This window comes from Quercus lobata, chromosome 3 (assembly GCF_001633185.2).
Source record: "Quercus lobata isolate SW786 chromosome 3, ValleyOak3.0 Primary Assembly, whole genome shotgun sequence".
Lineage (NCBI taxonomy): Eukaryota > Viridiplantae > Streptophyta > Magnoliopsida > Fagales > Fagaceae > Quercus > Quercus lobata.
Genome location: NC_044906.1, coordinates 65,385,235 through 65,456,636, shown reverse-complemented (window position 1 = coordinate 65,456,636; position 71,402 = coordinate 65,385,235). Strand labels below are relative to the sequence as shown.

The 71,402-nt window shown below is 32.3% G+C and overlaps 7 protein-coding genes across 17 annotated transcripts; 4 read left to right on the top strand and 3 right to left on the bottom strand.

The window, feature by feature from the left end:
• Positions 1-12,013: 12,013 nt before the first annotated feature.
• Positions 12,014-15,455, top strand: LOC115981292 (WRKY transcription factor 72A-like). Its single transcript, XM_031103450.1, has 3 exons — positions 12,014-12,541; positions 12,926-13,039; positions 14,526-15,455. Exons 1-3 carry the CDS (start codon positions 12,044-12,046, stop codon positions 15,453-15,455), a joined length of 1,542 nt encoding a protein of 513 aa, XP_030959310.1. The 5' UTR covers positions 12,014-12,043.
• A 6,924-nt stretch (positions 15,456-22,379) lies between these two features.
• On the top strand, positions 22,380-27,633 carry LOC115982889 (SNF1-related protein kinase regulatory subunit gamma-1-like). Of its 11 annotated transcripts, none has more exons than XM_031105632.1 (6): positions 22,380-22,726; positions 24,685-24,855; positions 24,987-25,480; positions 25,842-26,108; positions 26,195-26,367; positions 27,155-27,605. In XM_031105632.1, exons 2-6 carry the CDS (start codon positions 24,687-24,689, stop codon positions 27,429-27,431), a joined length of 1,380 nt encoding a protein of 459 aa, XP_030961492.1. In that variant the 5' UTR covers positions 22,380-22,726; positions 24,685-24,686; the 3' UTR covers positions 27,432-27,605. The 11 variants fall into 11 exon arrangements, with proteins under 11 accessions (XP_030961492.1, XP_030961491.1, XP_030961486.1 ...); XM_031105631.1 differs by having other exon boundaries at positions 24,670-24,855; XM_031105626.1 differs by having other exon boundaries at positions 22,380-22,730.
• LOC115982888 (pentatricopeptide repeat-containing protein At2g02750) lies at positions 27,397-29,740 on the bottom strand. The gene has a single exon (XM_031105624.1). It carries the CDS (start codon positions 29,449-29,451, stop codon positions 27,592-27,594), a length of 1,860 nt encoding a protein of 619 aa, XP_030961484.1. The 5' UTR covers positions 29,452-29,740; the 3' UTR covers positions 27,397-27,591.
• Positions 29,741-38,556: 8,816 nt separating this feature from the next.
• LOC115982887 (ubiquitin-conjugating enzyme E2 2) lies at positions 38,557-45,226 on the top strand. Its single transcript, XM_031105623.1, has 6 exons — positions 38,557-38,882; positions 39,305-39,438; positions 39,582-39,607; positions 43,232-43,321; positions 44,026-44,114; positions 44,882-45,226. The coding sequence occupies exons 2-6, from the start codon at positions 39,314-39,316 to the stop codon at positions 45,008-45,010; spliced, it is 459 nt and encodes a 152-aa protein (XP_030961483.1). The 5' UTR covers positions 38,557-38,882; positions 39,305-39,313; the 3' UTR covers positions 45,011-45,226.
• Positions 45,227-45,490: 264 nt separating this feature from the next.
• LOC115982886 (probable LRR receptor-like serine/threonine-protein kinase At1g14390) lies at positions 45,491-49,114 on the bottom strand. Its single transcript, XM_031105622.1, has 7 exons — positions 47,471-49,114; positions 46,993-47,126; positions 46,628-46,871; positions 46,271-46,464; positions 46,124-46,167; positions 45,931-46,042; positions 45,491-45,818 (listed from the first exon to the last, which is right to left on the bottom strand). The coding sequence occupies exons 1-7, from the start codon at positions 48,729-48,731 to the stop codon at positions 45,591-45,593; spliced, it is 2,217 nt and encodes a 738-aa protein (XP_030961482.1). The 5' UTR covers positions 48,732-49,114; the 3' UTR covers positions 45,491-45,590.
• Positions 49,115-54,032: 4,918 nt separating this feature from the next.
• Positions 54,033-62,162, bottom strand: LOC115981291 (polyvinylalcohol dehydrogenase-like). The gene is made up of 6 exons (XM_031103449.1): positions 62,118-62,162; positions 58,802-58,888; positions 58,120-58,566; positions 56,575-56,582; positions 54,776-55,379; positions 54,033-54,494 (listed from the first exon to the last, which is right to left on the bottom strand). The coding sequence occupies exons 1-6, from the start codon at positions 62,160-62,162 to the stop codon at positions 54,033-54,035; spliced, it is 1,653 nt and encodes a 550-aa protein (XP_030959309.1).
• Positions 62,163-67,093: 4,931 nt separating this feature from the next.
• Positions 67,094-70,604, top strand: LOC115979574. The gene is made up of 4 exons (XM_031101629.1): positions 67,094-67,615; positions 68,395-68,544; positions 68,852-68,916; positions 70,540-70,604. The coding sequence occupies exons 1-4, from the start codon at positions 67,417-67,419 to the stop codon at positions 70,585-70,587; spliced, it is 462 nt and encodes a 153-aa protein (XP_030957489.1). The 5' UTR covers positions 67,094-67,416; the 3' UTR covers positions 70,588-70,604.
• Positions 70,605-71,402: the final 798 nt, after the last annotated feature.

The following is a 71,402-nucleotide window of genomic DNA, read 5'->3' as shown; positions in this document are numbered from 1 at the left end:
AGGTAGCCTAGACTCCCATATCTGGCTATTACCCATTACCCTTTTAAGTGTCAAAAAGGAAAAAAAAATGAGTTTCATATGGATGAATGTAGTGTTAGTATTTACATTTGTAAAAATCACATACCAAGAAAATTCAAATAGATAATCAAGTTCAAATAGTATTTTTAGGTAATTTCAACATAGTTTCTGGCTAAATACCTAATCGACATCCGTTGACCAGGACTAATATATTAATTACCACTTGGTTTAGTTTATTAAGAATTACATAAACTTTCTAGGTTTTGAGTTTTATTGAATGAACAACTTCCTAATCAAATGCCTGTGTTTCATCATACCATTGAGCTGTCAACAGCAGCATCCTACATCATAATATATAGCTAGTTGATCCCTTAGATTTTGTGAGTTTAAAATCTTCTTTGGAATACTAAAGTCGGACTAAAATAATTCTTTATTGTATAAGATGTGGTAATCAAATACGCGTCATTGACCTAATTAGGATATTAAACCTAAACTTAGTTAATTTCTTTGTTTGTTTATATCTATTGGAACCTAATTAAAATGAATAATTAAGTAGAGGTGGACTTGTTTTTTTTTAATGCCTTAATTATTTTACTCGTGGGATCATGTGCTAAGTCAAAAAGAAATGATAAGGTCTCTCACATTAATAGAAGAGGTAACCATAAAATATAATATTTACACAAATTATTTTATTGTATATATGTTTGTGGAATCAAGTTAACAAACAAGTAAATAAAGAAACATGCATGCTAATAAGACCTGCTGATAACCTTTCATCAATTTTTGGTTGATTTGCAACTTTGTCTTTTACTATGAAAGCTTCAGTTGTTGAATTATTCATAATTAAAACATTTTTTTTTACGTAATGATAATAAACTTTCACTAAATTAATAGTAAGTTCCTAGCTCTCTGAGCCTCTTTAGATGCAGTTTTTACTTTTTATTGCCGACCACATTTTTATATCGTAAACCAGTAAACCCATTTCCCTTTTCACCAAATGAATTTGATACATGTTTACGTTTTATTTATTTTAAGAAGTGTGGGAAAGATATATATTAGATGGTGATTGTTACTTTGTTAGATTGAGGTACGTAGTATAAGGGTAAAAAAAATATTTAGACAACTTTAGGTCAAGGTTCTTTGTTTATTACCTTATAATATGTAATGATTTTTTTTTTTGATGAGATGATTACTTTTCTTGGATTGGGATTTTAATCAAATTAATCATTATTTTCATTTTCAATGAAGTTTTTCAGACACGTAAAGTTCCATGTATTGAAAACAATGGCGAGAGTTGTGCGCGTATTCCTTTCAACAAGAGCATTACTAAGGATATTTATTCCATTTTCTCTAGCTTTCTTAAATCTTTAGGGCTTGAGTTATTTATTTATTTTTAGAAACAAATACACACATAAAGGATAGGGAAATGAGTTGAGGACTTGAGGTTGGTCCACTTAGTACTGTGGGTTAAATACTTAATTAGTATTGTGGTATATGGTCTACGATAAGAAAAACAAAAACTTGGGGGATGTTTGGAAGAAAAGAAAAAGAAAAAAAAAAAAAGGAGATAGAGGGAGATGAAATGGCTAGTGAAATATAAAACCCTAAAAAACACTTTGAATCCAAAAGAGTAACTAATTATGAAATTCATTAATTGTATGAATGAAAATAAAGAAACTGAAATTTTTTGCTAATTCATTTTAATCTGTTTTAAAAACCTAATATCTTAAAAGCACTAAAAACACCTACAATCAAGGAAATAATTACCCTAAACCTTAAAAAAAATAAATAAAATAAATAAATTACAAAAATTAATTATAAATTCTGTCCTGAATCACAAAGAAATCACAATGTCCAATGTGAAAAGGAAAATGGCATGAGACAAAATCACAAATATAGAAGACATGTAATGACATATGGTCAACAAATTTGGTTGTTAATTAAGTTGAATTTTTATTTTTTAGGCACTATTTGGGGCAGTATCAAGTCATAAAAGTGACAGAGAGGATTACATAATAAAAGTAGAAACTTGCTTAAGATATTTTAAGATTAAAGGTGGGCCTAGATGAAAACCAATAAAAAATTGGTCATATCACCAATTTGTAAAAATGTTATAAAATAGTTTGTAACTATAGTATTACTCTTTGTTAAATCATTGATTCTACTAAAAGTTTAAGCTATAAGGAGATGATGATAAGTTTAATTATTTATTCACATAATTCTAACACTTTCCCTCACATATGAGCTTAAATTCCATTTTCATAGGTACGGTTTAACATGTGAGATTTTTTTTTTTCAATGAAAAGGTTCGAAATTTTATTGAATAATAATAGTAACCAAACGTATACAAGGTAAACTCCCAAAACATAGGCAAGGGAAACCTCCCTAAGAAAAGTTAGAAAACAAACCCAGAAGGAAGTAAAAAAAGAAAAACTAAGAGAAACAGTCTATATGATTAAGAGTTTCGTTGAGCCACCATTAGTCTCTGATACTCCTCTAGAAAACCGACAGCACCATCAACAATTTTTCTCAATTATGGTGGCGGTTTTAGGAATATTTTTTAGGGTGATCATTATAAAACTTAAATTATATAAGATCTAATCAAAAGAGTACTTTCGTATATTAACAAATAAAAAATACGCAAATTCATAAAGTCTTACAATTTCTTTCTATAAGTTTTTTGATTTTGAAATTGTTATATGACAGTCTAATTATCAATACAGCAAGCTACATTTGTTTCAAAATTTTAGTTAAATAAAAATTTTCTTGGATTTTTTTTTTTTTTTTTTTGGTAATAGCCTAATATATTGTTAAGGAGATCAAAGTTTAAGAACAAAGTTTGGTTACAAACTTAGTCGTAGCCTAAAGCAACAACTCTCACTAAAAAAATTAACATGACTATATATTTTGAAACTTTAACTGTTGAATTGCATGTTTTTTATGTTCTTAAAACACATGTCAAATTTCATGCTAATTGGCTGTTATTTATTATTCGATCCAGAAAATTATATTTTATATATAATTTTAGACTATAAAAACTTGAAATTTAAACATTTGATTGATGACATTGCTCTTGATATTTGATTTTCTTGAAATTTTACAAGTATGGAGGATATGAGGAAAAAAAAAGTGTAATCCAATGGTGTATTTGTCAAAATTCACATCCAATAAAAAGAAATACTAAGTGGAGTTGTAGCTTTAGTCTACTACCAAGTTTGTTATCAAATTTTGTCCAAAGTTTAATTATGTTAGGCCTAAAAAAATTTAGGGTTCTCACAAATTTTTTTAAAGGATAAAAAAATCAAAAATTTTTAAAATTTATATATAATAATAATTTTTTTTCCAAGTCAGGGTTCTCACAAATTTTAAAATCTCATTTTATTTGAGTTCTCTCAAAATAAAACTGATTATGAGCATTCCAAATAGCCGAAGAAGTCATTACCCATCGTTCAAGCTCTTGGGAAATATCCTAGACATCAATATCTTTACATTTCTGTAACCTATTTTGGTCCCTAAATTTTACCAAAAAATTACTTTTCATCCTTAAACTTTGTAAATAATTTATTAATAGTTTAGTGACAAAAATAGAGATGAAAAAAATAATTTTTTAAAAATAATTTAGGGACAAGAAAAAGCTTTTGGTAATATTTAAGGATAAAAAGTAAAATATTTTTCAATAGTTTTTCGATAAAAATGAAGATTTCAATTGTTTAAGAATGAAAAACGAATATTTTAAAGTTTAAGGATGAAAAACAAACTATTGATAAAGTTTAGGAACTAAAATAATAATTTAGCTTTTTCTTTCTTTTCTTTCTTTTATTATTGTTATTATTATTATTTTTTTAATCTTAGAAGGACATTTAGATTGATATAAAACTACAGAAGAATGGAGAATAAATATTAAGGTTGAATTTCAAAGAGCTCATTTTTATATCCGTGTGTTTCATGTGCAGCCCACGTGATCTTTGTTCACCTTTCAAAAGGCGCCGATGATTGTGACTCTTTTGACTCCAGTTGTTCTTAACATCAAACAATTTCACAAATGATAAACCCCATTTTATTGCCGCAAACTAATTTTCAAACCAAAATGGTTCACCTTTTTCATAGTTGAAGAATACTAGATTAATTGACTACCATTGGAATAATCCCTAGGGAAAAATTATGACAGCTTTTCAATTTAATATTTTTTTGATTTTCCCATTTCAACGCAAATTATTAAAATGAAAAAAAAAAAATTATTTGACCAAAATTTGGCTATATTTTTTGAATCAATCAGAATAACTCGTTCAGACTAAAGATATTATAAATTCAATTATTGACTTGATCTAATTAATTGATATGTATGCTTCGGAAAACCTTTGCTTTCTTAGGTTTTGAAACAAAATTCAAAATTTTAGTCAGTATACGCGATGTGGGTTCCTTATTAAATCGTCAAAGGTGATCACGTTGATGATGCAAGCATGAGACGTGCCTTTATTAGAGACTAAACTCAGAAATAGAAACTAAGGTGTTTGGGAGAGATGCAACACGACTGTGAGGGCATTTGGATAAGTTGTAAAATGGTGTTTTGGGTTTAAAATAAGCATTTGTAAAAAAGTTACGAGGAATTGTTGTTGTGAAACAGAGTTTTGGATTTTAAAAACGCATTTTTAGACTCCCAAAATGTATAACTAAAAGGACCCTATGTCTATAAGAACCTCGCACTTCACCGTGATCGCACACAACCATCGGTTTTGAATATCATTTGTTAGGAAGAGAACACCTTGAGTAACTTCAAATTGAGTAGTTAATATAATATATATATACATACATATATATATATATATATATATATCACTTAACTCAAAAACTTAACCTTATGAGTTTGGGTGCAATTATTTTATATTAATCACCTACTCTTCTCATCCCCCTTCCCCGTTATATGTGTGTGTGTGTTTATCAAATAAAAAAATAACCTACTCTTCTCATTATTAGTATTCAATACGAGATTTCACTCACATGTGTATGCTATATACCCAATATAAGGCTTATAGAATGTCCATTTATAAAGATTATTAAATATTACGGGAATAATACTTCTTTTCAAATGAATTGTGAGTTTTATCTTGAATTTAAATAATGAAAATCACTATTATATGAGAGGAAAATATCATTCACAGAATACTGAATAAATGTTATTCGTCTAGTCAAATTAATAACAATTTCCTTTGCTTCTCTTAACATATTTTTTATTGCAACAAAAATTATCATTTTCTACCAAGCACTCTAATGATGTGTTGATGACCAAAGCTAACAAGGCATGCTTTTGCATTGCACAATCCATTTTCATTACAAAGTGTTTATATTATTTTATAAACTCAAAAGAGGCCTCAAAAAATAACAAAATTTCTCTAGAATTCTCTCAAACTAATTCAAAGGCTCTCCTCATATGAGAAGACCCTTAGGTGGAGCCACCAAATTCTTAATCACGTTATTCTAACATCCCCTCACATACGCGTCTAAATTCCTTCTCCATGAATATGATGTTAATGTTCAAATCCTATTAATATCTTTGCCTTTAGTTTTCATGTTTCTCCTTACATTTTCTATTCTAATTTGTAAGCCTTACATTTTCTATTCTAATTTATAACGAAAATTTTCTCTAATGTACTTAATTGTGTACTTTTAGATTTGTAAAATATTATATATACTTTTACTTAAAAAAAATACGCTAAGAACTTTGTAGTTCAATTAGAATTTCTAAGTGTTTCCAATGAAAACATCTAAGTTCAAATCCCCTTCCCTCACTATCGAATTATTAAAATATAATTAAAAAAAAAAAAAAACCTACAACTTTGAAATTGATTCACTAGATTTGAAAAATAAATATAATGGACACTTTTTCAGTTTTCATCTCAAGCTAATGTATGGTGGTTAAAAAAGTGGTTCAAACTTGTGACATGCCAAAGTAATGGGAGGCTCTACTTCCATATGTTACCAATACATTTTGGTCTAAGCTTCACTAAAATTAGTTTAAGAAAAATGCTAGGGACACAACAATTTTACAACAAATTTTTATGTGGCAAATTGTTAGTGGTAGGTAAAAAATAATAATGCAGTTATGGGCCCAAATGAAAACCAATAACAAATTGTAACCTAAGGTTTGTTGTGAAAATATCATGAATGTAGCACTTCTCTTAGTCTAAGACTCAATTTTATACAAGAAGAGCCTATCATTTTTGTTTTTGTATTTTGTATTTTGTATTTTTTTGGTGTGTGTGTATGCAAGTTAGAGTGTTTATATGACCGAGGGGTATATCATGCATCTGATGCATGCATGATATATTTTTCCCATGTGAACAACCAAAATTGCATATGAATTCGTCACTGCTTATCTGTTTTATTAATATTATTTTCTTCTCTAATGGGGGAGGGGTTTTGAATCTAATTCTCTAGGAGAGGCTGGATAGTATCAAATTACAAAATTTTTGTCATTTCTTTAATCTCAAGTTAATTATTTCTTTAATATTCTTTTTTTAATAATAATATTGCTAGCACCTTCAAACCAACCATTATTGACCAAAGATGGTATGCACTATGCACGCATCAAAGCGCCTCCATTTTGACTTTCACTAAAATCTCCACAATGACTTGCAAGTTGCAGCAGAAATGGTCATCTGAGCTTGCTAAGTAGATTAGGTATCATTTGGTAACATTTACCTCGTTTTATTTATTTATTTGTTTAAAACATATATAGTGGTCACTTTTTTTTCTCCCCTTATGAGTAATTCTACATCTATAATATTTTCACAATAAATTTTAAGTGATAAATTTTTACTAATTCTAATCTAAGCATTCTATCGACATCATTTTTTTTTCCTACTAGTAAATCAGTAACAACTTACCACTAATTAAGATTTGTTGAGAAATTATTATAAAAATGTTATGTATTTCTCTTAGTTTATGAGTATAAATTAAAACAATGCTATTTGAAGTCTTGTGTAGGCCATATATGGAAGTGTACCCTTAGGTTTGCATATATATATATATAACCTCCTCAAAAAAAAAAAAAATAAAAGTTTGTATATAACAATGCTTAACTAGATTACAAATAGGAAACTGCCACATCATAAATATCGGGAAATATTTGGGCAAGCTATGATGAGAAAACATATCTTTTTGCTAAATCTGCTAAGGGTCTATTTGGATACCGCTTATTGCTAAAAATTGAAAATACTGTAGCAAAATAATTTTTAAATGTATGAATAGTGTCGTGGGATCTAGTTTTAAAGAAAAATTTGTTGAAATCCGTACTTGCAGGTCCCGTGAACAATGCACAGGAACGCAAGGGACAGCACAAACGCAAATGCGTCTGTATCCAAACGCAAACGCATTTGCATCCAAACCCACATAAGTTGACTCTCCAAATTTGGAAATAGAAAGCACATTAAAAAAACTAAATAAGTTTATATATATATATATATATATATTTTTTTTTTTTCATCATCACAAGTCTGTAAGGGTACCCTTAGGTTTGCATATATATATATATATATATATAACCTCCTCAAAAAAAAAAAAAAAAACAAAAGTTTGTATATAACAATGCTTAACTAGATTACAAATAGGGAATTGCCACATCATAAATATTGGGAAATATTTGGGCAAGCTGTGATGAGAAAACATATCTTTTTGCTAAATCTGCTAAGGGTCTATTTGAATACCGTTTATTGCTGAAAATTGAAAATACTGTAGTAAAATAATTTTTAAATATATGAATAGTGCTGTGGGATTTAGTTTTAAAGAAAAATTTGTTGAAATCCGTACTTGCGGGTCCCGTGAATAGTGCACAGGAACGCAAGGGACGGCACAAACGCAAATGCGTCTGTATCCAAACGCAAACGCATTTGTATCCAAACCCACGCTAAGTTGACTCCCCAAATTTGGAAATAGAAAGCACATTAAAAAAACTAAATAAGATTATATATATATATATATATATTTTTTTTTTTTTTTTCATCATCACAAGTCTGTAAGGTATGAATACAGACATTAGACAATAAAATAATGTCAATGGTGGACTCATTTAAAAATCATGTGTGGAAAATTTATAAAAAATATTATATCATTATATTATTTAAAAATAATAATAAATAGTATTTTCATAGTATTTTTATTAATATTTCTACCCATCTCGCCAGGGGTAACGTTAGCTTTGATCCATGGGGATTAAATGAACCCCCTAAGTAGCAAAATATTTATATATTTTTTTGTTTTGACTTCTTAAAATAAAAATTTGAACATCTTGAATCCCAAATTCTAAATCATTTTTAAGTTCAACTGAAAATGATCCATTTAACAATCTATTCTTGCAAATAAAATTACAATTAATTTATACTTTTGATCAAATTTGCGAGTGGAGTGGTTGAATTTGAAAGTGTTTTTAAATTGTTATTTGTTAAGTAGGGATTGGGACATGTGCCAGTTAGTCAATCAATAATTAATAAATGCTAACACTTAAGGAAAATTAAACAATTAGACAAGAGGTGATTCTAAATAAAAAATAAAAAAAATTAGGCAAGGGGCGTGGGACAAGGGAGTGATTGAATGAAGACAAAAACAAATGTTAACACAATAAAAATTTTCTTAATAGAATTACAAAAACTAATAGCTGTCAAAGTTGAGTTAAGTTGTTAAATAGAAGAATTGTATAGAGAAAGACAAACTAATTGATAAAAATATTTTAAACAATAGTAATTAAAGTTCACTTAACAACAATATTAATATGTTTATTGTATTTTTATTTTTTTAATTTGAGATAGAAATCTCATTTTAACCTAATCTAAATGTATATGTATGTGAAACTCCTTCCTAAAGACTAAAATCCTAGCCCTTATCCTCTCGCCTCACAAGAACTTGTACTTGTGAAGTGACCATCACGCCAAAGATACGCAGTGGTATTGTATTTATAAATAATAGATTATTTCCAAGATTTAATTTTAGTAATTATAATCAGTATGTCCATTATATGAAGAGACAATATATCAAATGAACTTATATTTTATCTTTTATTATCTTCTTAGCACTATGGACAGATTTATAATAAAACCATGTAGACTACAAAATTTATCTCCTACTTAAGGTTTATTTTTTTATTAATCCCCCTAGAAAAAAAAAAAAAATCCTAGAACCACCAATGCGTCTTGTTAATTTACATATGATGAGATCCACATATAATTCTAGCGTGAAAAAGATAAAAAGTGTGTGCAAAATGTTAAAAAGTGAAGGAAAAATAGTGCCACTAACAAAAACATTTTATTAAATAATTTGCGTGAATAAAAACATAAGTAGATAGTTATTTGTCATTAGGTCTTGTAGCCTAATGGCACTCGGTTAAGTTGTAACCTATAAGCTCGGGGGTTCTATCTCCCTTAATTACCCAACTAAAAAAAAAAAAAAAACAGATAGTTATTTTAATCACTATTAGAATGTTATATAAATTTTTCTCCAAACTGCTTTGAAGAAAACTTCATAAAGAAATATTCAATCTTTAATCTAGAAATTGCAATAAATGTCTTAATTTGACGTCATTGTTGATTTCCTTGTTTGACCAAAGTCGGTGCCTGTATGACATTTTACATCTATGAATCTTCAACCTGACTGGTGGATTAAAGTTTTTTTCAAAGTTACAAGGAGGCGATGAATTTTGAATACATATAAAAATATTTTTTGTTATTATTAATACGTAAATTTGTGAAGAAGCCAGCTATATAATAAAATAAAAATAAACTTTTGTTGCTTTTCGAAGTGTATTTTACTATTTTTTTATACGCTGTTAGACATTTTTGTCTGAGTAATTAACATGCAAATAAGGATGAGTATTGGGGTTTAAATTTAAAAAAAAAGAGAAAGTCAAACTCTAGAGGTCTTCCTGCTTATATAAATAAGAATCCAAACTCCTACGGAAATGGCAAAGCGCTAAGGATTAATTGTTTCAAAAGCTATGGAGAATACTACTACTTCGGAGGAAAAGTCTTTTCTTGGAAATACAATTATTATGGAAGAGAGATCAATGAAATCTAATGGTAAAGAAGAGAGTACTTCAATGGAGATTAACAAGGTGATTTCTTTTGCCTACTGTTTGCAACTGATCATACTTTGCCACAACGGTTTTCAACACTACTTTTTAAGTTGGTTTTTTACATAAAATCTTTGTTTTGTATGAGTTAATTTGGTTTTAGATCAATCAATGGTTTTGATTTTTGATATATATACACGAACATTTTATGAGGGAAATATATACAAGTTCTTGAAAATTTTCAAACTTTTATAGATAAATCTTCAGATGTGTTTAAAACTCTTCTTTATATAAGTCTTTTTTTCTTTTGGATTACTTTGTTGAATATGTATAGCCGACTATAATTTTGGGATTAAGACTTAATTTTTTGTTCTTCTCTTTTTGTGAGAAATCCATCGTAATTCTTTTGAATTTTGTTTTATACGTTCCTTATGCATGGATGATGATCCCTATTGTATTTCAGGAAGAACGAGGCAAGCATATTGAAGAAGAGGAGAACAGTTCGATGCCTTTTTCTGCTAATGGAAATTCTCTAAGAATTACAAAACAGGTAAAGAAATCATGAAGTTCACTAATAAAAATGAATAGCCTGAATAAAAAAAAAAAATTTGCTCATTTTTATATAATAAATTTGACCCTTTTTCGCTTTCTGTAATAATTAATTAGCTTCAAAGAATGAAGAACATACATATCTTTATTTCCTTTTCCTTTTTTCTGTTTTCAAAAAACGGGTTTATTACTATGAGAAAGTTTTGGTTTTATCATATCATATGATTCATATCTAGCCAAGAAGAGAGGTGGAGAGATAGTAAATTATCTTAAATTTCACATGATAAGCACTGCACCTTCACAAAAGAGCAAACTTTTACTGCTACAAATCCATGAAAGAATATAAAATATATCTCAAAAAGCTGTTTTTGTACATAGGCTATTTGGAATTTTGGATGTTGAACAGAAATAATGATTGCCCTTAACTTTATGTGCCTTAATTAAGTTAAAAAAATTTGTCTTCCAAGAGCCAATATAAATATATATTGCCAGCCAATGTGTGATTAAAATTCATATGATTTAATCTATTATCTATATCATGTTGCTTCAAGAAAAAAAAAAAAAAAAAAATCTATGACATGTGATAAATTTGACTTGTCACAACCTACGACTTGAGACCATGAATCTTACAGACTGGTCTACAAAGTCAAGAATCAATATAAAATTGTCATCAATTCCATTTGAAAAGTATAGGAATCTTTTGTTTTTATTATCGACTTCCAATAATTTTATCTTACCACGCAAGACTACGTATGCTTACATTTCCATTCATTATTTTATAGAATTGTAAAACCAATATACTACTCCAGTGATCCAGTAATAAGTTTCTCCAATTCTTGCAGGTACCTTTGACAATGGAGAAAAATACAGTAGACTTGCTTTCAAGACGAAAGAATCAAGTAAGATTTTCTATATTGTTCATTGTTATGTATGTATAAAACAAGAAAATCAATAAATTATCAATTGTCTTAGAATATTAAGTTATTAAAAATAAAAATTATCATTTCTCTGAACTCTCTCTTAATAAGTGTAACCCAATATGTGGAATTTCTAACTTCTTAAATGAAGGTAGAGTTGAAATATGATTTGAAACTTAAGATTATATGCTAAGATATCATGATAAATTACTATTACTTCAAAAGTTTAAATTATTAGAAAGAATGATGATCAAAATATAATCACTTTTAATTATTATCCTAACAGAAATGATAGCATAACATTGTAAAAATGTTGCTCATTTATCTTTGTCATTTACTAGAGCGGCACTACTTTAACCTTGTGAATGAGAATTAAAAAAGTCCAACCAATTTTGATTTCCTCTACTCTTTTACGTAATTCCATTGTAAGATTATTCCTAATTTAGCCACACATTTTTTGTTGCACCTGCAGGAGGATCAGTTAAAATTAGCTGAAGCTGAAATGGGAGTGGTTAAAGAAGAAAATGAAAGGCTAAAGATGTTATTAGAACGAACTGTAAAGGAGTACCAGTCCCTACAAATGCAATTCTTCGACATTCTTCAGCAAGAAAACAAGTCTAAAGATACAGTTCCTAGCCATCAGCAGGCAAAAAAAGAACCTGAACTTGTCTCTCTTAGCCTTGGGATAACCTCTGCCGAGCCTAAAAAGGAGGATAAAAAGAATAACAATTTTAGTAATGGCCAAGAGGAGGAGAAATTGAATGCAGCACTTTCTCTGGGGTTGCAGGACTACAGATTTGAGCCAAGCTCAACTGAACATGTGAGGAATAATTCATGCTCAAACAATAGCTTTGAAGAACAAAAGGAAGAGGAGCCCACTGAAATTTGGCCACCAAGTAAAATTCTAAAGACTATGAAAAGCGGAGATGAAGAAGTTTCACAACAAAGTCAAGTAAAGAAAACTAGGGTTTCTATCAGAGCTAGATGCGATACCCCAACGGTTAGTATCAAAATTTTATTAAGTCAGTGTTAGAATAATGATTGAAGGATTAAATTCATCAATCTTAATAATTTAACAAGTTTTTGAGAGTAATAGTAATTTATTATGTAAATGATCTAGGAACATGAATATAAAAACTATTTATTGAAAATGTTCATAGTTGAATGATACTTTAACTTGAAAAAGAAAAGACGGAAAAAGTTCTTGAAACGGCCTTTTTGAGTGTCACATACTAATCCAAAATTAAAATCTTCTGTGCCATATACCACCACTTGACATGCATCAATATTTGTATTTAATAACTTTGTTATAATTAATTAAGTTTATACAATTACATAGATTACATGTTTACAATTTTCTTATAGATATGAGTTTCTTATATAGATGAATGACGGATGTCAATGGAGAAAATATGGACAAAAAATAGCGAAAGGAAATCCATGCCCTAGGGCATACTACCGTTGCACAGTCTCACCATCTTGCCCTGTGAGAAAACAGGTATATTTTGCTTGCCTTTTTTTAAATTTGAAAGTTTGTCTAACCTCTTAATATTGTTGTATATGAACTTTGTAGGCCTCACAATTTATAAGTTATTATTCTTATGTATTTTTTACTAATTTTAAATTATATTCTATATTTAAATATTTCATTGAAATTTTGTTATATCATATTGTCTATAAATGAAAGAATAGATAATTTCATATATAAATACAATCACAATAAATGTCTATTAATAATAAGCATAATTAGCCAATTTTATATTTAAACAATAAATAAAAAGAGAATTTTCTTTTCTTCATATTTTGATAATTTTTCCGTCCTACTGCATGGATTATTAACAAGTTATGATAATAACATATATAATTAATCATTGAATTTATAATAGAAGTATGAGTCCAGTTATCATATGCCATCATTTATACAAGGAAAATGGGCTGCTTATCTTCCTTGGATCTCATATACTTCTAGAATATAAACAATGCACGTTTTTTTTTTTTTTTTTGAGGAACAACAATGCACGTTTTAAAGCTACGTAAGAGTCAAGTTTAACGTTTTATCAATGGCCTATAGTATTAGGGGGAACTTAAATTCCATGATTAGCACAATGAAAAAGTTGAAAGATGGTCTTTGGGTGGTCAACCTAAAGAAAATTATTATTTTCAACCTTAATTTGATAGTCCTCCCTTTCATTTGTATTTCCAAATGTAATTATGAAATCTGTTTCCTCAAACGAATTTGAAAACAACAAATATCATTGGCCGTTCATAGAGTTTTTCAATTGTTAATGAAAATCTAATGAACATGAGAAACCTCGTTATTTTTCTTCCCGAAAATGACTGTGTTTTTGTAAAATTCCTTCAGGGTTCTCTTGCAAAGGCATTTAAACAGAATGGTTTGGCTTTCAATTTCTAATTTTTTTATTGATTAAATTTTAGGTTAGATTTGAGTTTTATTAATATATAAATTTGAAATGTGATTATGTGCAAGATGTCATCATAAATCAATAATATCATTGGTAGTATTTTTGTTTGCTTAAAATAGTAAAATCTGTAAAGCTCAAAATTCTTATGTGCAGATTATATCTATATTTGGTCTTTTTATAATAATTGTTCTTAAAATCCCACGATTGTGAATCTTCGAATCCAAATTCCAAACACAACTTAACAACGTTGATCCTGAAGTACCTATCAAATGCATTTTCTATATGTCAAGGTTTAAAAAAAATAATAATAATAAGAGAGAGAATGAGAGATAAGTACATGAAATTCATTCATATAATATATAACCATAATTTCTGAACTATATCCGGAAAAAAAAAAAGTACATATATTGTTTCACTATATTTCATGTTCTCAAGAATGCAACCAAACCCTGAAGGTCCTTACATGTTTTAAAAACCACTTTGCTGTGATATAAATAAATGTAGTGTTTGAAAGTAGGAACAACAAAAATATATCTATATAATTTCTTTCTTAATTTTCAGGTGCAAAGGTGTTTTAATGACATGTCTATCTTGATCACCACCTATGAAGGAAAACACGACCACCCACTCCCAGTATCAGCCACGGCCATGGCGTCCACCACTTCTGCTGCTGTTTCCATGCTTCAATCTCAATCATCCACAAGCTTACAAGGAGGCCTCAACACCTCAGCCAGTGTACCCATTTCTACCTCTACTAACCCCCATGGATTCAATTTCACTCTATCCCAAAATCCAAGTCCACAACAACTCTATGGTCTTCCCAACTCTTCAATCTCAACTTTAAATTCACACCCAACAATCACTCTTGACCTCACTACTAATGCACCATCCAGGCTTTCCTCCAGTTTCTCATCTGCACAAAGATATCCCTCAACAAGCAGTCTCAACTTTTCCTCATCATTTTTCCCTTCTTTAGAGCCTAATAACACTTTCCAAACACAATGGAATAATGGTCCTACTAACTACAACAATCATGGGACTGTACCGGCTTACAATAAAAACCCTATTGGCAATTTGAACAGTATTGAAAAGCAACCATTTCAAGAACAATTGTACCAACCATACATGAAAGAATCCATAGTAGCTGCAACTAAAGCAATTGCATCAAACCCGAAATTTCAATCAGTATTAGCCGCAGCACTCACATCATATGTTGGCACTAGTGGTGGTGGTGTGAAAGAAAATCAGGATGCATGTGAAAGCTCAAGCATGAAGTTGAAGTGGGGTGAGTCTCATACAATGAATCCTATCTACTCGTCTAGCCAGAATGGCATAGGATGTGGTTCAAGTTACTTGAACAAATCTTCATCTTTCAATTCTCCAAAACAAGGCGGCTTGGCTTTGTTTCCACCTAATTTATTGCAACTTTCTGCATCTAATAATTGTGCTTCTGCGGCTCCCCCTGACAATAGGGACCATTTCAAGTTGTGAGGGTTTAAGGTTTGGTGTGTTTTTCATCATTTTTAGCTACTTGTGAAGTGAGCTAGTTTTTTTTTTTTTTTGGTTGTTGTTGTTGTTGATAATTTGATAGTTGGAGAAGGGGTGCTAACCAGTTGACTCTCGACAAAGAAGGCTAGTTTGTTATGAAAGTTTCCTAAATCTTTAATTAATTTAGGCTAGGATGTTATGATGGTTTTGTAAAGGTGTCATTTGTTTTCTTCCACCAATAACTTGTACATTTCATTTGTACACATTTATAGGTTAGATTATTAATTTGATCCATTAACTCTCTTGGGTAAAGTTTAATTTGGTCTCTCAATTGTTAATTGTTTCAATTTGATTCCTCAGTTTTAAAAATAAAGTTTATTTCATTATTGTATTTCCTCTTCCTAAATTTTTAAACAAAATTAGCTGTGACAAATGAATTATACATTCAAAGTGTTAACTGTTAATTTCTTTTTTCCCAAGGCATAAGTACAAAGAAAAGAAAATAAATTACAAAAGGACCTTGTCCTTCTTAAGGGCAATTAAAACCCTCTTGGGGAACACCCCAGATCAAAATCCCCTTACAATCCATAATGATTAATACCCCACTTAGCAAGCTCATCATGGGCAACCAAATTGCCACATCTCCCAATCCAACAAAACAATGGCTTACAAGAGGAGCTATCAATAGAAGTCTAACTTCTTCTTTGATAATACCATCCATTTCCCAATTAATTGGCTTGCCAACTTCCAACATCTCCTTAGCTAACGTTTTCGTTGGAAATACTATCATTTGACCTAAAAGAAATTTGTTAATTTCATTTAAATTTAAACAAAAACTAAATTCAAAGATGACATTGACTTGATTATAAAAGTTAAAAAGACCAAATTGAATTTTACCCTATAATCGAAGGACTGGATCAATAATTTAACCTTATATAGAATGAGTCATTTGTGGGTTTGTAACTTTTATACTCCTTATTGTTAAGTTGATCATATGCTAATAATACAATGGGGTAATGAAAAAAGAAATCCAATGTAGATTTTATTCATTTCAAAGAACTATTAAAAAAAATTCAAAGAATTCATTCGGAAGTTCATAAAATAGAATGAATATAAAGAATGAAAGGGAAATGAATGAAATAGAACAAATGAAGCTAAATTGTTTAGTTTGGATATTTTAAAAGAAAAGAATGAAAAATAATTAGTATTTATTGAGAATAACCAAAAAGAAATTAATCATTTTATTACAATATTACTATATTATACCTATTGTGGGGCCCAATAATTTAAGGGCCAAGCCCAATTGCTCCTGGGAAGTCCGAAGGCCCAATCCGAGGAGAGCTGTGGCCCAAGTTCTACAATACAAAGCACAAAACAATTTTTGGGAGGCAGCCGAGGACGGTTCAGTCCTCGGCAGATCCTGAATCCCACCGAAATAAAGGGGTAAAACAGGTATAGGGACGAATTCGTGAGGAAATCCAAAATATCTTGGGGAAGTTATCCTTACTACCCCTCCAGATAAGACCCAACACATGACAGAGCCGTACTCTGCAGCCTTATCAACCATACCCAACAATTCTGGGATTAGACTGATGGGACAAATATCAGTCTTGTATAGATTGACCCTACACGTGGACGAAGGACAATCAACACGGACGAGTATAAAAGAAGAAAGTAAGTAAATCTAAAGGGGATCCCGGCCCACCCCCAAAAAGAGAAGGATCACATGGGAGAGAACATCTCAACAAACACCGGACTTCACTGAAGAAAGTCCGTCGTTGGATAACCGGGGAAAGGCCTCAATGGTCCTCGGATCAACTCCGAGGAGTCCCACCCCATAGGGTGCGACATTTTAGGGTTTAAATGTTCAAGCCCAACTCCTTTTTCTGCCTGAATTCCTCTAAAACCAGGATCGGACATCGCCCCGTGACCAGCGGCTAGTTTTTTAAGCCCACTCTCTACAAATCATATTGTGAGGGATCTTTCGTACGCGAGCCCAACATCCTTATTGGGCCGCCAAAGAATTGTGTCCTTACACCTATCATTTTATAAAAATAAATTAATTTAATTTAAATTCAGTGGGATAATTTTATAGAAATTCTACAACGTATTATGATCCAAGCAACTACTTTAGTCCACTAGTCAAATCAAAACAAAACTCCACAAACCAGAAATCATAGATTTTACCAATAAAAAAGAGGAGACGAATATTGTTTTCTTTTGGTTGCTTAACAACCACTCCTTTGCCATTGCTTTTATCGGGGCTTGTTTCCCGTTACAAAATCTTCACACTTTCTTGACTCCAACCAAACTCTGATACTATTTATTTTCCCTTTTCATTAATAGTTTCACGTGTAATATGTTTATGCATGGTTTGACTTAAAATGCTTTATTAAAAAGGTGTAAGATTTTATTTTTTTTTTAAGAATTTCAACATATAGCGTTCACTCTTGATGATATCTCTTTATCATCAGACTAAAACAACAATCGGATTTTAGTGTAAGCGAGAATTGAACTCTAAATCTCTTATTCAACTATCAGAGACTTTTTTTATTGAACTAACTGAAACCCACAAAAAATATAGGATTTAATTTATAAATTTTGAGAGGTAAAATTTAATTGGGCTTCTACTAATTTTAAGCCCCCAACTTGTATTTTCATGCTTACTCAAAACAAAAAATAAAATAGCCAAAAAAAAAAGGGCAAATCCCATTAATATATATAAGGTTTGGGCTAATGCCAACAAGGTTTAAGATATTTTAAAACTAACTAATTTAGTCCCTAAACACAACTTGGTTCATAAGACAATTGAAAAAAATGACTAACGAGCTTAATAGTGTTTGAGAACTAAGTTGGCTTTAAAGATTAAATTAGTCAGTTTTGAAATATCTCAAACCTCGTTGTTATTAGCCTATATCTCAAAGAGAAATGATATGTCTACAACATTTTTACAATATTTTTACAACAAATCTTAAGTGATAAGTTGTTACTAGCTATTATTATTGGGGCAAAAAAGTAATCTTAACGTTAGTTTAAAATTTGAATTAATAACAACTAACCACTTGTGATTTGTTGTAAAAATATTACTGTATAAACGTAGCATATCTCTCAAAATATGTTAATGAGATTTACCCAAAAAAAACAAACAAAAACTTTAATTTCATGCCGTGGGATTTTAAACGTATTAATAGTGTACATCCGTAATCTGCAAAAAGAACTCGCGTCTCCCGTCATATTGGCAATAATACGGGATTGTACGCGCTAAGTTGAGGCTGAAAATATAATAAACGTTTGTAACGGAACAAGAATATATCGGCTTGTTTTTACGGCTTGTTAAAAAGTAACTTCCCTAACGAAAACAATTATATAAAATATTATTAAACTCTTCAAGCCATAGTTAGTGGTTACTGTCTTACTGACTTACTGGTTTGACACCTCAATTCGATTACAATCTGACGTAAATCAATAATGGTTTTGCTTGAAGTTCTGTTGTGGTTAAAAAAAAACACTTTTAGAAATGTATTCCAATCAAAATTTTGATATATTTATTTGATTCTAAAAAAAATATTTAATATATCTATTTTATTAAAATCGTAAACCCAAAAATAAAAAATAGAAGCTTACAAAATAACCATTGTTAAGTTCTTAAAAAATGATAAAATTATTACAAATTTTAGCATAAAAAGTGCATAAGTTAATGTGACAATGAATGCGATTAATGTCACTTTAACAATAAGATAATAGAACTATGTTTTTGTTTTTAAGAAATTAAAAAAGAAAAAAGAAAAAGATATGAGTGATTTTTTTAAGAAACAAAGATATGAGTGTTTGGATTATCTTTTATAAATTTATAATAGGTGGCCCATTAATTTTTTAGATCTATATAGTAAAATTTATAATAATCCTAGCATCATTCTAAAAAAAATTAATTTTGTTGGGATGTTCTAAGGATTAAATCACATTTGGCAAGAGATAAAGGTCACGATACAAAAGTTATTGTATTTATCTTAAAAATATACAGGCATATGTTTCTATATTTTTGTTACAATTTTTAAATAAAAAAAATAAACGTAATATACTCGTATTATACATGTATTCTTTCTCCGTCTCCATATTTTTATGCCGGTTTTTTTAAACGTACTCTTTAGAAAGATGCCAAATTAAACCTATCCATATATTTACAGTATCAAATGCATACCGTATTTTACTAACTATTGTTTAGAGACTAAGTTGGCTTTAAAAATTAAATTGGTCTGTTTGAAATATCTTATACCTCGTTGTCATTAGCTCAAATTTCAAAGTATCTATACTACCATTTAAGGGTTTTTCCCTGTTTGGACTGGACTTTTTTTGGTTCCAAAATACCCTTACATCATAAATTTAAGTAAAGATAAAGCTTGAGGATAACATAGTAATAATACATCTTTAACCCCCACGTGTAACCTTACTTACAAAATAGGCAATATTTAACTCACATGTTTAACTCTAGTTGATTTTCAAACTAAGCATTATTCCACGTTTTCACATTTCCTTTTTTCTTTTCTTTTTTTTTTCCCTTTTTTCCTTTATCAAGACTTTAACTTTTTTTTTTTTTTTTTTGCATTAAAAAAAAGGCATAAAACTTATTTTCGTCCTTACATTTTCACGCGATTCCTACTTTTGTCCCTAACTTTTTTTTCACCGCTTTTAGTCCTTAAAATAAAAAATGCGATCTCGTTTTTGTCCCTACCGTTAGTGCCCTAACGGCAAAGTCTTAGGTGGCAGACAGAACCCCTTATTAGCTAATGTGGCGTTGATGTGGCAATTAAAATATTTTTTGGATTTTTTTTTAATGCCACGTCACCATTTTAATTTTTTTTTAAAAGCCATGTTAGAAAATTTTAAAAAATAAAATAAATTATAAAAAAACCTTAAATTTAATTTAATTAAAAATTTTAATTAAAAAAAATTCTTAGTGTTCTTAGTGTTCTTCAACTTGTTCTTCATTTTACAAATTATTATTCATATTCTTCCCAAATCAAACCCAGCAACCAAGAACTCAAACCCATCACAAGATCACAAACCCAGCAGCCCAAGAACTCAAACCCAAATCACTAGGACATAAATGAAAACAAGAAGAAAAAATTAAATTAAATGCTAACAGGAAGAATGAAGAAACCAAGAACTCAAATCTCCAGCAAATCAAGAACTCAAACCCAACAAATCAAGAACTCCCAAATCAAACCCAGCAACCCAAGAACTCAAACCTAAATCTTCAGCAAATCAAACCCATAAACCCAGTAAACAAACCAATCTCCAACAAACCTAGATCCCAAAACCACCACCACCACTACCACAATCAGACCCAGATCCCAAAACCACCGCCACCACCACCGACCAACAGATCCCAAAACCACCATCATCCTGCCAATCAAACCCATTTCCCAAAATAACAAACACCATGACTCCGCTGAGAGAGAAAGAATCGGAAATGTAAGAAGAAGGAGGGATTTTTTGAGACTCAACAGTTCGGGGTAGCGGTGGAGAATGGGTTTGAGTTGGAGGAACAGTAGCGGTGGAGGAGTTGGCCACGGAGGAGTCGTCGATGTCGATGTTAATGCCGTCGTGTCATCGTCGATGATGCAGATTGTAATGGACAGAGAGAGAGATAAATAGATCACACTACTTGTGAGTTTGACCCGAGAGGGAGAGAGAGATAAGAAAATGAAATTTTGGTTTTATATATTTTATTTAGGTTTTAATGTTTGTTTTTAATTTATTTTATTTCTGGGTTTGTTTTAGATCTGTCTGGGTTTGTGTTTTTAATTTAAGTTTTATTTTTTAATTTATTTTCTTTTTTGGTTTAAATTTGCTAACATGACTTTTTATAATAAAAAAATTAAAATGCTGACGTGGCATTTAAAAAAAGCCAAATAATATTTTTAATTGCCACGTCAGCTAATAGGGTGTTCCGTCTGCCACCTAGGACTTTGCCATTAGGGCATTGACGATAGGGACAAAAACGAGATCACATTTTTGATTTTAGGGACTAAAGGCGGTGAAAAAAAAAAGGTTAGGGACTAAAGTGGGAATCACGTGAAAATTTATGGACGAAAATGGGTATTACGCCAAAAAAAAAAAAGACCAACTTTTTATTTTTTGAATACCCAGTCTCCCTTGCTCCTTAATCTTATCTCACATTTGTTTGTTTTTTTCCCCCTCAAATTTCTTTGTTTTGATAAATATACTAAAAAGTATAGCTAAAACCTAAGGATCTTTGTTTTGATTTTGAAGAAAATAATATACTAAAAGGTAGACATAAAACTTAAGGATAACATGTTAAAAATAATCTCTAACTCCTATGTAAAACACTACCTACAAAATAGGACAATTGTCACATTAGTTACTCAACTTCTTCAATTTGTTTCTTCCTCAATTCCTCTCAGTTCTATGTTCTTTTTCTCTACACTATCATCATCATCTTTTCTAAATTCAACATCCAAAAAAGAGAAAACTTTACTTACAAAAACAAAAATGCAGTTCTAATTGTTTCGGTTCAACAGGTTTGTTAATATACATTGCTCTTTTCTATTTTGTTTTTCTAAAGAAATCAACAGTGTTCTAATTATTTGGACTTTAGGTCTTCTTCATTTCTTTATTTTCTTATGATTATCTTTTTGTTTTTTAATATGTGTTTGTGGGTTAAAGCTAGGGCTGTCCAGCAGTTTAGTAACCCGCCCAAACCGACCAGGTCCAACCGACCCAAAGCCTAGCAGGTGAATCCAAAATCCATGGTTGGTCGGATTCGGGTCTTCCTCTAACAAAAACCAAATTACTGGTTCGAGTAACAGATTAAGGTATTAAAAAAACCCGTATCACCCCGACCCAACCCAACCGATAGTTTCAAATTTTTTTAAAAATATATTATATTTTTAGGTCTTTGAAGGGATAAGACGCGTATAGCCTCTGCTCCCTACTCTATAGTCTGAGTTCTGAACAATTGAAACTTCAGACGTTTCAGTCTTCCACTCTACTCTCATCAGAGTCTCAAATCACAAGACTCTCAACTCTCAAGCCTCAACACTCCACTACCACAGGCACGGCCTTTAGTTTCACGTTTCGCTATCTCTCCCTCTCTCTCTCAAATCCCTAACCCTAGCCACTTCTTACCGCCGCCGTTGTTAAGTCACCTCATCAATGACCTGCCGTTCTTCAGTTCAAGTAGTCCCTCTCTCGCCCAAACCCCTCTCCCTTAATGATCTGCCATCTGAAGCTTTGATCTTACGTATCTGATGGTGGGTTAGTATTTTTTAAAAAAAAAAATTTCTTACTGACCTTGTGATGGATGTGGTGATGGTGGGAGATGGAGTGGTGGTGGTGCCGGTTTAGTTTTCTCTCTTTTCGTCTCATAAATCTGGGGTTTGTGGACTTATTTGTGCTATTTGATTTCTATAGGTTTGCATTGTGGTTTGTGTTTTGGGTTTTGATTTCTCTGTGTTCTTTGGGTTGATATATGATGGGTCTGGGTTTTGATTTCTGTGTGTTCTTTGGGTTGATTCCTCATGGGTATGGGTTAGTTTTGGTTTCTCTATTCTATGGTTGATTTCTCATAGGTCTGGGTTGGTTTTGATTTCTCTGTTCTTTGGTTGATTTCGGTCTGGGTTTTTATTTTTCTGTTCTTTGAGTCTGGGTTTGAATTTCTGTTCTTGCTATACTTCAGACCCGAATTGCCCGACGGTTCCGACCCGAGCCACCGGGTCCAACCTAAAATTCGGTCGGTCTCGGGTCTTTTTTGTTCACCCGATTGAATCGGATCAAGTACGGATTAGCTCAAAACTCGATCCGATCCGACCCGTAGACAGGCCTAAGTAAAGCTTACTCATTGCTTTTCTTTGATTATAATAGTACGGTGCTTTTCTTTGATTATTATTACAGTAGAACACACTGAATTTAGTATACAAACTCTGCAGTTTGGATAAGTATTGAATTGTGTAAAAGAAACCAAAAAAAAAAAAAAAAAACTTTTACTAAAAGGTTAGTAATTCTAAATTATAATTGATGCAAATTACTAAACCTTTACCCAAAAAAATGAAAGATTCTTTGAGGACGCGCGTGAAACTAGTGTTAATGAAATTTATAAAAACAAAACAAAACCTTTTAGTGGAACACAGGGAAGGACTTTTTAGGAGAAACCTGAAACCTCGTAAACTATTATAGAAACTGCCACACTTGGAGGCTAAACCATTTTCACTACTTACACGTGTTGGGCCACAGCCCTGCCATGTGTCCACAACATGCAAATGGAACCAACACACTTAATTAACAAGATTTTGAGGAAATGAACAGAGAGCCTTTCCCTTAGCAGAACCCAAATCTAATCTCTGAACACAGATTTTGCAAGGTATGTCACACCCAATCCTTTTATAACACTTTCATCATTGTAGACCTCTCTTTGATTTCAAATGATTCGTTTTCTGTTTTAAGCTACAAGTTTATTTCCTCGAAAGAGTGTCATATTTGGGATGTAGATATGGATATTTGAATTTAATTAAATATCTTGCTAGATCATGAACATAGTATAGGTTAACATACATCTTAGGAACACAAATGTAATGATGTTTTTATATGATGCATGGTGCTACATCTAGCAATTGGTTATAATTTGGCAGTGCACTCCAGTTACTATTTAGGGAAAAAAAATGTCATGTCCATGAAGATTTAAAATTAATAGAGAGCACCCTATTCAATGGATGAGTCATTAACCGAGATTGGATTATGATTCCTTTTGGATAAAGGAATTTAAAGATAATGATTTGGATTTACAATCTTTAGTTTAAATGACTTGAATAGAGTATAAAAGGATATGATTTTTTTCCCTAGCAATGAAATTCGTGAAGGGATTTGTTGAATTGAAAAAGACTAGATGCAATGTGTCATTTCAAATCCATTATATCACAAGTTTTATTTATTTATTTATTTTTTTAGCAAACTCCCCAAAGCGCAAATCATCATGTATTGTTAAATTTATATCGAACAATTTATGCAAATAGTTGTTCTATATATTCCTTGATTTTAAATCCTTGAATCTAAATGCAACCTCAATGATTTTCAAATAGGGCGATCAAATTTATTTAATATTTTCTGTTAAACTAATACTATGACTTTTTCTTTTGATAAGTAATCCTATGATTATGTTACTAAAAGGAAGACATTGGGAATATTGGCAAACTCCCATTAGTGCCTTTTGGTGTAGGTATGGCACATGAAGAAATGATCAAAGATAATTCCAAACTTTCAAGCTATGATGCTTATTTTGAGAAGATCCAGTCAAGGAAGAAATTACCACAATTGATGCAAGAGACTTTGACAGCTGCATTTGCAAATATTCCAGTTTCATCATTCCCAGAAGTTCCTGGTGGCAAAGGTGAATGCTTTTACAGTATGGTTTATATACCTAGCCAATTTTCCCTTGGAAAGGGGTTCATGCAGTTAGAATGAAGAGAAATGAAGCATATCTGAGTCACTAATGATAGTTTTGAACATTTCTTATTGCAGTGATAGAAATATTAGCAGACACTTCCGTTGCTGATGCTTTAAAGATTTTATCTGAATGCAACATTCTGTCTGCTCCTGTGAGAAACCCAGATACAGAAAATTCTGCAGATTGGAGAGACAGGTACCTAGGAATCATAGATTACTCAGCTATCGTTCTGTGGGTGCTGGAGAGTGCAGAACTTGCCGCTGTTGCTCTATCAGCTAGTACAGCAACAGCTGCTGGAGTTGGTGCAGGAGCAGTTGGCGCTCTTGGAGCACTAGCATTGGGTGCGACCGGGCCTGTTGCTGTTGCAGGGCTAGCAGCTGCTGCAGTTGGTGCTGCTGTGGCTGGTGGTGTGGCTGTAGATAAAGGGATGGGAAAAGATGGTGCCACAGCTGCTGATAAATTGGGCAAGGATTTTTACAAAGTTATACTGGAAGATGAACCCTTCAAATCAACCACAGTAAGCCCAACTTTGCCAAGAGTATTATTTGTAGAGGCCATGTTGCCTCTGGTACGTTATTTATTCAGTTTATTTGGACAATTAATCTTGATTCTCCATTTCTCAACTAAATGATGAGCATGCTTTGTGTATTTTACTGTAAAGTGCTCTGATTGAGAAGCAAGTGAAATATCGAATGTGGATTAATGACACCCCTTGTCGAACCATGAGCTGTGCCATTCCACCTTAAAACCAATTGGTGATGAGGTAGACACACTCAAATCTTTTATGACATTCGACATCACACCACGCAGACCTGTTTTTAGAGTGGTTGTAGGAAGTCAAATTGTGATCCCCCAACACCCCTCATCCGTTTCCTAGCCATAAGAAAATTAGAAATGATATTTCATATAAATTTTTTTTTTTGTTTCAGGTGAGGTCGATACTCAAGTCCTACCGTTGGGCTCCTTTCCTCCCAGTTTCAATAGAGTGTTCTATGTTGAGTGTCTTACTGCTACTTTCAAAATATAGGCTAAGGAATGTACCTGTAATTGAAGAAGGCAAGCCTGACATTAAGAACTACATTACTCAATCTGCCGTTGTTCAGGGTCTTGATAGATGTAATGGAAGGGACTGGTTTGACCTCATTGCTATGCAGCCTATTTCTGAATTAGGGCTTCCTTTCATGTCCCCTGCTGAGGTAAGGTGTGTGTTGTTACATGAGTATTCTGCAAGCTGATTACTGAAATTCAGATATTCAAAATGTACTTCTGTCTTCTTGGCCAGGTAATTAGCATCCAGGGCGATGAGTTGATTCTGGAGGCTTTCAAGCGAATGAGAGATAACCAAATTGGTGGTCTTCCAGTTGTAGACGCACCAAAGAAGAAGATTGTTGGGAACGTTAGCATAAAGGACATCAGATACTTGCTACTGAAACCTGAGCTTTTCTCCAATTTTAGGTAGGGAGAAGTCAAAATTTAGATTCTGCTTGTGCACCAGTTCTAATCTGCACATTGAAATTCAGAAAAAAAAAAAAATTATTCATTCAATTTGAGAACATAATCAAACCACTTGCAACTAATTTTAGTTTGATTTAAAAAATATATATAATTACATTTTTTTAGCAAATTTTATACAAATAACCAAATTGTAAATAACTTTATATAACAGTTTGGCCCAATTTTTAGCAGGTAGCCCTGTTTTTTAATTATTCTAACAAGAAGTTAGTTTTTTCACTTTTGACTACATAGGTTAGTTTCTTTTTTTATTTATATCAATTTTTCAACCTTAAATTTCAAGTTAAAAAAAAAAAAAAAAAATTAACTTTAAATCTCTTTGTTTTTTTACCACATATGTTTGAAGGTTTTTAAGAGATGAAATATGGTAAGATGGCTAAGATGTGAATAAACTCAATATGAAAATGGTAATTCTCCAACTTCTATTCAATAGTACAAAATTTATTTTCAAGGAGCTAGAAAGAAATTACTGGGTAAGTTTTTCTAACTTTAGAAAGCATGCACAGGTTGGAATATAAATTCAATATAAATTAATTACACTTACAACTTATAAGTGGGACATACCATTTCAATGAAGTCTGCAAAGTACTACAAGACACTTAGAAAGTGGGAACTGTTATGAAGGAACAAAAATTCATCTTTATCTTCATGTGGCTCTTGCAATGTCTATTTAAAAAGGTTTGATGTTACTCTTGATGCTGTGACTAAGTTTTATATGCCTTTCATCCAGGAAGCTGACTGTGATGGATTTCATGCAAACCATTGCCTCCCAAGAGACTGGAAAAGTCATCCCACCAATTACATGCAAACTTGATTCAACTCTTGCCAGTGTGATCCAGAGTCTTGCTTTGAAGTCAGTTCACAGGATTTATGTGGTAGCTGGGGAGGACGATGAAGTTATTGGCGTCATTACGCTTAGAGATGTGATTTCTTGCTTCATTTATGAGCCGCCTAACCATTTTGATAACCACCTTGGGTTTGCAGTGAAGGAAATATTGAATCAGTGATGCTTCAGGTCTCGAAATCCTTCAAATGTATGTAAGAACAGATATGTAATGAAATCCGGTTTTGGGCGGTAGAACAATTTAAGTGCAGATATGTAACAAAATCCGGTTTTTGGCCGGAGAACAATTTACTGTCTGTTCAATCAGTACTGAACATGTACTTTCACATTTCTCCTATTAAGCTAGAGCCAGGGAGCTTTCTTAATCCTTTGTTGTTCATTATCCTCCTAATCCTTTCGACATCCCCCCATCTTCCAAATTCAGCATATAAATTGGACAGGATCACCAAAGGAGTTGGATTTTCCGGCTCTAATTCTGCAAGCTTCATAGCCATTTCTTCCCCCACTTCAGAATCTAAATGATACTTACAAGCACCAAGCAAAGAAGCAAAAACAGAAGCAGAAGGATGTGATAATTCTTGTATTAGTTCTCGAGCTTCACCCAACTGCCCAGATCGACCCAAAAGGTCAACCATACAACCAATGTGCTCTGGTTTTGGTTTCAAGCCATAATCTTTACTCATCATCCTAAAAACTTGCCATCCTTTGTCGACCTGACCAGTGTGACTGCATACAGATAACACGCTAATAAAAGTTGCTGCATTTGGTTGTACCTTTTCTTCTCGCATCCGGTCAAATATTTCAAATGCAGATTCGTTCTCTCCTTTTCTTCCAAAACCAGATATCATTGCATTCCAGAATGCAGGATCATCAGGCTTTCTATCAAACTGATCAAAAATTCTTCGTGCCAAATCATGATATCCACATTTCATATACATGTCAATGAGTGCAGTGGCTATGAACTCATCACTACTAATATCAGTTCTAATTGTATGCCCATGAATCTCTTTTCCACACTGCAGAGCAGACAAATCCGAACAGGCTGGTAAAAGGCTTGTGATAGACTTTAAACTTGGGACTATGCCAGCAGATAGCATTCTCTTGAAGTACTTAATAGCTTCAACTCCTTTCCCTAGTTGTGAAAACCCACTAATCATTGAATTCCATGTTGCTGAATCAGGTACCAATCCTTCACATTCTAACTGTTCAAATAGCTCAACAGCATTCTCACTCTGAGCATTCAACATCATACCACAAATCATCGAATTCCATGTTATTAAGTTCCTGATTCCATCAAGCTCTTTGAATGCATCAAATGCTAAATGCCAACAGCCACACTTGGAATACATGTCTACCAACGCAGTTGCCAGTGTTGCATTGAATTCTTTTGCAGTTTTCATGATGAATCCATGAACTTGCCTACCAAATCGAAGATACAGAAGAGTAGCACATGCAGAAAGAATCAAAACAAAAGTAACCGAATTTGGTACTTCAACTGAACATTCCCTCATGTCCTTAAACACATCCAAAACCAATTGCGGAACACCATTCTGCAAAAGCCCCGAAATAAAAGCATTATAGCTTACTACACTCTTATTACGTGTTCCTTCAAACACCTTTGTAGCTGAAACCAACTCTTCGTAATTCGAATACATAGTCACAATTGACGTTGCAACATAAACCTCTGTCTCAACCCCCAACTTTATCGCCCAGCAATGCATTTCCATGCCATGTTGAACACTTTCACATGCCAACAACAAACAAGATATAGTCTCCGAATTTGGCCTGAACGTTCCAAACCCCACTTGTTTGAACACCGAGAATGCTTCTCTAGAATACCCATTTTGCAAAAACCCCGAAATTACAGCATTGAATGAAGTCGGGTTTCTCTCAGGCATTTCATCGAACACTTTGAGTGCATCATGTAAGAGATGCAGCTTCATGTACATGTCAGTGAGAGAAGTGGCTGCGTAAACATGTGAAGAAAAACCGGTTTTGATGAGATGGGTATGGAGGATTTGGCCCTGTGGAAGTGATTTGAGCTTGGCACAGGCTTTGAGGAGTGGTGGGAAGGTGAATTTGTTAGGAGGGAGTGAGGCTGAGTGGCATTGAGAATATAAAGAAATGGCTTCTTTGAAGAACCCATCAGAAACTAGCTTTGCTATTTCGCGCTTCATAGTCATTAATCATTCATGGGTTGCTTCTAAATTGGCGGCATTTATCACTCTCTGGTTTAAACTAGTACTGCTCTCTCAAAAAAAAAAACTAGTACTAGCTTGGGTTGGGCTATAAGCTAAACTTAAGATGAAAATTTTTGGGTCTAAAGGCTTGGCCCAATTAAAGATGGTTCTAAATAGTTTTTCTTAATTATAACCCTTGAAAACCATTGAAATTGTATTTTCCTTTTTCAAAAGTAAAAAAATTATGTAAAGATTATTCCACTATCTGTCTATAAGGCATCTCGAAAAACCCATTAATCATAATATGATAGAATTTGAGACATTTGAGTTTATGCACGTTATCCAAAGTTATTGTTGAAATTGTACGTTTTGACAAGAATATAATAAGAACTTATAGGTGCGGATTGGATTTGGCTGAAAGTTGTGTCTGCGTCTGCGTTCTTTTTTTTTTTTTTTTTTTTTTTTTTTCACGCGTTTTGCAGAAAGGCAGGGGACAAGTAACACTTTAGCATTACTGTTCATACACTGTAGCAGTACTGTTTATAAGACCTACAACCACTTTATTAATTAAAAAAAAATATTAAAAATTGGTCCCCCGGTATTATTTACACATTTAAAATTTATTTTGCTACAGTATTTTCAGTTTTCAGTTTTCAATTTTCAGTTTCAGCAACAATAAGTTCAATCCAAACGGACCCATAAATTGGATAAGTGGAGAACTATGTGAAAGTGATAGTGTATCAATCACAGTTTAATTTTTAAAAATTGTGAAGAAAATTGTCTCCCTAACAATTCTTGAAGTATAGTAGAAGATAGATCGAAGAGAAACCAATAGCCAATAAATTAAAATGGGGAATAAAATTTTTAAAATTGGGTGATATCTTTTTATGATGGTTTGTAAGTTTATAAAAGATAGAATAGTATTAAAAGAAATTTGTTATCTAGCAATCATTCACATCCTTTCAACTTGAATTTTTGATAAAGTAGAGGTAAAAGAATGACTTCGCTCCAACCAATAAAGAAAATCCTTGGTTCAATTCATGTTTAGGAGGAACATAGAGTGCAGAATGATACTGTTCCACCCATTCCTCTCTTTTAAAATGACACCAAAATGGTGGAATGAAGGGGCCCCTCCACTCCACTTTGCCATTTTTTTTGGTCCTTGCAAACACATTCAACAAGAGAGAGATCCCAAACTCTCATTGGCAATTTGCAATTTGCAATGTCATATCTACTTTACTTATCAGAAAAAGATATCATGTACTCTTTTTCTTGTCATCTTCTAATGATGGGGATATATCATATATGTTTATATATAAGGTTAACTCAAATGCCCTACGTGCTGTCATCATGACTTATAAATTTGCTGCTCCAAAATTATTTAAGCTCCTCATATCATGGGGTAATTGAATACAGCAAAAAGTTTTTTTCCTTGGGAATTTGGAGTTTAACCCTTAAAAACTCAATAGTTTTAATTATATTTTTATAAGAAAATAGGTGAAATGATTTTTTTTTTTTTGGTTAAAAAGAAAAAAAAAAAAGAAAAAAAAACTCTAATTTTTATCACACAAAGCTATATCAAGGCTAAAATAAATAAACAAAAACTTTTTACTCGTGTAGTAGAAGGAAGAGATCCTTAAGTGCAAAAAGTTAACAGTAGATTCTAAATGTTCCCATACGATTCCTATCCTTTTTCGATGTGATGACTGATGTTTATGCTGAGAATCTTTTCTCTGTGCACAAAGCTATCCACTATTTTCTTATCCTTACATTTCCTTTATGCTCGAATGCATTATGATTGCTACCAATTAGATTGACCAAAAAGCATATAACACCTGTGAGGAATTACTAGAAAAAATATTTGTTGATGATCTTTTTGTATATATAATCTTGTAACACTATAAAAAGAACAAACAATTACAAGCTCACAGGCTGAAACAACAAAAAAAAAAAAAAAAAAAAAAAAAAACTCATTGTCTGATTGCAATAGCAGGTCTACCAACTAGGACAAACAAACCAGACTCACATACTAGCTAATCAGCAAAGATGTCTTATGCCCCATTCCTCAACCTCTCACCAAAACTAATTTGAAGAAAACTGCTTTGAAACTAAGACCTTTGAAATGTCTTATGCCCCATTTTTCAACCTCTAACCAACATAATTTTGGATTACCAACAAGACAGGACCCCATGATTTCCTTTTAAAATCTCCTTGTAAAGGAGCACTCAAAGTACAAGTGATTTCTACTCTCAACAACACCATATTAATGTAGTTGAATCCCCCCATGAAGTCCTACCGCAGCAATCTGTTTTGAGAGATCTGCCAGTCTTTGAAAATTAACCAACCTATAAAAGCATGGTTAGGTATAGCTAATCAAAAAGTTCATAATTGTGAAAATGTGAATAGTATAGCAAATTAATTTTTTTTGTATATCATGTATTGTATGTTAATTGTATCCTGTATCATACAATACACAAACACTATATAAAATTTATAAAAGAAAATTGTAAACATGCATAAATAGAATGTATACACATTTGTTGTTAAAAATATATTTATAACATCTATGTATATACAATATAAACTAACACCACGTATATATAGACTAAATATGGAAAAGCAGTTGTGCATTATGTTATATTAACTGAATTAATATAATTATAATCCATTAGGGTCACAACAAAAATTCACAACCTCAAATTTGTCTATCACTTTGAACACGAGTCATTAAAGAAAATTAATTACGCATTGTGGTGAGTCCATGTGTGAGGTGATGGGTAAATTGGGAAGTGTTATGAATTTTTGTCATGCCCCTAACTTTATTGATATAATTAATTGAAACAAACATTTCGATTCTTATTTGAGAGAGAGAGAGAGAGAGAAAGGCCCTAATTTCATATATTGTCTATTGTATCTTGTATCATACAGTACATAAAAAGTAAAAACTATATCAAATATATCAAAAAAATTATAAATGTACATATATAGGATGTATATATTTTTTTTTATTAAAATTATATTTATAATATTTACGTGTTAGGACATATGTGATTCACTTGTTAGGAACATATGTCACTATTTTATGTTATTGGCTAATCTTTTGACAAAACGCATTTTACTTGTATTTGGGTAGATCTAGAATGTGTTTAATACTTTAAGAAATCTTGTTTCAAGATCAAGTGTTAAAACCATGCAAGTCTGTCTAAGATTCAAGCTGAGAAAGTGCCTATCATTAAAGCTTGATAGTTAGCATCTATTGAGCTTTAAGAGCTGTTCTAGCCTCGTGGCTCGACGATAGCTATTTGTCGAGGTTTATGAAAAACAGAGTTTCAGATCTGTTTTGACTCTAATCTGTGATTGTATGTTTGAGCTTTCTTTTCTCACAACCCTAGACATATAAAATGATTATTTTAAGGGTCGTCAAAGAGGACACAAGTTGTACAAGTGTTGAGCAAAGTTTGTTCAAGCAAATTGTGACCAGAGACAGAATTTGCCCTAGTTCATCTTTCTTGTGAAGAAGTTGCTGTGTTTGTACACCGTAGGGTTTTGTGACCGAGCATCTTCTCAATCTTCATCATCTGGATGAACTGAAGAACTTTGCAGGTAACAACCTTCTCTAGTTGGTGATTGAAGTCGCATACTAGGATCCGTACAATTGGTTAGTCACGTACTGGGAGTCGTGTATCAAAAGGAGAGATTGTCACTATAGAATAAGTCCAATTGGGTATTGGGGTAAGAGTTCAACTGTAGGTTGGTATAAGATATTGGGATTCCTTTACTTGTAACCGCTTATTTTGATAATAGTGGATTCTCAAGAGTGGTGACCTTAAAATCAGTCGGTGGAGTTTTTGCTGTGTTGGTTTCCCCATTCGTAAATAAATCACCGTGTCAATTTAATTTCCGTTGCACTTAGTTTAATTGATGATTTGTTTGTGCTACCATGCGCTTTGCATGTTAATTTGATTAATTAATAAACTTGACTAATTAATCAATTGATTAATCACAAAGGGGTCAATATATTTTTGGCCTATCACTAAGTATACACAATAAACTAACACCAAGCATATATGTATTAAATATGAGAAAACATTCTAACTTGTTAGAGAAAAAAATATGGGAAAACATTTGTGCATATTTGGTTATATTAACTAAACTAATATAATTATAATCTTCCTAGGGTTACAACAAAAGTTCATGCACAACCTATTTACCTATCACTTACACATGAAGCCTTTAAAAAAAAAAATTAAAAATTTTGGTGGGTCCATGTGTGAGTTGATAGGTAAATTGTGAAGTTTGTGAATTTTTGTTATGCCTCCAGTTTTATTAATATAATTAATTAAAATGAACAGTTTGATTGCTATTTGAGGAGAGAGGGGGGGGGGGGGTTTCTAAGGCAAGGCAGAGCTCTCTAGTAAGCTTTCAAAATTTTTATCCAAATTGTATCTTTTTTTAAGTTTGGTCCTCTTCCTCTTAATTAGGCCAAGGCTTGTAGGCTTCAGTGTAGTGAACTTTGGATTTTGTATATTTAAGAATTTATCAATTATTTAAATTTAATGTTTGAGGGTTTTTGTTTATTTGTTCTTTTGTTTGTATTGAAAAGAAAATAAAAATAGTACTATCAAGATTTTTTTATTTACTTATTACTATTATTTTTGCATGTGAAAAAAAAAGGGTCATGCTGGATTGACTTGACTTTGAAAGAACCAAGTAAGTGTCATAGGTCTTGCAACTCATTAAGGATGACTCGTTTCTTACCCAATTTCAAACCTGATTGACTTGACCCATTTGTCGAGTCTAAATAGGTTTAAGGATGAGTAATTTTATGGTTGTTGGCCATAGTGACAAAAATGCATGGTTGGATGGGATTTTTGGAGGTCTTTGTGGTCATGTTTGCATGAGATTAGTCAAGGGATTGATGGGTGTTTATTTAAAGGTTAAAGGATGGTTCTACTATTATTTTTTATTTATGAAGGAAATTGTGGTTTTTCCTTCAAATTTTGTGCCTTTCAATATCTTTCATGATTAAAGGTGAGCCCTTTAGTAAGTTTTCAGAATTTTCATCCAAAATGAACCTTTTTAAGTTCGGACCTCCTCCTTTAATGAGGAGAGGCCTCTTGGTACTGAAGTGTTTTAAAAAAAAAAATTTGGACTCCTTTTTATGATAATTAATCACATATTTATCCCCTAAAGTAATAAAATATAAAGTCTAAAAATAAAATAGCAAATATATAGTTGAACCATAGTGAATTTGAGTGCTGAAATGGGCACTCTGTATGCCAATTGACACTTTGTCTCCTTAAGCCTGTTTTAACTTATCTTACCCTTTTTGTGTGTGTGTGATTTTTTGGGGGTATTTTTAGGGGGCTAATTACATGATTATTATCATAATCAAGCCCTTTTCTCATAAAGTTTACCCAAGGAGTGATTAAGTTTTCTAATTATCATACAATTAATTCAACAACTTGAAACGCCTAATCATTTACTAGGTTTTATTTCACGCATGAGTGTCTGTCTACCATTTTCTTTGGACTAGAACCAATGAGAAGTTTACATTTGATAGTTATAATTACTCATTTTAAAGATCAGTTAATCAACTATTCAATAAATGTATGCATTCAATTTTATATTGAAGGACACTTCTCACCATTGAAAGTTAATCTTGCATGTTCTTCCAATGGTAGTTTCAATACCTAGGCAAATAATGACATCATACACATAAGAAAACAGATAGTTTTGTTTCAAAAGAAAAATCAAACCCTCCATAATAAGCTTTTAGATACACCATTTTGTAAATAGATACACAATAATTCTCATCTGTTCATTCTTTATTAAATATAAATAAATAGCCTTACATGTGATCATGCTAATCCTAATTGATTAATTCTTGTTCAAATAATGTGATAGAAATCACAAAATAAATATAAATTTTGCCTCTAATCAAATTTGGCAGGATAAGAAGAGATGCCTATCTCAATTCTCAACCCCACATTTCATACTATATACTAATGATGTATTACAACTAGATGCATTGAACATGTTTATTTGACATGAGCAATATCCTCTTCAAGAAACCAACAAAATGCATTCATTGGCACACGTCATTGGCACACATGTTAACAAATATTGCCTTAAAATTATCAAGGGTATCACGTGAGTTTGCTTCAAATTGTTATGAATAATTGACCAATTGTTGACAACAACTTTTCAACAGAAGTCTATGATATTTGGATGAGATGCGATGAGACTACATATTTTGATTTCGGTACCTTGGCTTTATTCTTGTTCGGAAAACTTTTTCATATACGAATTCGAGTTTATGACAATTCCCAAATATTCCAAATGAAAAAGTATAGATACAAAAAAATTTCATAACAGTTGATGTGGCTTATAAGATAAGAACCAATAAAAACTCGTAAACTCAACGGCCAAGTAACATTACTCATTCCAAATTCATCCAATTTACTACGAAAAAGTTTAGAACCAAAAAAATTTTCACACCTTCTTGCCACAAGTGGCAGTGTGATTGATGAATAAAAAATGTGGTTTCGTGTGTAAGTGATGGTTAATCACTCATAGTTTGCCACATCAAAGTTGTGGCAAAAAAGTTATGAAATAATTTATGATCCTAGAACTACTCATTTACAACGGAGCAATGCTACACAACAAATTTCACAACATTTTTTACATAGTTGAGTTGACAAACTTTTTATTAATTTTTATATAAACTTATTATTAGGACAACGTTTAGTTACAAAATTGGTTATAGTATAAGACTACAACCTTACTCAATAAAATAAATATTACTACATATTTTGAAAATCTAATTGTTGAATTGCATGTTCTTTACGCTTATAATCCACATGTCAAATTTTGTGTCAATTAGATATTATTTACTATATGATGTATAAGCTTATATTTTATGCATAATTTTAAACTACAAAAACTTATAATTTAAACAATTTATTGATGACACAGCTATTAATCTTTAATTTTCTAGAAAATTTGCAAGCATTGAGGACATAAGAAGAAGATGTAATTCAATTGTGAATTTGTCAAAATTTACATCTAATAAAAATATATTAAGTAAATTTGTAACCTTACGTTACAATCAATTTTGTAAGTAAAATTTGTCCTTATTATTAACATCACTTTTTATTTATCAATCACAATCTGCCGCATTACTTTAACAGCTATAAAAATTTTTGTCTTTTTTTTTTTGGTCGGTCTTTTTATTTATTTATTTTTTAGATTTTCTCTTTTTCTCTTTGCTATCACAGCCAAGTGACATTCTTCTCAAGAAATAGAAAAGAAAAAAGTGGCATGGTCCCATGCCGCGTGCCGAATCAAATAGGTCAGAATTTCACACATTATTTTTCCAAAAGTTTCCAATTCATTTCCCACGCACCTTCGAAATCAAGGAATTCTTTTGATATTTCTAGGAAACTCTCAAACCTCGTGGAAAATCCTTCCCCATAGCAAGAAAAGGTGAACAAATAAATAATAACTAGAAGAACATAATTGCGTACTTCATACGGGGGAAAAAGTTAGGTAAATTATATTCTAGATTATATACATTAGGAGTGATTTTAAATTTGATCCTATAGTTTAAAAAGTTTTAAATAAAACAAGTTTAATATTGTTACAAATAAATCGTATAGTTTTGATATATTCAAATTGAATATTGAACTTTTAAAATTGTATCAGTTAAATCTCTTATCAAACTTGAAAATCATTGATTTATATTGCTATGATTTTAAAAGTTTATAGTTTGATAACTTTGATTTGAAATTATTGAAATTATAAGGTTTAATTTGTAACGGATAAAGTTTTTTCTAAAATTGTTTAGAGAAAAGTCACAATATAATGGAGTTCTGAAAAATTCAAACATATTAGAGATTGATGGACATGTAGAAATTTATTGAACAAACTATAATCCTTTGTATATTTCATTAGCCCAGATGAGAAGGGGATCGGGAAAGTTTGAACCAAATTCTAATAGTGATGAATATAAGCATACCACTCATCACATGTTACTTTAAAATACTATCCATTTATATTTGTAGTCAAATGAACTATTTTTGTTTTGCAAGAAAAGATTAAAAAATCATAAGACCTATTTAATAAACATGTAACTTGTTTAAATGATTTAATGAATCATGTGATTTGATACATGTAAATAGACTTATGATTTGTCATGTGGTTGAAAGTAAGAAAGTCAATACTGTATCAATACTAGCCAAACCACTAATATATACCAATACCAGTATCGATATTTCTCTAAAATGCATAGGATAAATATACTCGGTTGTATTACCTGAATATTAGTGTTTTAGTTAGAATTAATGTTTTGGCCAATACAATAAAAAATAATAAAAAATATTATTTAAGTTAATTCATTAGATTAATGTATTTATGCCAATATTTGGGCTTCGAAAATACATGATTTCTTGAAAAACATGTTTATATAAATATAAAAAATATATGTATATATACTTTTTATAAATAACGGTAATCTCAAAACAGTAAACTGATATCAACCATAACCAAAATATTTAATTCCCTTTTCCCCTAATCAAATCGAAACAGTCTTGAGTATGAAATTGACAACCTTGATTGGAAGAGATTTCTCCAACTTGGATTAGAGAAAACTTTGTCTATTTGTAAATAGAAATTTCATGGAATGTAAACAAAAAATATGATCTAATTAATATGGTTTTTTTTTTTTTGGTGTGGAAATTAGGGAAAATTATTGTGTACTCCATCCTTTCACATGAATGATGAGTCTTACTAATTAAATTCATGGTGGGACCTATCATTCATGTGAGAGGAGGAAATACGCATTTATGATACTTCGGGAGTACCTAATAATTTTCCAGAAATTAAATGGTTTAATTTTAAACCACCCCTAAAATATATGGTTAAAAAAAGTAATTAATATCAATGTAAATCCTCAACAGCTTGGTAGTTATTAAAAAGAAGTTTAGGTTCAAATATTTCATTTCTTGTTGTAACTATCAAACTTAAAAATTCAAAAAAAAAAAAGAAAAATTGTCACACATACAATATATTACAGTGCTGGATGAGCCTGTATTGCCAATAGCACAACTTGATGAGAAAAAGGTTCTCAAATAGAAACAAAAAGTAGCAGTAGAATTGAGAGGGAGACCTTTGACCCCATCTTACCATATTTTATATATATATACACATACATATTATATGTATATGTATATGTATATGTAAAATAATCTTTAACCTAAAAAAAACATTTTTCTAATAAAAAAAAGCTGATCAGACGGTGATTTAGGAAGATCTTTCTCCAATACCACAAACCCATTTTGGCTTTTGAATTTTTATTTTTATCTGTTTGTTTCTCGAGAAAAGTTTTGGGAAAATATCCCAAAGCTCAAGTTACTCGCCGCGTTTACTCACGGGTGAGCGAAATCTCTTTATTACTGTTGTGTATCTACTTGTTTTGATTTGGTTTTGATTACGAATTGCCCAAATTTCGATTTTGTCGATCTGGGGTTTTCTCTCCCTTTGTGTGTTGGATGTGAATTTTAACTAATTATGCGATTTTGTGATTTGGGTTTTGTTTGTTTTGCCGGTTGGATATGATCGTTATGTTAAAGCTTAGATTTTGGGGGTTTCAAGAAATTGGGTTTTTCAATTTTGGGTTTTGTTACGTGGTGCTGAAATTTTGTGGAAGGATTGATTTGGAACAGTTTGTTTGAGAAATGATTCTGTCATGAACTGTAAATTGCTGCAATTTTGTTTAATGGTTGCTTTTTGCGATTTATGTTTTGGGTTTATGACAATTTACTGAGTGTGGTGTTTGTTTGGATTGAATTTACAGGCGGTGAGGATGTCGACTCCTGCGAGGAAAAGATTGATGAGGGACTTTAAGAGGTTACAACAAGATCCTCCTGCAGGCATCAGTGGTGCTCCTCAAGACAACAACATTATGCTTTGGAATGCTGTTATATTTGGGTATGTTGCAAAATGAAAACAATATTATTCCTTTATTTCCATTTATTTTACTTTTGGTTTTTGTGTTGGGTTTTTTCTGAATGTTTTGGTTAAGTATAGATCTGATACAGTTGTACTTATGCTATCCATTGGTTGAATTGCAGGCCTGATGACACCCCATGGGACGGAGGTAAAGTTACTTATCGTGCCTACTTTGATTTCATGTTTTGATAGGCTTTTCTTCCTTTGTCCTGTAATTCTTAAGTTACATGGAGGGTTTCCAGTGATACTATTGTTTATTCTTCAAAGCATGGTTTGAAAGCTTTGTCTAGTTGTTTGGTTGGGTGACCTTCTTTGTTTGGATTTAATTTGATTTCCTAGTGTTTAGGCTGATTTTGATAGCCCACTGGGTTTTTGTTTTATTTAGGGATGGAAAATAGGCGGGTTTGGACAGGTCATAAATGGGTTGGGTACTCATTCACCCATTTCTTACTCTTTAAACTAAATATTTGATAACCATATCCAACCCAACCCATTTATTCTAGGCAAGACCTATCCCACCCATTAAGAGAGAGGAAGGGAGGGAGGGAGGGAGGGAGAGAGATTTACAATTCAATGCACAAAGTGAACCAATAAAAGGATGTTGTGCCATCCTTAAGAAGACTAGCCTTGGAGTGTAAGCCGATAAAGGTGTAGGTGAATCACTGTAAATGAAGCTAAGTGATTGTGCTCAAGAGCACACAAGGCGCCTATAATGTTAACTGTTAAGTAATGATTTCTATGCCTGTCAAATGCAATGCAATCCTAAAAGTATATAATCATCACCCTTTGTTGGAGAGGTTTTGAATATGTTAGAGCTTGTAGAGCTCCTCTGATGCAAGATTGGGGGTTTGCCTATGACCTATCGGTCCCATCTTGGTATGCCTTTAGTGGCATACTTCAAGGTAAAGTTGGTATGGAATCCTATTTTAGAGAAGATGGAACACAGAGTATCAGGCTGGAAGAAACTGTATTTGTCAAAAGGGGGGAGGTTAGCATTATTGAAAGGTGTACACATTTGAGTCTACCTGCATATTATCTACCTTTGTTCACTATCCTTGTTAGTGTGTTGAATAGGATTGAGAAGTTCCATAGAAATTTTCTCTGGAAGGGTATGGAAATTTCTCTGGGGAGGTATGGGGGACGAGTTCAAGCATCATTTGGTGGGTTGGGATATGGTGTTAACCCCTATTGCTAATGGTGGCTTGGGCTTTAGGAAGTTAGTGACTTTTAACCAGGCTCTTTTGGGTAAATGGTTTATGCTGTTTTTGGTTGGAGGAAATGTGGCTATGCAGATATGTAGTAGCTGTGAAATATGGAGAGGAGTGGGGAGGTTGGTGCACTAGGACTGTTTGAGGTACTCATGAGTGTGGCTTATGGAAAAGCATAAGCATGGAATGGGAAACCTTTCCACAATATCTGCTTTGATGTAAGGGAAGGTACTCATGTTTGGTTTTGGCATGACAAGTGGTGTGGTGATGGTGACAGGTGACCAACAAGGCAACAACTGAGGATGCTTTTTCCTGATTTGTACGTTTGTTCATTAGTTAGAGATGCCTTTGTTGGCTCCTTGTCCCAAGGCAAAGTGGAGGGGAACGGAGGAGGTGGAAAATTAGATTTGAGTGTGAGTATAATGATTGGGAGATTGAGATGGATGGATACTTCTTTCTTTAATTGCCTTTATTCTAATATTTCCTCACTGAGAGGGTAGAGATTGATTGATTTAGTGGCTGAAAGGAAATGGAGATATGATGTGAGTTCCTTTTGCGACGCCTTAAGGGGGCCTTGTGCGAAGAGTTTCACTTGGAAATGCATCTGGTGTGTAAAGGCCCCAAGGAGGTTTTCTTTCTTTGATGGGACGGTAGAATGGGGAAAGATTCTTACTTGTGATAATCTCATTAAGAGAGGACACACTTTAGTAGGGTGTTGTTGTATGTGCCGTTGTAGTGGGGAGACTGTGGGGCATCTTTTGCTACACTGTAATTTTGCATTCATGTTGTGGAGTTTTGTCTTTTGCACCTTTGGACTTTCGTGGGTGTTACCCGAAATGGTCACTGATCGTTTGTTTGGATGGTGGAATTGGTTAGGCAAGCAGTCTTCACATGTTTGGAATCTGGTTCTGTTATGTTTGATGTGGACACTGTGGTGGGAGTGTAACTGTTGTACATTTGAGGATTTGGAAATTTCAGGGACACATTTGATAGAATTGTTTTCTAGGATGTTGTTTGATTGGACATGGGTCTGGGGTTTCACCAGTTGTAACTTCATTCTTGAGTTAGAATCGTTGTCATCTTGTACAGCTGTACATAACATCTTGTAATGTTTTAGACTCCTTAATGTACATTTCCATGTGCATGAAGTAGTATCACTCAATATAATCATCCTCATTAGGTATAGGAATATTATCATTGTCATCACAAGATTTGGAACCCTTGTCATCTTGCTCATATGCTTTCTCTAAATTCATAGTCTACCTTTGATGAGGACTATGTTGTAAAATAGAATTTGAATTTGTTGCCCTCCCTAGTGACCTCATTGTTGCTTGAGTCTCCTTTGGTGAGGATGAGCAGTATGTGGCATGTGGTGCCAAATGGATTTTTACCTTCTAGAATTTGTAAATGGGAGGAAGGGTGAGCTTAGGTGTATCATACAAAAATTGACTTTTGTATAACAAATCCATGGTGTATATCAATAGCATCAAGATCTGAATCATCTGATTGCTTCATTTTGTATATATATTTATATTTAAATAAAAAACTCAAAAAAGCATGCTTTAGGTGCACTTCTGCAAATGCACCTTGCTTTAGAGGCGAAAATTGTTGAGCTTTTGGTGCTTCGTGCCTAAGCGCCCTTTAAAGCTTACCAAAATTGGCTAGGAGAAGGCAATCACACCTTTAGAACTTAAAATAAACTATTGGAATTTTATTAAAATCAATCTCACTATAAATGTAATGGACTATGGTAAAGCCTTTATATAGACTATTATTAAGTCCTTTGCTCCTAGGATTACTAATAACCAAGAAAAAGTACTCAAAAACCTCTAAACTAAATAAGAAAAGGGCTCAGAACACTAAATAAGACTCATGGGCGTTGTACAGCCACAGACTGCCCATTCCAAAAATCTGTAAATTACCAATTTGCTCCTATTCTAGTAAAACTCAATCAAAACTGATCTAGCAGCAAATAAACAAAAACAAGCAAAGGTCCCAAGAGATCTCTCCATCATCCTAAACATCCCAAATTAATGCTTGAGCACTAGAACCTGCTTCCCTCACCTCTTGTAAGTCTTTAGAGGGGGCTGCCAGTTATGTTCCCCATCATATGGTGTTACGCTTATCAATCAAAGTGCACATTCTTGTTTGTGGTAGGCTTTGGGAGGTAATGAATGCTCACTTTACAGTATATTTCTGATTATATCTCAAGTCTCAACAAACCTTCTGTTTTGATGGTGGAAAGGTTTGATAATCCTGATAGATGAATGTGATATGGTCTATCTCTTGCTGTGAACCATGCAATATGGAGTTGTGTGTATGTATTTTTTCTTTAATATTGTCACAGAAATTTGATGTACTTTTCCCATACTCCAAGCGTGAGGGAAAAAAAAGAAAAGAAAAAAGAACTAAGGAACTGATATTTATGATATGCTTATTATTTTAGGTGTTAGAATTTTTTTTATTTGTGTGGCTGTAGTTGCCAACAAACCATGTTGTTATATTACCAGTACTGCTTTTATTTAATACTCTATATTCATGAATTATACCTTTGAGTGCTTCAGGTACGTTTAAATTGACGCTTCAGTTTACAGAGGATTATCCAAACAAGCCACCAACTGTGCGCTTTGTCTCTAGAATGTTCCATCCAAATAGTAAGTTAACTAATTATGTTTAACACCTACAGTTTATTGTTCCTGATATTCTTGCTTTACATTTTACACTTTGGATTTATAAAAAAGGACAGAATTTTCCTCCGAATTGGTTTGGAGGAAAATTCCTCCAGGCCACTATGTGGCAATATAATTGTAAGGGCCCCGCTTGTACTTTCTCTTCTTTTTTGTGTGTTATAGATACATACAGCTGGGTTATCTGGGTTTATGTTCACCAATTCCTGTTGCTATCTCCAGTGCTGATGTGCTTTCATTTTGAATATATTTATGCTTCAGCTTTCTGTAATTCTGTCTTTTTCTATAAGACTCACCCTGCAATGCTAATAGTTATTGAGAATTTGAGATTTGAGGCTGATTGGGAAACCTGGTGGTTGTTATGAAGCTTCTTTTCTTATCTTTCTTTTTATTACTTATATATATATATATATATATATTTTTTTTTTATGAATCTTTTTATTACTTATTGATTGTATACACCAAGCTCTATTAATTATTTATTGGATAGATCAAGTTCCTAAATTAATGTCCCATTAACTTGTCCAGCTTTGCCATTCAACTCTTGACTTTTCTTTGTTTTTGCTTTACTTGGTCATTATTATATTCTCTTTTGTTAATATCTTCAAAATATTTAGTGAGAGGTTTTGCTTGTTTGTATTAATCCTAGCCATTTATTGCCCTTTTTACAGTTTATGCGGATGGAAGCATATGTTTGGACATTCTACAAAATCAATGGAGCCCTATATATGATGTTGCAGCTATACTTACCTCCATCCAGGTTAAAACATCTTTAATTGTTTGTAGTCACTACTTTAAGAATGTCCAGTTATAGTGGGTCATATGTTGTGTTCGTACTACGTTATGATGCCAGGCGTGAATTATAGCCTAACATATTCAAGTACCTAAAATGTCATAATCATCTTCCAGTTGATCTACTGATGCTTAATTCAAGCCTCTCCCTCCCCTGTCCCATTCTTCCCCTAAATTATCACATTTCTCTCCTCCCACTGTCAATTTGGTCCATATTTATGCATATAAATGTTCCCCTTACTATTTCAGTTGTGTTTGTGGAGCCAGTATTGATCTGTGTGTGCTAAATACTATTCACCCATGAATCACATGGTTATTCCTCCATCCTCCATTAGCATACTTTGATTCTTGAGACTGGGGATGGAAAGTTGGCAACTTCATCTTTTAGACATCTATACCACTTCACAAATTTCTTTGTTTGTGCCATCTATAAACTTGAAAGCAAAATGGACCTGTGAACTGTGAAGTTTCACTTAGCATTTCTGATTTCACTAGTTCCTGATTCCTTATCTGGCATGTGCTGCTCGGACTGGAGTTGGTGATCCATTGTATTATTATGTGGTTATTTTACATAAATACTTGCTTGCATGCTTCTTTGTATATGTATATTGATAGAGTATGCAATGATGTATATTGATTTGTTATAGAAAAGAATTGGCAAGTGTGCTTTCTGGGTTTATGATGATGTTACTCTTGAGTTCTTGTTTTAAAGCTATTGCCATTTTCTGATTGCAGTCATTGCTCTGTGACCCAAACCCAAATTCTCCTGCAAATTCAGAAGCTGCACGGATGTTTAGTGAGAACAAACGTGAATATAATAGGAGAGTACGTGAGATTGTTGAGCAGAGTTGGACTGCTGATTAGTCATCATGATTAGGTGTTTTGGAACTTCAAAATAGCCCAATGGTCTGTTTAAATAACGATGGGACTCAACCATGGTGTTGTGAACTCCTTGACTTTGATTATGTTATATGTTTGCTTGGCTTTTGTGTTTGCTTTTTTATTCCTGAATGTTACTTGTACCTGATACGCTGCATTCTTCTTAATATTTCGCGTATAAAATTTCTGTTTACTGTCTCATTCTTAAATTGAGGGAAACACAACTATTACCAATGATAGATGAGTTGGAAAACTACAATAAATAAAGAATGGTTGGCAGTAACGATACTTTAAAAAACAGTTGACAAATGGTTCCTGCAATATTACTGAATCATAGCAGTGCTCTGATTAGAAAGGTAGGTAATATGTAAATACATGCATGTTCATAATGATAAATGAAAACTCTGGTCAGCCATTGGAAAGAATAGTAGAAACTTAATACTAATACGATAAAATAATGCAGGGTAAAGGGAAATTATATTTACATATATTTATATGCTCATTGTATCACAAAGCATCATGACTGCGCCGGTTACAGCAGGATAAAAATTGTTCAACTAAAGCACTACATCTGTGTACTTAGGTTTCCACTGCTGTTCCATCCCTCTTGAACTTGAATTGAGTACTGCAAATTCCAGAGAACATCTTCAATTGAAGGGCGCTTGCTCGGATCTTTGCCGAGGCAGTTGATGGTAATTTCAACTGTGGTCTTTAATGATTGATATGCAAAAGTTCCTTGAATGGAGGGATCGGTTGCAGCCCTTAATTTTGATTCTGTCAAGCCCCTCTCTAGCTGTTGTGGAAAACATGTAAAATGGAAGCCAATGAATTTCCGGCTGGAAATGTATGATGGAATTGAAAGTACATATGAAAATAGATGAATGATTGTATTAGACTATTAGTACCTCTAGCTTTAGCTCATTCGTTTCACTAGCTGATGTTATCAGTTTCCCGGTAATAACCTGAAGTAGAATAACTCCCAGCTGATAAATATCCTCCTTTTCTGCAATTTCAGCTCTGTATATATAGCGCTTAGTAAGATTAGCTGGGTCTTATTGCAGAACAAGGAAACAAGAAAAGGAGACGAGGAATCAATACCTCAAATGATTGTCTTGTCCACCGAGGGGGCTCTCTGAATCTAACTGTTATATTAAAATAACAAAAATTAACACAAAAAAATAGATAAAATCAAATATGATATGCAAAAATGTATTACAAGTTAATCCGTATACAATATTTTCTAACCTTAAATGGCATGGGAATATTGTAGCTGCTAATTTTTGCTGTGAGGCTGTCATCCAACAAAATGTTATCAATCTTCAATTTATTCCCAAATATGCCAGGTGCAATCCCTGTGTGCAAGAACTGGACTCCCCTAGCAACACCTATGGTAATTGCCATTCTCTGTGGCCAGTTTAGCATATCCTTCTTTCTCCAATCTGCCAATCAGATTAAAAGATTTACTTCATTGAAGATTTCAAGTTGAAAAATGCTAAAGCGACTATCAATTTTGCTACAAAATATTTACATACTATGACATTAATTTGTGAAGTTTATGTAATAAAATTTCAGAAAGTCCATCATTCGTGCTGTTGACTTTACCATTAAGATAGTCCCTCAGTGATCCATTTGAGACGTGTTCATGAACAATAAAGACAGTGCTAGCTGTATTGGGATGGTCTTGATAAGTGACAATACAGTGTCCAAGGATGCTGACCAAATGCCTATGCCTCAGCTTGGATAACACATCCATGTGCTGCATCAAACTTTGTGACAAATGTTTTTGCTTCAATTTCAGGCTCTTCACCAGGACCACTGAACCATCTCTTACCCGACCTTTATAGAGCTGTAGCAAACAAACAAATTCGCAATCTTTCAATTTGAAGAAAATCGAATTTGGTGGGTTCATTACATTGTGACATAACTCATATACTGATCAGGAAAACAGTTTGAATTAATTGCTTTACCTGTCCTTGAGATCCTTCCCCTATCAAATTTGTTGGGTCAAAGTTATTTGTTGCATCTTCAATCTCTTCCAATGTGAAAACTCGATATGGTGGTAACCCGAGTGCTGCTAACCTTATTGTTTGGGCCACACGCCCTGTGAAAAGCCAATTCACTCGTCACTTTCATTAGCTACATAAAATGAGTAAAATCCAAAGTTCTAGACCACCCTTTAAGGGATACATTGGTTCAAAGCACTGAGCTATAAAAAATGAAAAATCTAAAGTTCTAAACCACCCTTTTAAGAAAACTTATTAGGCAATGCAGTCACATGGTTGAATATAATTGGGGATCCTAAAGTACAATACTTCCGAAACTGTATCTAAGTTCAAAATGACCATTTAAGGAATTGAATTGGTTCAAAGACTTAGATTAAGTAGTTATCCACATTATGTTCAGTAGATTTAAAGAAAAAAAAGAAAGCCAGAAGGATTGCCTTACTTGCATCAATGTATGATCTTGGGGTGCTACGAATGGACATTTTTTCAGCAACAGATCTGTTATATATGTTATCATCACTTCTATTCCTTTCTGCCCTTCTGACAATGAACAAAACCAGCAATCCAAGAACCACGGCAATTGCCAACACACATCCAATGATAACAAGTACGAGGCCCAAGTTGATGTTGGATTTGGACTCCTCTTTGCTTTTGTTTGGAGGCTTAACAGCTAATGCTTCTTTGTTGCAAAACACAGATGGATGTTGATACTTTGAGTAATTACTGCTTGACAAACAGTTCCATGAATATAGTACTGACCTGTTTGAAGAGTTTGATCCCAGACAGGATGGCAATTTTCCTATGAATAGGTTCTGTGAAATGTCTACAAACTTGAGCTCAGCATTGCATGATATATTCATAGGAAGAACCCCACTTAGTTGGTTTTGGGCCAAACTAAGATACTGAATTGAAGGCAGAGAGAACAGAGAAGGTGGGATTGGACCAAGAAATTTGTTTGAAGAGATGTCAAACTGTTGCAGCTTGGCAAAGTTCTTGACTTCTGAAGGAATCTCAGATTTCAGAGAATTGTTGCTCAATGTTATACTTACAAGACTGTTGCTTAGTGAGGGAAATTCAGGTCCAATATTGTTGCCCCCCAAATTCAGCTCTTGGAGAAGTACTAGACTTTTAAGATCCGGTACACTTCCGTTGAACAAATTATCAGCCAAAACAAGACTTGTCAGATTCTTCAAAGTACTAATTGATGAAGGAATCTCTCCATAAATAAAATTTGAGCTAATATTTATCACTTCAAGTGACCATAACCGATTGATCTTGGCCGGTAATGGACCCCACAATCCTAAGGACACAAGTGACAACACTTTCAAGTTTGAAAGCTTTGCTAGAACAGTAAACAAAGAATCAGTGGAGAATGTTTCAGATAGAGTTTGCTGAGAAACAGTGAATTTCCCAGAAGCTGGTTTTGGGCTATGAGAAGGGGAGCTTTTGTTTCCAATGACAGTAAACTCGGTTATTTGATTGTTTGTGCATACAATCGTGAGAGAAGGTGAGGGAGGGAGGTAACAAAAGCTGGTCCAATTATTCCATCCCTGAAGAGCTTCAGGGTATTCAAGAAGCTTTTGAATTTGGAAAAGAGTTCTGTTTTCAGTTGGACTTAACTGTGCAGTTGAACTAGGAGCAAGCATAGCAAGGATTATGAGTGATGGAAAAAAGAAACAGAAAGAAACACAGAAATTCTCCATTCTCTCAGGCAAATACAACTCAATGCAAAGCCTCAAATTCCAACTATATTGCAGGAGAAAATGGTTGGGTTAGTCATGCAAAATGATATAACTTAACATGAAGAACCATATCTGCAATTACAAGTTTACAACTACAATCATTTGTTGAAAGAAATGAAGCATGGGTTTGATCTCAAGAATCAATAAAGAATAATTTGAGTGATTTGGGTTTTACTCGTTGTTGCAGAATCTTTAACAAAGTTGCAGATGCATCCAAGAAATGTTTAAAAAAGGCTGAGGAGCAAAAAGGGCATGCTTAGTTGTACATACACTACCAAGAAAAGTTTTTCTTGGGAAAGTATGAGGCCAATATTTGACCAAGTGAAAAATTTTAAAACACAATGAATGTTTTCAGAGTCTTTTTCATGTTATGTTGTTAATAAAAATAATTCTTTTTGATGAGTGTTTTTAGGATATTTGTTAATGAACTAATTTAAGAAAGTTTTGATACCATTTTGATGAAAAATATAAAAAACTGTTAAAAAAATTAATTACTTTTTTATTTTCCTATAAAAAGTTTCTATAAATATTTCATAAACTCTGTATTCATAACATTGTTTAAAATAAAATAATTAAGAATTGGAAAAAAAAAAAGGAGAGACGAGAGATGAGATAGAGTGAGATTTCTATGTACTAGTAGTTAACAAAGTAAAGCAACCAAGAAAACACACAAGTGGAGTCCATTCCTGATCATATGCTGCGGAGACTATCATATTAAATTGCTAGAGGGTTCTCTAAACCGTTGATTTCTCTTGATTCTCACCATTGTAATGCAAAAGTCAAAGAAATTTTTGGCTCTGACTTAAATATACTATACATAATTACATGTATAGATGCTCCTCCATGCGAGAACCTCGGTGTTGACCACGTTATTTAAGGTAGACCCGCAAGTATCTCAAAGTCACGTGACACAAGCACGTGACATTTGTGAAGTGGTAGCCTCTTTTTGCTCTTTCTTTTTAACTTTCAGGTATATCAAAGTCATGATTCATGAATATAATGAGTGCACAACGTCAAAGTCAATATAAAAATATAACGGTCCGAAAATTGTTGCATGCAATTACATAAAGGCCCATGGTTTTGGTGACAATGAGAGTTGTGTCGGTGATAGGTGCCCTTAAAAAGTGGGGTGCTGAATTTGATTGAGAGGCAAAAGTGTGTGGACACAAACATACTTTAATGACTTATTAGTTATACCTAATCCCTTGTATCATATCCATATTTTACTTGGTGCTGCTCTTTCCAGCTTAATGTGTTTGTTTTTTGTTAATTGTAATTACCTATTTAGGTCTCATTGGGAACAAGATTTTGTTTGCAAAAGACAAATTGCAAGCAAGATTCGATGGGGGTAGTATTGTTTATTGAAGAGGCTTAATTTCATGCAAGCAAGATAATTTGGATTCTTTAATTGGATTGCTATACCCATGATTATTTTTGATCTATATAATCATTCACCTTAAGATTTATGATATGATTGGATCTTGAACCACTAGTTTTGGTTGCAAAAAGGACCTTAATATAAGATAAATATAGATGGTTCCTTTTGTTCTTATATATTAAAGTGATAGAATTGGCATTTTATAATAAAGAAGCACATGACATGCCTTGAAAGGACGGCATTCTTTTTAATATACTGCAATTACTAGCTAAGTCCTCATATCTCTTGAATGGCTTCATCTTCCAAGCTAGCATAGGGGTCACTGACACTGACTTTCTGTCTAGGGCTCTATAATTCATCACAGTTTCTACATTAGTGTATTAAGAACATTGGTCATATCTAAAAAGTGATAGATGCCAAACAAAAGCTAGAAAAGGGTATATTGGTAATTTATCACAATTTAGAAGCATAATAAATATTGAGTAGTTAGAAGGAGCTTTCAATGGATCAAATTTTGATCTAAACCCTAAATCCCATTGGATTCAGATGGAAATAGAAAAATATTGCCAGCTTGATTGCCTCTCATTATTATTGAATTATTATTTTAGTAATTTGTCTTAGATGTTGGCTTATTGGGCTAATAGCATCTCTCCCCGGATGTGAGATTTAGTTCATCGAATCATCTTACTTACACTAAACAAAACTAGTCTTAGATACACTAAGTTTTATATTAAGTGTTAATGGTTTTTTTGATAACATATTAATTGCTAATGTAAAATCATTATTCCTTAAACCGTTATACTTAGTTTGATAATTTGGACCCAATTAATAAGCCATGATTTGATTATGGTATCACTAGTTCAATGAATAAATCATTATTGCATTACAACATATTTATGAATGATGAGAGAATTAAATAAGTTTCTTTGAATCTTTTCTATTTGTTACTATATTTAAAAAAATAAAATAGCAAAGTTACAATGAAATTTTCTCAAATTAATTTCAACTCTATATCCAAACTGAAAAATAAGGGGAAAAAAGAGAGGAAATCTAAGTGAAATATAGGGTTTCAAATGGAAGAAAATGACATTGGAGAGAGAGAGAGAGAGAGAGCATGTGGTTTGAAATTTTGTAGCAAATAAGGGGAAAAAAGAGGAAAAAAAGGGAAAATCTAAGTGAAACATAGGGTTTCAAATGGAAGAAAATGACATTGTTGAGAGAGAGAGAGAGAGAGAGAGAGAGAGAGAGAGAGAGAGAGAGAGAGAGAGAGAGAGAGAGAGAGAGCATGTGGTTTGAATTTTACTTATTATTATTATTTTTGTTAAAATTATGCATGTGATATGGCCTCCATCATATTGAATGAGGTGAGGTTGAGAATGAATAATTTAATTTAAAATATTGGAGGAGGCTGCTACCATCCATTTCAATGTGAAATATTCAGCAATTCCCTTTTTGGAATAAATTCACAAATTTAATTTAATTTATTATTTTGCACAATATATAGGGAAGAGTAAAACCTCTCCAAGGATCCCAGACTTTGCAAGAAGACCACTTGATCATGCAAAATTGCTCAATAAACCTTACCCAAGGAAATATAAAAACCCACCTTCATCCTTTTTTTATGGGCATAAAGGAAATGTCATTGAGCAGGTGAGAGAGAGTACCTAAATGTCATGGAACCTCACGCTTAAAACAAAGATTTATGCTTCAAAGAGTTCTGAAAGTCTCTCACTGATATTGGGCATATACACACGGTATATATACCGCACTAATAAGGGTCCAATGCCACATGCGAAATGACATGGTGGAGAGTTTTTGCACCAAGTACTTTCATGCTGAGGAAGGAATCCCACTTCTCAACCTCCACAACAGCCAGTGGAGGAGTAAAGAAGATTTACAATGTTGAATACTGCCTCAAATTTCTAATTAGTTTTGGTTTGAGTTTCTTTGATATAAAATGAAATATTTTTCCTTGCTATGAAAGATAGGGATTCTCCTTGATATAGAATGAAAAATATTCTTTATTGAAGAAGTAATATATATGTATTTCTTGTCCATCAAGAAATATGATTGAAGTTTTATAACTAGGCATTGTTGCAAACGGTTGAAACATGTGAGAGGAGAAAGGCTTCTAGAAGAATATGAATAGTTTGGTAGACTCTTGGAGTACTATAGTAATTCATATCGTTGATAGTTGATATTTTGGTTGGTGTTGCTCGTGGATGTAGATATGGAGTTTGCTAAACCATATTAAATATTGTTGTGTCGTGTGGATGTTTTATTTTTTTTGTTTATGTGAATGCACTTTCGCTAGCCCCAAATTATAATAATTGAGATTAGAGTTTTTGCTGTTGCACAACATACTAAAAAACATCACATGTTTCATAGATGCGACGCTGGGCTGCTACGGCAAATATGGAGACCATGAGCTAGTGGAAATATGTATAGACAACAATCCTCACTCAGTATCACGCTCACTTGTTAATCTAGACATAATTCATTTCGCACAAATTTTGCAAAAGGCAACGGAATCAGTAAATTAAAGCTAGTCAAATTCATGCGCAACCAAGAAAATGAATGATAGATGGGACTAAACAACCCACTAAGGAAGAAAAGGAATACTCGTAATTTTGCTACTTTCATCACTATCATGCCACTGCTGATCGTAGATTACTACTCTTCCCCAGCACAAGAAGGGCAAAGTTATTAATCATCCATTAAAACATCAGTAATGTTACGTTCTCCATCAAATTAAATGAGGTGACAAGGACATATTTAGTTTAAAATTCTTGAGGCTAACCACTACTTCGACGTGAAATATTTAACAATCCCCCTTTGAAATAAATTCAAATAAAACTTATGTATAATGAAAATATGGTCTATTTTAGTAAAACCATTTATTCTACAATTTAAGAAGAAAAAAAAAATCATTATGGAGTAAATTTTACAAATTATACGGTTGCTCTAATTGCATAATTTCACTGAATAGTAAATACAACTAATTTTTAATAATAATTTTTTTTTTTTTTTTTTTTGTTGTTGAGAAACCAGACCAAAGGCCTGGGCCTTTATTCCAAAACACAACTAATTTTTAATAATATTTTTGGTTGAGCATGTTCTTAGCCCTTCACCATCAAGCTAAGTGTAGCAAGATAAGGCGAATAAAACTATTAAAATATAAGTCTATAGACTCTATAGTCTATACATCTTGGCATTGTTTAGAAGACCATGAGTTACTATGATTAAGGTTTCCATTTTAATCATAATGTATCCTTATATATATACACCTTTTAATGTATACTTTACACCAATAGTAACGAAGTAACTTCTTAAGGTATGAATGTAGATTGTTACGTTGAATCATATTTATTTTGTTTTCATTATATATTAATTTTTCATTTTTTTCTTTTTTTTTCTCTCTCTTTCAACAATAATTCTAACAGTGACAACAACATGAAGTAATATGTTATAATATTCTTTTATTTTTATTTTTATGTTTACCAGTCCCTAGTATCTTTAGTGTTTGATTCTAATCTTAATTAATTGACACTTTAGAAGCATCAATTCTTGTTGGTAATATTACATGTAAAGCCTCCTAAAACAGGAATTTCTATCTGTTGCTAAAGCACATCTAAACATGCAATTTGTTAACTAAATAAAATGTGAACTGACATTCACTTATCTCTATGTCTATGAGTCATTGTTGGACTTGTTAGTTCCTAGTTCCTACTATGAATAGGTCACAATGAAAGCACTTTCACTCGTAGTTACTATAGAGAATGAACGTCTGCCATAATTTTATTCCAAGTATCTCAACATGAAATGTAAATGTTGACACTAGACACTATTCTTTCCATGGCTTTAGTAAGGATGATGAGGCTCTCTCACACAACGCAGAAAGCATAGAGTGAAGTTCCAGGAGTCCAAGTAGTGTGGAATTTTGCTAGGCCTACTGTATATCCATTTCCAAGGTAAATGCACCCATAGCTCACTGATATACCTCCATAAACGGTAGCACCTGTATTATTTGACCATAGAATTTTCCCAGTGTTGGCATCCATGGCATATATAGGACCATTAGAAGCAACGGACCCCGCAAAAACAACACCATTGGCTACCGAAACAGGTGCTTGGGCAGTGTCATTACTACGGTTCGCTGTGGACCACAAAATTTCACCAGAATTTGCATCCAATGCCACCCTTGCACCTGCTGTTGTAGTCTGGTTTGATGGTTTTAATGTGAAGTTCTGTCGGTTGCTGTTGGCAATGTTTGTGTACACTCTTCTTCCGTCTGTGGCTGCACCCCATTGCCCTGATCCTCCCTCCTCTCCACCCGGTCTGGCCAACTAGAAAATTCGTCAACTTTAGTAACACATTAAAATAAGGACAACTGGACATGTCAGTTATGAAAATAACAAAGAGTATGACATAAGATAGAATAGAATGACGGAAACAAACAATATATGTGATCGCCCTAATTAGTCTAGGCTACCAAACTTTGGGGACTAAAAAAATTTGGTTGTTGTATTTATATGTACTAATGTACCATACGGATTTTGTTTTGTAAATAGAACTTGGTCACCGCTGCTATGTACAATGTATTGATTTCACTTTAATGACTCTTTACCTTGAACCAAACTATGTTGCCATTGTTACGATCTAAAGCCCAAGCAAACCCACTTTTCTGCACGGCTACCACTACATCACCTATTGTTCCATTAGCTAATATGCTTAGCAGCATTGGAGCCTCACCAAATTCTGCAGCGACATTAGTCCCTGGTGGACAATCAGGGTTATTAGGTGTTAAACAAGAAAAATAGAATATGTCATAGCCACCCAATTGCCTTGACCATATGATCTTCCCAGAGTTCATGTCCAAGGCCAAAATTGAATTGAAATGGATGTCTGGCCCAATGCACTGATCAGGTTGAGTAGGTGGTGTTGTCTGATTGTTCTGCTTTTCTTGACATTCTGTCACATTGGCTGGAGCTGTGTACAGGTTCCCAGTTGCTACATAAACATGTCTCCTGATTATGTCAATGGAAGGGCTACTTCCCCATATAGCAGCACCCGCGTAATCTCCTAATTTGCCACCATTGTCAGGAAGCATATCAGTCTGCCAAAGGACTCTACCGGTTCGAATATCAAGCTTTACCAAGCTGCCTCGGAATGTGCAACATTGAGCAGCTGGTAATGCTTCTTCTAGTGATGAAATCCCAACATAGAATGCCCTACACAGAAAACAGAAATATTAAAAGTAAAGAATTTTATTGCTGTAGTTGTTTTTTTATATGAGAATAATCAAGAATCCCTTCCTCAATTACTGTAACAGTTGAATTATTACAAATAAAAAATAAAAAATCATGGAAAAGAATGAAGTATAATGAACTTTATATCTTCTAGGTAGGGGTGTCAATGTTCGACTCAACCTGCGAACACGACATGAACCCAACACGGGTTTTTTCGGGTTAGGGTTGGACTTTAATGGGTTTGGGTCATAAACGGGTCGACTCGAAAGCGACACGATAAGAAACGTGTCATAAGTGAGTCAACCCGCATAACCCGTAATAGACACGTTTGACACACCAACTTATTTGTGTCAACCCGAAATGACCTACTTAACACAACCCGTTTAACTCATTTAACAAATAAATATTTATTTTATTTAGATTTATCAAATACCTTTTATATCCAATATATATTTTAAATTTAAAAATAAAAGTGAGTAATTACAAAAATTTATAAGGGATATAATTGGAAATTGAAACTTTACAAACCCTAGAACTACTAATACTTTTTTTTTTCTTTTTTTCTTTTTTGGCATAGAACTTGCACAAATAAAATTGGATGAGCTTGTGGAAGATGTTATGAATTTGGACATCAACAAAGAATCTATGGATGATAACCGTGGTCATAGTCAAGATTAGTCTATATTGTTTACTCAAATTCTTTCAATATTGATACTTATCATTTGACGAGTTCCAAGGATATTATATATATATATATTTTGAACTATGTTATTTTATTTTTGTTAAACTTAGTTATTTTGAATTTGGGTTGAAGTGTATGCACTTCTTTTGGAGTGTAAAGAACTTATTTTCTAGATGAATGTTATATTTTTGTTGAACTATATTATTTTGAATGTGAGTTGAAGACTAGAAGTGTATGCACTGTTTTTTGGGATGTAAAAAAAATTATTTCTAGATGGATGTTATATTTAATATTATGCAGGTTGAAATGGGTTATGTTAAATTCGTGTCAACCCAACGCGACTCGTTTATTAAGCGTGTCAAATGGGTTGGGTCAGGTCAACCCGCCTTATTAACAGGTCGGGTTAGAGTTAAAGAATCATGACACGATTATTAAATGGGTTGGGTTAGGGTTGAGCCATTTAGTCTAATACTCCTACCTTGACACGACACGAACCCGACATGCTAACCCGAATTGACACCCCTACTTCTAGGTTGGTTTCAATTAAAGAAGGACCAAATAAGGAAAACACACGTAGACTATTAAGTCCACGAGACTAATATTGTTGGCTCTTTTAGGCAATTGCATAAATACCTCGAGTGGACTAAGGTTCCATAATTTTGGTTTTATAGGTTCTTAAGTCTACATGATAGTTTGAAAAAAAAAAAATTTATATCTCGAATGTTTTCTTAATTAAATATGATAGATTTATTAGTATATTGATGATTTACCTAAACGTTTAGAAAATGTTTTAAATTAAGTAATAGAAAATACTAAAATTGACATATCAAATTATTATTATTTTTTTTTGATACAATTGACATATCAAATTAGATAATAAGGCTATATACATTCTTTTTTAAATGATGTAATTAATGCCAACAATTTTTTTTTTAATGTTTTTTTACAATACTTGTTATAGTTGTTTTTACATAATTTTTTAATGGAATTAAAATTAATAAAATCTTACCTAAGATTAATTATGTCATAATAAAGATTAATTGGATTATTCATGTTATCAATTGAAAAGAAAAGAAAAAAAAAAGAATATAAGAACTTAATTATAATTTTCAAGCTAAATAATTATAATAGTAACTTTTAAATAAAATTTTTATAATATAACAAGTTAAATTAATATCATTTGATTTAAATTTAAACATACCAAAATAAAATTAGTTGTTTTTAGCCTTAAATGGCGTCTAGCCAACTTGTAAATCTGTATAACATTTGAGTACATAAGTGTGCAAATGTTAGATTAAGTTGGGTTGGCTTTAGGGTAACTTTCAACCCAACCCAATCTCAAATTAAAAAATTCTCTAAAAATCAACCCAATACAACTTGTAAGCATCAAGTTGAATTGGGTTGGTTGGGTCGTTGGGTTGGGCCACAAAATTAAGTTTTTATTAAATCATTGAAGCCCACTATCTTATATATAATTTTAATTTACACAAATAGTCTTAACATTCCAATTTTATTAAAATTAAGGGTTAAAAAAAAAAACTAAAATCAAACAAACAAATTTAGATTAGATAAATCAAATGAACAAATTTAAATCACATATAATTTTCAAATTATATATAGCATGAATGGGGTCATTGGGATTGACAATTTTTGCCAATAAAAACACGGCCCAACCTTATGCCAAAAAAAGAAGAAGAAGCCCAACCCAAGGTTTACAAATAATATTTTGAGTCCAACACAAGTTACACAACTCATGGTTCACGAAAAACCTGTCTGAGTTATTGGGTGATATACACAAATTACTAAACACAATTTTATACACATCCCATTTTTGAATTAAAGTCAAGAATTTGAATTATTGTAACTTCAAGTCACGATTTCAGTTTAAAAGTTGGATATATATAAAATTGTGTATAACAGTTTGTGTACAACAGGTATTACCTGATTAATATATTGGGCCGGATTGATAGGATTAATACACAGTTACACACCCCATGTCCCTATCTAACAGTATTGAAGGGTATATGAAGGATGACTAACCCCAGGAAGGCTGTTCGATCCAGACACGGTGATCAGCACTCGAGGACGAGGGTCAAGTTGAGTCGACCAAACGAGCTTCCCGTTTGATCGATTCAAAGCAATCACAACAGCAGGTCCATAAATTCCAACAATTAAGAGTTCATTAACTATCGTTGTTGTTGATCTTGACACAGTTACATTCACAACAATTCCCGTTCCATTTAGTCCGGCTAATTCACTAAGGTTCCGCTTCCAAATTGAAGCACCAGTGAAAGCATTTACAGCATACAAATATCCATTCCATGATGGGAAATAGACCACTCCACTGTCTACTGCTGGGGTTGCAGATATGTCTTTGCCAGCAAAGAACTTCCATTTCAGCCTCAGTCTTGACACTGTCAATGGGTTTATCAGCACTTCATCATTCGCGTACCTTCGATTAGTAATATCTTTCCCATGATTGAGCCACTGAAACCATATATATCAAACTTGAAAGCTTCATATTAGTGTTCTTGAGAAAGTGTGAAAAAAACTAAAAAACAATGGAAAATGAGAAGGAATCTCATTCATCAGATATATACATGAATTCTAAGAGTGTGTGAGTCTTACATGATCGTAGGATCATATATATGATGCATAACATAATTATCTGTGAAAAACCCTTTTTCGGTTTCTTTGGTTGGAAAGAATAAATGAGGCTTACAATTGCAACTGTGTTATCCACCACTGCAAATAAGCAGAGTGCCAGGACAATGCTGTTGACGGTGCCATGATATTTCTGGGTCTGTTTCTAAGCCATGGATTGTTAAATGGATAACATCAAGGATGAGGAGGTATATGTGACTGCCTAGCTAAGCTAATTTATAGTTTGGTGTGAACTGTTGATGTGGCTTGAAATTACTTAAAAGTGTAATAAATATATTATTACACCTTACTTGCGGTACATGGCATTGAATCAGTAAATCACATTAAAGTCTGCTACATCTCTAGCCCAACAAGAGTTGTATTATTAGGAGTCCCTTTATTCAATATTTGTTACTTTCTTTTGTGTGCTGAACTTCTTTATAACCTACCCAATTTTAATCAGCCACTTATTTTCTTTCTCTAGGTAATTAATTAAGGGGAGGGGAGCTATAGCTGGTGTGGTTTGAAATTTTTTTTTGCTTCTAAATTTGGTTATTTGTGAGAGTATTTGAGTTTTGGGTTTGAGAGTTTTTATATTTTGTATGGATGTAGGTATATTATATCCAACCACGTAAATTCTTGTATATATAAGTACAACTATTGATTTAAATTTTCTTTATCGGTATTGATTTAAATCTTGGGACTGTCATTACACATTTTGAACTATTTACTTTAGTAAATTTTACTGTACTATTTTTTCCTCATCGCAGACGTCCAACTTTCTATATTTGGAAATTTAGGTTGTTTATGCAAATATAGTATGTGATGTTTGCAAAGTGAGCTTTATCAGCTTTAAAGCAGGCATTATTGAATTTTATAGTGATTGAGATATTCCATTCAGCTTCTTATCCGGAAAGAGCAGTTACATAGTTGAATTTGGTCAGATCTAATAGAATGGTCCTCATGGTTGAAAAAACTTATCTTTAAAGCATATACGGAACCTTTAGACCAAATCTCTTTTATTTGAATTTGGGGGTGGCAATTGGAGTTCAAGGCAGAGGTGGTGACCGGTTGGGCGGTAAATGAACCGAGCCAAATATAAAAAAGTTCAGACTTATTCATTTAATTTTATTTTGAATATGAGCTGAGTTCAAGTTTATCATCAAACAAGATTACATGTTCAAACTTGGTATATTTACTTGCCGAGTAAGCTCAAGCTTGATCATGAATTATTTGATTAACTTATTCTTTTCCTATATATAGTAAAACTATGAGTAATTAAATTGTTTTATCCCTTTACAAATTTATGAATTTTTACTACAAATGGATTTTTTATGTTATGAATAAATTACAAATACTAATCTTGGTTTATTTACAGCCCTACTGATAGGAGTTGAGGAAAGAGGTGAGAGGAGTAACTAGTTGAGAAGAAGATTTCGGATTTGGTATAGGGTTGGGGATCGATTGAGAGATGAGAGTTTGATAGAAGAATTTTTTAGTGTGTGTATATCATCGTTAATGTCCTCCTTTAGCCGTTCGAGTAGTGTAAAACCCAATCTATTTGTTGGTGCCAAACCAGTCAAACAACCCTAGTTTAAACCACTCCTTGGATTTTTTCTTGTAAGTCTTTTCCCCACTGTGACCATATTGCCTATGTTCAAACTTATATTTTCACTACATGAAATTCTAAATTGGATATGGTCGTACCTTAATTAATTGAATTGGACATTGCATAATTAAATTTAATTATTCAACTTGATTAATTGATTAATTCAACCGGATCAATTTCAATATATCCAACATGTACTGTTCTTAATTTTCTTTTAAATTTAAATTTATTTCTTATTAGTTTCTTATTGACATGTGTGGTACGTAAACATGTTTTTTTTTTTAATAATTTTATTTTGTTAGGTTCTGTTTGTTTTTTTTGTTTTTGTTTTTGTTTTGTTTTGTTTTGTTTTTTTCTGTTTTTTTTTTTTTTTTTTTGTTTTGTTTTTTTTGTTTTGTTTTGTTTTTTTTTTTTCATGCTAGTTAGAAATCTCTTGATCATGTTGTCCTAGTCTCCAACTAATATAAATTTATGAATGGAGACTAATGCTTATATATCTATCTATTTATGGGATATTTTATACAAAAAAAATAAATTTTATAATCTATTTCCCCATTTATAATTCCAAATTTAGATCATAAATTTTTATTTAAGTTTATTTGAAAATTATAACCATATTAACTGACATTTTTGTGCTCATTTATATATATATATATATATATATATATTTATATTTATATTTATCTTCTTTGTAACTCACTGATCCACTAAGTCTATAAATACTATATGGCTCTCTTCTTCCACCTATTAGAGAAACATACATTAGTCTAATGCATAATAGTTAGAAATATTTCTACGAATTCTTTGAATTCTTCGTAAGTGGTTTTTTTTTACTATGTTATTACCTGATATAAAGGATAGTACTTTTCATTTTTCTTAGTGGTGCTATGTATTATGATAACAACACAGGTGACTGTGTTGTATCTCGAAGACATGCAACATATCTCAAGAAAGTTTGTTGTATCGATTGATTTAGCATTTTGTAGGCATCATGTAGATAAATGTCAGTAACACAATGAATTATGTAACTTTTGCCACAGCTCACCTATAAGGTGAGTTGTAATTTGTGATTAATAAAGTTGTGGACTCACATTAGACATATGAATCCACCATTTTTTTTTTCTTACCATTCACAACTGATCATATGGGCTGGTAGTGGCAAAAGATGTGTAATCTTTTGAGATCTTAATATTTTTTTCAGCCTATATCAAGACTAAAATATGAAAGTCCCTTTCGAATTCCATAGAGCCAAAGCCACTTGGGTTGCCATCTCTAAATACTTTGAAATCCAATTTTGGCTCTGTGATTCAAAGGGGACTCTCAAACTGTTGTCTCGACTCTCGATCCTTCTGCATAGTGATGGTGTTCTTGATTAGAACCGAGCTCTTCTTTCGTATACTGGGTGCCCACTTATACATTATATCTCCGAATTTTTAAACTTTCTTGATCATGGGCGGCTTTGGATATCAATTTTGAGCCCCAGCCAATCTCCTCAATCATTAGTTGGGTTTTTGCCTAGATTGGGCCTGAACAGCCTTATGTAGTCCCTTTTTGTTTCTATAAAAAGTATTATTAAGCCGAAACAAAAAACTCACACACTATGAAGATCATGGTTTTTAATCATTCTTTTTTTTTTTGAGCAAGAGACGATAGGTTTTTAATCATTCTAATACTAAGGGGAGGATATAAAATTTTACTCCACAATGTTGTTTGGAAAACATTGGGCCAAAAAGCCCATTGGAATAAAGGGACAGACGTCACAAATGACAAAACCCAATTGAGGTACCCATAGTGTAAGATACAACTGAGCGTTTTGCCCACCACCCTCCATGGCATTACCTTTGATTGACTTCGGCCGATTTATAACACAACTACTCGGTAAAGATTGATCATGTTTGAATAGTGAATACTCACTATAACCATGGAGGCTGGCCGAAATGATCACTTGAGAATGGTAAGGTCGGGGCAACAAGCCAATTAGGAGCAATTCCTATTCAATTAAAGGGCTAACACAATTTTTTGACGTGGTTCAAGGGTTGTGTGGTATTAGACCTATCCCTCATATTTAAGATATTAGTGTGTAACTCATGTATATGTATGGTACAATTAAAAACAATCACAATTACACACATATACAAGTTCAAATTATATCTATTATAATGGTTACACATTTTTAAGTCATAAATATATACATAAGTTATAATTTTTTTTTGGTTGATATACACATAAGTTTATCTTCTTCTTCTTTTATTTTATTTATTTTTTTTAATGGTTTATTTATATCAGACTCTTCGTCTTTTGTATAATATTAACTCACCTAAAACAAAAATAAAAAATAAAATGCGTGACGCAAAATTAGACAACAATTGGAATTTAATTTGACATCTGATTGGATTTTTTTTCTTAGTTTTAACTTTATATTTCCCTAATGTCCTTATAAATTCCCTATAAAAATACCAATGCTAGATTCCAAACAAGGTATGAACACTCTTACACACTTAGAAAAATTCTTCTTAATTAACTGTAGTACCTGTTACCAGCCCCATTGGCTAGTTGTGGATGTAATTAATATGTCTCGGTTGCAATTTCTATTCCAATGAGATCTGCTCATAATTCTCATTCTGGCTGTGTCTTTGGACTTTGGTGGCTCCCATCATAAAGTTTCTATTACCTATACACTAAAAAAGTAAAAAATTCTTTTCGCTTCTTTACTCTTTTGCTTTTATGACATATACTCTCCGTTTAAAGACAACTTATTTAGCTGAAATTAGAAATTTTTTTACTGAAAGTATTGTAGATAAAGTTAAAGGTTGCTAAAATAGTACAGTGAGACTCATAAATAGTACTAAAAAAATGTAATAAGACCCATAAATAATAGTAAAAATAAGCTGAATAGTAGTAAAAATAAGTTGAATAGTAAAAAAAACTAGCTTTTTAAGTCAATGCCAAACACAACCTTAAGAGTATCACATGATTTTCATAAAATAAAGATATCTCTCTCTCTCTCTCTCTCTCTCTCTCTCAACTCGAAGTAGGTTCATTGTAATTACAAGTTATATAGTAAAAATGTTGTTATTAAGTGCTTTATATTTACATTGTGGACATTGTCATTCAAGTTGAATCACGTTGAATCATTGTTTTGCTTTTCTCTTTCATCTTTTTCAATTACATAATTACATTACGGAGAAAGTTTCTCTGCAAACTGAGTTGCAGAGAACTCTCTCCAAACCGTGAGGTGTCAAAAGGAGAAAATAACACCTGGCCCACTCACTAAAATTCAAATTCAAGTGAACTCCATTAACCCAAACGTTTAGCACTCTCCTGTTATATTTTTTTTATTGAAGGCCAGGTGTCATTTCCTCCTTTTGACACCTCATGGTTTGGAGAGAGTTCCTGCAACTCAGTTTGCAGAAAAACTTTCTCCATTACATAATCACTCAATAAGTTTGACAATGTCAACATTATATCATAGAGCAACTATGTTACCCTTCAAGTTAGTCCAAGGTTAGCCCAAAGTTTTCTAGCATATAAATTTAACACTGGATTCATTTTAATTAAATACATATACGAAAGATAGCCATTAAAGGTTTTTGCAACGGACATAAGCGTCAGGCTGAACCATAGTAATTCCTTACTTTGCTTCCAAATTGTTTTTTTAATTATTTTTTGTTTATTTATTTTTCAATCACTCATCAACAATTCCAATAGTACATCATATCTGCTTTCTATCCTTAAAGAAATACTCTCCCTTTTTTGCTTTGTGAAAGAAAATCTCAACGTGAAACACTAAAGGAGGATTCATTATTGCCATATACAATTTGGAAATTTTGTTAAAGGAAATCTCAACGTGAAACACTAAAGGAGGGTTCATTATAATCATATAAAATTTGGAAAATTTTAATGTAAAATTCTATGGTGAAGAATCTTTATAAATTCTTATATATCATAACATAACGTGAAAGACACTATTTAGCAATCATAAAAAAAAAAAGAAAGAAGAAAAAAAGAAAAAAAAGAAAGACACTCTTTAACATTTTATTGGTATATATATGTTAATATGAACTGATTCAAGTCTTATGAGCAGTAAAATCTCGGAGCACAAACTTCTAGTTCATGCTAGAAAGATAGTGTACAATATTCGAAAGTGATGTTTGGATTTTCCATTAAATTAGATTTCCACATACTTTCACTATAGTATTTAATTGAAATTGAATTTGTTTCATCGATGGGAACATTTGATTAATTTAGTTTTGATAGGCTTTTGTCAGTTCTAAAATTGGCAGTCTTTATGGGCATAACATTGGGGAAATTATTATATTAATGTTGATTTTATTTATAAGGTATATTAATCTGAATTTAATTACGTGGTAAAAGAATTTTTTTTTTGGGGGGGGGGGGGGGGGAAGCTATATAGAAGACATTCTTGAAACATCTTTAAATAATAAACCAAGTTTTAAGCATGGAATAATTAATTATCCACTTTTTTTTTTTTTTTTGGTAAACAGGAAATGTCATTAACAAGAACTATTAATTATCCACTTTTTCTTTTTCTTACTTTTTTTGTTTTTGTCTTTCAAGGCAATACCACAGCAGGCTTCATTTTATAGTACAAAAACTGATGGACATTGTGATCTCCACAACCATCAATTTAGCATTATAGAAGTTTGTTTGTCCTCCAACATGAAGAGTAGTATTATAGATCGATACTACACTACAAACACCATGACCTGTTTCAAACCTTTTTTTTTTTTTCAAGGGTTCGCTAAAATTTGTCCAAATAAATAACACTAAAGTATGGGACTATTACTAAATTTATTAAGGACCTTTGAAATAATTAACACAGCCCTTCAAAAATAATTAATACAACCCTTGAAAGAATGACTATTACTAGATTTATTAAGGACCTTGAAATAATTAACACAACCCTTGAAAGTATGACTATTACTAGATTTTTTCTTAGTTTTGACTTTATATATCCATAATGCCCTTATAAATTCCCTAAAAAAATACCAATGCTAGATTCCAACCATGGTATGAACTATGAACACTCTAACACACTTAGAAAAATTCTTCTTTAACTGTAGCACCTATTACCAGCCCCATTGGCTAGTTGTGGGTGTAATGAATATGTCTCTCTTGGTTGCAATTTCTATTCCAATGATGATCTGCTCATAAGTGTCTCATTCTAGCTGGGTCTTTGGACTTTGGTGACTCCCATCATAAATTTTCTATTACCCACACTAAAAAAGTAAAAATTCTTTTTTCTTCTTCTTTACTCTTTTGCTTTTATGACCTATACTCTTAGAAGTATCACATGATTTTCATCAAAGTAAAAGATGTATTTCTCTTTTAACTTGAAGTAGGTTCATTGTAATTACAAGTTATATTGTTAAAATTTTGTTATTAAGTGCTTTATTTTTATGTTGTGGACGTTGTCATTCAAGTTGAATCACGTTAAATTGTTGTTTTTGCTTTTCTCTTTCATCTTTTTCAATTACATAATTACATAATCACTCAATATAACTTTAACAATATCAATATTATATTATAGAGCAAGTATGTTACCCCCAAAGTTAGTCTAGGGTTAGCCCAACGTTTTCTAGTATATAAATTCAACACTGGATTCATTTTAATTAAACACATATACAAAAGATAGCCATTAAGGGTTTTTGCTATGGACATAAGCTTCAAGTTGAACCATATTAAATCCTTACTTTGCTTCCAAGTTGTTGTTGTTGTTGTTGTTGTTGTTTTTTTTTTTTTTTTTAAAGAAAAGAAATTATTTTTTGTTTATTTATTTTTCAATCACTCAATTACAACAATTCCAATTGTACATCATATCTGCTTTCTATCCTTAAAGAAACACTCCCTTTTTTTCTTTGTGAAAGAAAATCTCAACGTGAAACACACTAAAGGAGGATTCATTATCACCATATACAATTTGGAAAATTTGTGAAAGGAATTCTCAACGTGGTACACTAAAGGAGGGTTCATTATAATCAAATAAAATTTGGAAAATTTTAATTTAAAATTCTATGGTGAAGAATCTTTATAAGTTCTTATATATCATAACATAACGTGAAAGACACTATTTAGCAATCATAAAAAACTAAAAAAAGAGGAATCAAAGAAAGACACTCTTTAACATTTTATTGGTATATAAATGTTAATATGAACTGATACAAGTCTTATGGGCAGTAAAATGTCGGAGCACAAACTTCTACTTCATGCTAGAAAGATAGTGTACAGTATTCGAAAGTGATGGTTAAATTAGATTTTCCATTAAATTAGATTTCCACAAACTTTCATTATATAGTATTTAATTGAAATTGAATTTGTTTCATCGATGGGAACATTTGATTAATTTAGTTTTGATAGCTTTTTCTCAGTTCTCAAATTTGCAGTCTTTATGGGCATAACATTGGGCAAATTATTAATGTTGATTTTCTTCACTTATTATATTAATCTGATTTTATTTTATAAGGTATATTAATCTGAATTTAATTACGTGGTAAAAGAAGATACTTGGGGGGAAAAAAAGCTATATAGAAGACAATCTTGAAACATCTTTAAGCATGGAATAATTATCCACTTTTTCTTTTTCCTTTTCTTTTTCTTTTTCTTTTACTTATTATTATTTTGTTTTTGGCTTTCAAGGCAATATCACAGCTGGATTTTTTTTTTTTTTTTTTTTTTTAAAGTACAAAAACCGATGGACATGATTGTGATCGCCGCAACCATCAATTTAGCATAATAGAAGTTTGTTTGTCCTCCAACATGGACTTGGAGGAAATGACAAATAATCGCTGGTTGGTGGAAGACTTATACAATCAAGTCATATTTGGTGAGTGGAAAACAGTTGTTGAGAGCTACAGAAATGAGTTCGACTTTTTTTGCAATCACAGCCTCAACGAGTTTGGGGAAACGGCATTGCACTTAGCTGTCTCCCATGGCCCAGTAAATATTGTTGAAGACCTTGTACAAATAATTTCTCAAAAAGGCTCAATCAAAGAGGTTCTAACAAAAAAAAATTATCAAGGGAATAACCCTTTGCATCTGGCAGCAGCAACTGGGAGTCTGAGAAAATGTATCCATCACATCCATCTTTGGGGAATGAACGTAACCAGATGGGTGAGAGCCCTTTATTCTTGGCCGCTCTTCATGGTAAAACAGACATATTCCTTTGTCTCCATCACATCTGTAGTGAACATCTAGACAATTCCTACTATAGGAGAAATGGTGGAGAGACTATTCTACACTGTGCCATCAAGAGGGAGTGTTGGGGTAAGCATTTTTGCCGAAAGTTTCACTTCATCACCCTATTTATCTTACTTATAAACTAATTTTTAATCTTAGGAAAAAGTTATGTTATCATAGAATGTTAACTCGACTAGTAAAGTTTCTGATGGTTTAATTTTCATTTATACAAAAAATTGATTAGTGTTTTGATATGATGATAAAAAAAAAAAGTAGAAAGAATTAAAGAAAAAAATGTTTCATCTTAAGAAAAGTAATGTTATAATAGGAAAAAGATATGTTATCATAATGTTAAATAGGTACGTAGAAAGAAAGAAAGGAAGTTGCTATATATATAGTTATTATAAGTCTTATGGCAATTTTTTCACAATTGGCATGACTACTTTGTTTTCATTCCCTGCATATATTACAATCCCGCTCTCCATAATTTCATAGTCCATCATCTTAATTGTCAATAATTAACAAAAATCCTTCATCTCGCTATTATTAATTCACTTTATGCTTTACAATCTGTAGTATACTGCATGGTTTGATTTATTTATTTATTTTTCAATTTTAAACTTTTGTTATTTTGTACAACAACAAGCGTTAATCTCAAATTTATGTAGTTAGCTATGGTACACGTAGAGTGGGACCGATTATTTTTACTTAACTAAAAAACATTTGGGAGATGTTATATTTAACTTAATGAATGACCCTGTCTACTTGTAACAATATTGTAGAAAATTTTATTGCATATGCTAGCGAAATTGGCTGCTAATAGAGAACTGCTAAATTATAGTTTAATTTTTATACGTGGATGACAGATTTGGCATATCGGATACTTCTTCAGCACAAAACCCTTGTTGAGTCTGTGGACGAGCATGGAATCTTGCCTCTAAATCTCATAGCAGATAAGCCTGCCGCCTTCAGAAGTGGTTGCCACCTTGGGTGGTGGAACGAGATCATGTATCATTGTTAGTATTTTTAAATTGTCAAGTTACACAAATCACAAGCATTCGAATATCGATTGATTTGAAATCTAAGTTGTACAAACATTACATGCTATTTTTGTATTTTGTTAAAAAATTATGCGTCAACTTTTTTCACAGCTTATTAAGTAGACAGGTATTATTAACTTGCGCATATATATATATATATATATATATATATTGATATTTGTTTATTATTAACAGCTGACCACCTCAACATAAGTGGAAGTATATCTAGACTTATATCTATCACCAACATTACATCTCATTATCCTCTATTGTTGTTTGGAAGGTATACCTGTTGATGTGCTCAAGCCAATCGATCCAGAGCAAATGATTGAAGGATGCAAGGGCAAAGTAAGTCCCCATTTTCCGGAGAACTACAAAACATGCGTCAACTTCTATCGATTGTTAGAAAAAATGGCTCGAGATGGTAGGTGAAGTAAATCCTCACGTTAAATTAACTTAACTTAAAGGCATCACCAATGATAGAACACAATATCGAGGCAATTAAAGATCATTTTTAGATCCCCACACCATGAAAATAAATTTTTTTTTTTGGACCACTATACCATTTGGTAGATTCATCATTCATGTTGCTTCTCCAATTGTTATGCCACGTGAACTTTTTCGGATAGTGAAAATTACATATGAAGCAAAGGCACCCTTCGATCATATGAGAAATTAAGTAAAATGAAAATTTTAAACCTACCTTTTGCAATTGAATTTTACAGACAAACTTGAATATAACTGTTGGGAAAAATTTTATATAAATGTGAATAAATTTTAGCAAGTATAATGGAAGCACAACTACATAAGAACACAATGATTTACGTGGAAAATCTTTTCTCTTTAAAATAAAAAATCACGGAACAAGCTTCAAATAATTTCACTACATAGAATAGATATTATAACACTTAAAGATACAACTTAAGCAAAATAGATATTATAATCTCATCGGCCAAATGGCCTCCTTTTATTTCTTCATCACAATTTTCTCCTTTATTTCTTCATCACTTAAAGGTACAATTTTCTACTTTTATTTCTTCAAATAATTTCACTATATTAAATAGATATTATAACACTTAAAGATACAATTTGAGCAAAATAATATTAAATAGATATTATAATCTTACAATTTTTTTCCCTCTTCTCTCTTGCTTGTTCTCATTTACACAGTTCTTCAAAATTGCACTCTCCACACCACTCTCACTCTCTGGGACTTCTCACTAACTCATTGGCCGAATGGCCTCCTTTTATTTCTTCATCAGCTTTTCTTTCTTTTCTTCCTTCAATGTGTCTCACATGCTTCACATCACATCTTAATAAATGTAAGCCAACTTGCCTTGACTTTTGTACATAAAAAATGACTTCAATTCTTCTCTTTCGGCAAGCTTCTCTAGCAAGTCCATTTAACTTTGCTGACTTCCCAGCAATAGGTTTGGCTTACTTTTAATACATTTTTAACTGGATACATCTTTTTATTTTAAATATGTAATAGCAAATGGTAGTAAGTTTTAATTTCCACATTTTATTTAGTAAGTGAATGATGTGTTAGTTTCTTATTAAAACAAAAGAAAATTTTAGTTAAAAAAGTACTGGAGGTAAGCCAAACCCACCAACAGCATGTCTAACAAGCTCATTTAATGAGCTAAGCCAAAGTGTGGGCTAGACTCACATGGTGCAATGCACCCAACAATTACTTTGTAAATGCATATAAACAGAAAGATTAACACCTCTATAATACACAGCATGCACAAAACCAAATGAAAATAGTGAAGTAACCTTGTAGCTTAATTGATATTTCTTAGTGTTTTAAAGGAGATATCCATAATTCAAATTCTCTTACTCCAATTATTGGTGTATAAAGAAAAAGACTAAAGGAAACAAGTATTATTATTACCATTATTATTTTCCTTTTTCTTCCTTTATTTGCGCTATGCACTTAAGTTCAGCATTTAAGCTACGTTACTTTTCTAGTGTTTACCAAAGGAAAAGCGCTTAGCAAAGGCTGGAAAGCAGATGTAGAGAATGGATCGACTTCTACCGCTGATAAATCAAAAGATTCAAAACATCAAGGTGAGGAATGAAAACTTTTAATCATTGTTTTTAAGCCTGGATCGGACCAGTCGGTCTGGCTGAATTAACTGGGAACCGGTCCTTAGAATCTGGTTTATCCATGTCATTATTTTGGTAAAAATTGATGAAGTATGTTGCTGGCAGACTTGAACCTACTCTTAGCAAGTTAAATAACATCTCCAGCATGCAAACCATTGGGCCATGCACATCTTGTTGGCCAAGAATGAAAAATTAGTAAATATAAACCAATTTAAGTATCAAATATATTAAAAAATTAAATGACACATCACGGTTTGACCTCGGTTGAATTTCGGTCTGATCTTAAAAATCTTGAACCTCTCCCTTTCCCGGTTCATTAAACGGTCTGAGTTTCAAAACCATGCTTTTAATACGAGTGTGTTGAAATAGCTAAAGAATTCTACATTGGTTAGGTTTGAGATTTATTATAGGTTTATGTCCTCAATGGCAGTGACCTTATATGATGCATGACCAAAGGAGTAATACTGAATTGTAGACCTTTTTGTTTAAAGAGAAATGTTAACGAATGTCCTAAGGGCATTAGTTTAGCAACTATTTTTAGAAATATTTTTATGAGAAAATGAAAAGCAATTAATTGTGTTGACATCTTTTTATATTTCCTAAAAAAGTGGTGTTAAAACTTTTTTAATATATTTTAACAATTGTTCTAAGTGCACCCGTTAATATGACCATTGTTTAAATTAGGAAAATAAATATTTTAATGGTGGTTAATAACAGTGTATCGT

Excerpts from the sequence above, each read along its gene's own strand:
- LOC115982889 (XM_031105625.1), top strand. Across the intron at positions 24,856-24,986 it reads AGAAGTTCCTGGTGGCAAAG|TGATAGAAATATTAGCAGAC; the intron begins GTGAATGCTTTT and ends TTCTTATTGCAG. Across the intron at positions 26,368-27,154 it reads GAGCTTTTCTCCAATTTTAG|GAAGCTGACTGTGATGGATT; the intron begins GTAGGGAGAAGT and ends CCTTTCATCCAG.
- LOC115982887 (XM_031105623.1), top strand. The coding sequence starts at position 39,314 with ATGTCGACTCCTGCGAGGAAAAGATTGATGAGGGACTTTAAGAGGTTA. Across the intron at positions 39,608-43,231 it reads TGACACCCCATGGGACGGAG|GTACGTTTAAATTGACGCTT; the intron begins GTAAAGTTACTT and ends TGAGTGCTTCAG. Across the intron at positions 44,115-44,881 it reads CTATACTTACCTCCATCCAG|TCATTGCTCTGTGACCCAAA; the intron begins GTTAAAACATCT and ends TTCTGATTGCAG.
- LOC115982888 (XM_031105624.1), bottom strand. The coding sequence starts at position 29,451 with ATGACTATGAAGCGCGAAATAGCAAAGCTAGTTTCTGATGGGTTCTTC.
- LOC115981292 (XM_031103450.1), top strand. The coding sequence starts at position 12,044 with ATGGGAGTGGTTAAAGAAGAAAATGAAAGGCTAAAGATGTTATTAGAA. Across the intron at positions 12,542-12,925 it reads CTAGATGCGATACCCCAACG|ATGAATGACGGATGTCAATG; the intron begins GTTAGTATCAAA and ends TTTCTTATATAG. Across the intron at positions 13,040-14,525 it reads CTTGCCCTGTGAGAAAACAG|GTGCAAAGGTGTTTTAATGA; the intron begins GTATATTTTGCT and ends CTTAATTTTCAG.
- LOC115979574 (XM_031101629.1), top strand. The coding sequence starts at position 67,417 with ATGTATCCATCACATCCATCTTTGGGGAATGAACGTAACCAGATGGGT. Across the intron at positions 67,616-68,394 it reads CATCAAGAGGGAGTGTTGGG|ATTTGGCATATCGGATACTT; the intron begins GTAAGCATTTTT and ends CGTGGATGACAG. Across the intron at positions 68,545-68,851 it reads GAACGAGATCATGTATCATT|GTATACCTGTTGATGTGCTC; the intron begins GTTAGTATTTTT and ends GTTGTTTGGAAG.
- LOC115982886 (XM_031105622.1), bottom strand. The coding sequence starts at position 48,731 with ATGGAGAATTTCTGTGTTTCTTTCTGTTTCTTTTTTCCATCACTCATA. Across the intron at positions 47,127-47,470 it reads AAGATCATACATTGATGCAA|GGCGTGTGGCCCAAACAATA; the intron begins GTAAGGCAATCC and ends GGCTTTTCACAG. Across the intron at positions 46,168-46,270 it reads ATATTCCCATGCCATTTAAG|TTAGATTCAGAGAGCCCCCT; the intron begins GTTAGAAAATAT and ends TTAATATAACAG.
- LOC115981291 (XM_031103449.1), bottom strand. The coding sequence starts at position 62,162 with ATGGAGGGTGGTGGGCAAAACGCTCAGTTGTATCTTACACTATGG. Across the intron at positions 58,889-62,117 it reads AGTTGTATCTTACACTATGG|AAACAGACCCAGAAATATCA; the intron begins GTACCTCAATTG and ends TCCATGGCTTAG. Across the intron at positions 58,567-58,801 it reads TGGATAACACAGTTGCAATT|TGGCTCAATCATGGGAAAGA; the intron begins GTAAGCCTCATT and ends ATATGGTTTCAG.